Source organism: Peromyscus eremicus, chromosome 1, assembly GCF_949786415.1.
Source record: "Peromyscus eremicus chromosome 1, PerEre_H2_v1, whole genome shotgun sequence".
Classification (NCBI taxonomy): Eukaryota; Metazoa; Chordata; class Mammalia; order Rodentia; family Cricetidae; genus Peromyscus; species Peromyscus eremicus.
The window spans coordinates 181422851-181494939 of NC_081416.1; the positions used below are offsets into that span (position 1 = coordinate 181422851).

The following is a 72089-nucleotide window of genomic DNA, read 5'->3' on the forward strand; positions in this document are numbered from 1 at the left end:
AAGCTTGAACAGCACCCCAGATCTGGCCTGCTGTGGGTCCCAGACCCAGACCTGACCCACAGCAGCAACCAAGGCCTGCTCCCATGTGGCTGTGTCCTCCAGTTGCACTGGAATGATCCCTATGGCAGCAAGGCCCTAGGAATCAATCATGGCCACCGCTGGTGGCCCTGACCCCGTGTATCAGCACTGCTTTTGATGGTGTCAGGAGCCACAGATATCAACACAGACTTTGGCTGCAGTAGGGCCTCAGACCCACACATAGCCCTTAGCAACAGCCCTGGCCCAGGTGACACCTTGGCCCCATTAGAAGCAAGTCCCTTTGACAACAACATGGTCATAGGATGTGGCCTAGATCCTGGGCATCCTTTTGGCCTTTGGTGGCACCAAGGGCCATGGACAACACAGACCTCAACTGTGATAGGACCACAGACCCAGACATGATCCTTGGCAGCAGCCCGGGCAGATGTCACCATGGCCCTACATGGTAGCACAGGCTACTCAGATCAACATGGTCCCCGTGGAAGTGTGCCCCTGAGACACCAACATGGCCCCATGTGGCAGCCCAGAACCCTTGAATGGTATCAGGCACCATGGACCTCAACAGAGACCCCGGCTGTGGTAAGGCTATAGACCCAGATATGGTCCTCATTAGCAGCCCTGTTGCAGATGACACCATGGCCCTAGTGGCAGCATGGCCTTGAACACCAAAATGGCCACAAGAGGTCGCCTAGTCTCTGGGCATTTGTGTGGCCTTTGCTGGCACTATGAGTCATAGACAACACAGACCCCAACTGTGACAGGACCACACCACCAGACATGGTTCCAGACTTGGATGTCATCCTGGCCTGGGTGGCAGCACAGGTTATCCAGATTAGAATAGCCCTGGTAGAAGCATCTGCCCATCCCTCCCCGCTCTCACTTCTTCAGAACTGCCTCTCACCACAGCACATGAACCTCTCCTGTCTTCCTCTCACATTTTACCACCGTATACGTGCTCATCATCATATTGTCACCATGAAGACCATATACGTGCTCATCATCATATTGTCACCATGAAGACCATATACGTGCTCATCATCATATTGTCACCATGAAGACCATATACGTGCTCATCATCATATTGTCACCATGAAGACCATATACGTGCTCATCATCATATTGTCACCATGAAGACCCAGGGTGCCCTGTGGGGTTCTTTGGGTGCTTCAGACAGGCTTGACCATGAGGTCCCAGGCTGTCCTGTGGGTGTCTTTCACCTACCTGAGTTGCTTGACATCAGACAGCCTATGGATGCTTCAGGCAGGCAGGACTCTGCAGACCTAGACTGCCAAGTGGTTTTCATTTGCCCACCTGAGCAGCATGGCATCAGTGGGTCTGTGGATGCTTTAGGCAGGCTGGACTCTGAAGAATCGGGCTGCCCCAGGTGTGTCTTAGCATGCTTGAGCTACCTGACATCAGGGGGCCTATGGTTGCTTCAGAGAGCCCAAACAGTGAGGACACAGAATACTCCACGTGTATCTTTAATCTTCCTGACCCCCAGGCACCTGGTAAGCATGTGGATGCTTTAGACAGGCTGGATTGTAATGACCCAGGTTGCCCCATGGCTGCCACTCCTCACCCATCAGAACTATAGACAGCTAAAAGTTACAGTGCAAAGCTTTTTTTACAGGGATATAACCACTGATACATTTCCAATATTGCTTGTCATAGAGGACCACACTGTTCTCAACAGTTGGGAGGTGGGACTGGTTGGTTGATATCTTCTGGTGTACATAGTGAGTTCCCGGACACCCAGAGGTATATAGTGAGACCCTGTATGAAACAGACATAAACCAAACAAACTAAAAACCCCCAAACAAAGCAAAACACCAAAACCAAAAAAAGATTGAACATATGTTCTAAGGACCCCAAATATCTCATTGGTTCACCAGCTCGATTTGTATGGAGTCCTGTATTTGATTTTGTCACTTGTGTCTCATCTGGGATGAGTAGACATTGTTCTTGTATCCTCAAGACAAGTTCACATGTCACTAATGCTTGTATAGGGCAGGGTAGGAAACAGGCCACGAGTTTAGTTTGGCTGAAGGAATAAAGGAGATCCAAGAAGAAATCTTGAGAGAAAATGAGGAGACCTGAATCCCCTAGAGATAATGTTGGCTCAGGAAATCATTAGGTTTATTTCCTGTTAAGTCCTGGTTCTAGGAGATTGGGAACATCCAGGCATATGCAGATGGTTACAATGGGATTGTTCTGAAAAGAGACCACATCAGATTTACATTTGTAATCTCAGGCCACAGGAAGCTGAGGGAGCAGAAGGAGTCTGAAATCTACATGAGATTCAAGAGTTTCAGTCTAAGAGACAAAAAAAACCCAAAGAACCACAGAAGAGACAGAAGAGACAGAAGCCACATATTCTGTAGCCCAACCCATCACAGCACTGGGAATAGAAGAGTCAGGTGCCTGGGAAGAGCAGTTCCTCTTTCCCAGGGGCTGCTAATAATTCATACTCATGACATGAAGGAGAAGCCACCCATCCATATACTTGGTGTCTGTTCGTTTGGCAAGGAGAACAACTATCTGCAAACTTGTGACACCTGGAAGACGCCATGACAACCTTTCTGATATCTGTGCTGTATCTTGGCGAGATGCAAAGACTGGTAGGGAGAATTCCAGTCTGAGAGTGAATCCACCTCACAACCATGCCTTGGGTCCTCAGGAAGTCTGAGCAGCTTAGAAGACATTTGGAAGTGGAGGGCCTACTGATGTTTCAGTGCAAACACTCAAAGTTAACTCTCTTGCAGGACTGAATCTGGGTCTCAGGAACCTAGTGCTAGTGGGTGAGTGTCTTCCCAGCTGTCCCTGATTGGACATCATGGTGTAGGCCACAGTCCTCTCCTGAACAGATCAGATAGTGAACAGCAGATGTGAACTGATACTGTGGATGCCTGAAACTTCCTTGGACTGACAGCTTCTATCTTGCTAACAGGGCCATGTTCTCCATAACAACCATGGAAAAGCATCATGAAGGAAATATCACTGTTGCTCTTACAAATCTGCTGGTTGGTCAGAGCACAGTGACACACTGGAGCTGGCAATGACAGGTGAGAGGACACTAAGTGTCACAATCTTTGCCTCGTTCCTCAGGATATATTCTTCCATAAGTATACTTCCAGAGTTCATCTGCTGGATACAGTTTGGCCTGTGTTTTATTTAACATGCTGCCTGCTTCTCTTCTAGGTGTCTACCATGGCAAACCTACTCTGTCAGCCTTTTCCAGCCCTATGGTGACATCAGGTGGGAATTTGATCCTCCAGTATGTCTCATCAAAACTCTACAGTGGGTTTATTTTGACAGCACATCCGAAGTTCTCCAGGTCCCAAAAGGCACAGATCACACACAGTGAACAGTCCCAGGTTCTGTTTCCTGACATCTCTGTGGCATCCAGCAAGAGTGGGCCATGCAGATGTTATGGATACTGTAGTAATGCCCTACATATGATGTCAGAGACCAGTAACCCTTTGGAGATACATGTCTCAGGTGAGACAGTCTCTTCATTCACTCAACTGTTTGACATCAGAAACACTTTCCCATATGACCTCCAGAACCCTCAAGGAGGATTTCTGACATGATGGCTGAAGTGTGCTCTTTTCTGCTAAGGCCCAGGGTACGAAAGGCCATGGAGCTGTCAAAGCAGGTTGGAATACGGAATGTATTGCAAGAGCCAGATGGATGACTTCCTCTCTTTCCTCCTTCTAGGCTCTCAAGAAAGCCCTCCCTGATAACCCTACAAGGCTCTGTCCTGACCCCTAAAGAATACCTAACTATCCAAAGTCCCTCTGTGATGAGTTATAACAGATTTGCCTGTCTAAGGAGGATGAAAGTGATGTCCCCCAGGTCTCTGTCCATCAGTCTCAGGCTGAATATTTTCATGCCAACTTCATCTTAGGCTCTGTGAATTTCTCCATTGGTGGTTAGAATAGATGCCTTGGGGCACACAACTTATCCTCTGTGTGGTCAGCCCCTAGTGACACTCTAGACATCTGGATCACATATGAGGAATGTAGTTCACTTAGTATGGACCAATTCTGGTACAAGTTCAGCTGGGAGGAAATGATGAACATCTCAGGGAATAATAGGCCTAGGGACCAGAGAATGGACTAGGGGCTGTCTGTTAAAATATAGAGACTAGGTTCTGAAACAGGGCATCAGAAAATAACTGTAGTCCTTCACTCTCATTTGTGTTCTCTTTAGGACATCCCCCTCACACCTAATCTCCAAGTGCATTCTGGAATTACTGTGTCCTTAGGAGAGAATGTGACCCTGCTGTGTCAATCATCAGTCCCACCGAACTCTTTCTTTCTGTTCAAGGAAGGTGCAGCCCATCCATACATTCATCAAAATCAAGTCTCAAGACCCACAATATGAGGCAGAATCCTTCATGATTGCCGTGACCTCAGACCTTGGGGGTTCTTGCATATGCTTTACCTCTCAAAGTTCATCTCCTTACCTGTTGTCATACTCCAGTGTTCCCATCCAGATCAGGTGAGGTGATCCAGGCCTTTGTGAGCTCAGAAGGTAACCCAAGATATTTGACCTAGGAATCTTATACCTGGGAAAAGAGTAAATTCTGCTTAGGGCATCAAAACAGAAGGTCAAATTCTGTACAGAGGAGGGCATTGCTCAGAATGGAAATCCAGTTACCTTATGCTGGCTTTGGTTGGTCGTGACCTGTTTGTCAACAATCTCCAGGCTCACAGCTCCCCAGTATCACACAGTGGAGAACCTCATCTGGATCAGCATGTCTGGCTTAATCTCCACAGTCTTGGGATTTTGCTGTTTGAGGCTAGTCACAGCCTGAGAAGGACCCTGGATTCATCCTAGAAGTGAAGAGGAGAGACTATAATATACCTTGTCTGGTGACCAAGTCGTGGGAATAAACTTGAGGATCTTATGTGTTTTTTACAAGAAAGTTCACTGCTTAATTTTGTAAATCACTTATGATAAAAGATCCAGCAAGCTAATGTGTTTTAGGTGAAGGAAAATCTCAAATATTGTGGTGTGGAGGTCTTCTACAACCACACTAAGACTCTTACCCTCTAATTTTTGTGGACTTTTGAAGAATTGTCATTCATTTATTTAAGTCCATGATATGGAGGAGCATCTAGTCTCACCAGTGAGAATTGGTCCTCACCTCTGTATATCTTCGGCTTTTCCTCAGTCTCATGTGATGTTTTCCTTTACTATTTGTCACCACATACCACATTGTGCATCATGAGCCTCTCTGTCCTGGAGAGATCTTTAACATCATACTTAAATAAAAAAATTCATATACATATGACTACCACCCTCCTACATTACTGCGTTATCTCCTTTGGACCATGATGAATTCCTACTGGAATATATTAATACACAATTCAATGTCCACAATGCAGTCTTTCCTTTCTTTATCTGGGCATTTCCTTTTAGGTCCTCTAGCATTCTGTGATACAGCATACAATATCCTCATCAGAGGATGAGCAGGTTAAGTTGCTTAGTACTGGATTTACATCTCCCAAAATTACCAGCTAAGCCAACTACATTTCTTTATAATGATACAGTGTCAATTGTCAAGCTTTAGAAACAGAAAATGAACTGATACATAGTGAAGGAAAAGCAAAGTTTGAGTTTGGTATTTTCATGGTCAATCAGTAGAACTAGTGATGGAGATAATACCTGGAAGTATCTGCATGAGCTTCTGGCTACTCTGCTCTGAGGGACGGGTTCAGTCTGACTTTCAAACTGAAATTGATACATACATATGAGATAACATGCTTGTGGTTATAAGCTTGAATAAATTTATAGTCCCGTCAATGTGGGCAAAGGATAGTAAGACGAGCTATCTCAATATCCATCAGCAGATAGAGCACAGCTACTAACAATCTTTTGGAGCCCTGACCCTACCCACCCAACCACAGAAGAGGAAGGCTCCCTGCAATGATCCTTCACAAGTGTATGTCCAAGGATTGCACAATGTTAACCTCCTTCATTGAACACAGAACCTTCTGCATTTTGGGAACTTAGTTTTCAGTTCTGCTTTTCAGCTCATGAGTGTAGTTTGGTGACCTTTACATTTTTTTTTTATTATTTTATAATTTAATTTAATAGTACATACATATCCCCTGTCCTCCCTCATCCTGCCCTCCCCTCGGCCTCCCACCAAATCACCCCCATTCCCATTTCCTCCAGGGCAGGACTTCCCTGGGGATTCACCTCAGCCTGGTAGATTCAGTAGAGGCAGGTCCATTCCCCTCCTCCCTTCACCCAGGCTGAGCAATATGTCCCTGCATAGGTCCCATGCTCCAAACAGCCAGTTCATGCACTAAGGACAAGTCCTGGTCCCACTGTCTGGGGGCCTCCCAAACAGATCAAGCTAATCAACTGTCTCACTTATCCAGAGGGCCTGATCCAGTTGGGGGCTCATCAGCCATTGGTTCATAGTTCATGTGTTTCCACTGGTTTGGCTATTTGTCCCTGTGCTTTATTCCAATCCAGGTCTCCACAACTCTGGCCTATACAATCCCTCCTCTTTCTCACTGATTGGTGTCCTGGAGCTACACCTGGGGCTTGGCTGTGGATCTCTGCATCTGCTTCCATCAGTCATTGGATGAGAGTTCTACCATAACAGTTAGGGTGTTTGACCATCCTATCACCAGAGTAGGTCAGTTTGGGCTTTCTCTCCACCATTGCCAGTAGTCTATTGTGGTGGTATCTTTGTGGATTTCTGGGGACCTGTCTAGTACTTTGCTTCTTCCTATTCCCATGGGGTCTTCATTTAGCATGGTCTGTCTTTCCTTGTTCTCCCTCACTGTTCTTGATCCAGCTGGGATCTCTCGCTCCCCTAAGCTCTCTTTCCTGGACCCTTGCCCTTCATTAATCCCTACTCACGACCAGTTTGCTCATGTAGATCTCATCCATTTCTCTGTTGTTGGGCGATCCCTTTGTCTTTCTTAGGGTCCTCTTTACTAGGTAGCCTCACTGGAGTTGTGAGTAGTAGTCTAGTCTTCCTTTGTTTTATATCTAGTATCCACCTATGAGTGAATACATACCATGTTTGTCTTTCTGATCCTGGGTTACCTCACTCAGGATGATTTTTTTCTAGATCCATCCATTTGCCTGCAACACTTTACAAGAGAGCAGTCCTGGCCCCTTTAACCATAACATTTACATAACCGAACTCACTTTGTTTCCATGTACATTGTAAAACACTCTGAAAGTTAACCAATCCTTGCTCCTCCAAGTCACAAGCCATCCTGAACCCATAAATGTTGTGAAAATGACACTGATATTAGACAGTCACCATGATGCTGTAGCTCATAGTTGAGATGCTAACAACATATAAGTTGGAATGGACATTTGTTTATAAACAGGCATTAAATCAAAATCAACCTTCATAAAATCCAGCAGGATTCTGAACAATGAACTAGGAATACCAAAGTGGTAAGAATGCTGAGATGACGTACCTATAAAATTCATGTATTTTGATAAGAAAAGGCCAATGAATCTACACGAGATTTTTTAGCAGAATAGTATCAAATACAGAACCATGAGAATACCATGTTTTCTTCATTTTCCTCTGTGCCGGCTGGTTTTGTGTGTCAACTTGACACAAGTTAGAGTCATCAGAGGAAGGATACTCAGTTGAGGGAATGCCTCCATGAAATCCAACTGTAAGTCATTTTCTCAATTAGTGATCAAGGGGGAAGGCCCAGCATATGGTTCGTGGTGCCTTCACTGGGCTACTGGTCCTGGGGTCTATAAGAAGGTGGGCTGAGCAAGCCATGGGTAGCAAGCAGGTAATCAGCTCCCCTCCATGGTGTCTGCATTAGCTCCTCCCTCCAGTAACCTGTCCTGTTTGTGTACCTATCCCAATTTCCTTTAGTAATGAACAGTAATTCTGAAGAGTAAGCCAAATAAAATATTTCCTCCCCAACTTGCCTTTTGGTCATGGTTTTTTGTCACAGCAATAGAAACCCTAACTAAGACCAATGAACTACGACCAGTGTAGTGGGGTATTGCTGTGACAGACCTGACAATGTTTTTGGGAGGATTGTGGAAGGATATTGTAACTTTCGACTAGAAGAGCCATTGAGTGTTGAGAGACCTCAGTGGGATGTTCCGTGGGAACTTGGCAGATAAAAATATTAAGAGAAATGCAGAAGATGGAGGCCTGACTGGCTTGTAAAATATCAGAGGAAATTTTAAAGATGATATGAGGGCCATTTTCTATTTTTGTATTAAGAACAGGTGGATCTAGTTAGCTGGGACTGAAAAATCAACTGTGATTAACAAGATACCAAAACTACTAAAGCAATCCTGTGGTTCTTGTTAGCCTTTTCTGAAGAATCATTGGTGATTAAGAAGATACCAGAATTACTGAAGTAAAACCTTTATGATACTGGGAAAATTGAAGCTGGTCAGCTGGAGCTAAGATATTAGCAGACATTAAGAGGAGGCCAGCCCCGACCCCATCCCTGGGCACCAGCCACTCCGGGGAAGACCTGCCCAACTTGGCCCCAGGTTCTGGTCACCGGGCAGGTTCCCTTCTAGCCCCACCGGGAAGGATCCCCTTCTCCAAGACCCCTGGCAGACCCTGCAGTCTCCACGCCCTGCCCCCACGCCCATCCGCCTGAGCCCCAAGCCTCTTCCTGAGACTTAGAGGCCGGCCCCCAGCTCCCATCTTGCCCCGGACTTCCCTTCTGAAGCACAGGTGAGTGCCCTAGCTTGCCCCCGACCCCATCCCTGGGCACCAGCCACTCCGGGGAAGACCTGCCCAACCTAGCCCCAGGTTCTGGACCCCGGGCAGGTTCCCTTCTAGCCCCACCGGGAAAGATCCCCTTCTCCAAGACCCCTGGCAGACCCTGCAGTCTCCACGCCCTGCTCCCACCCCCATCCGCCTGAGCCCCAAGCCTCTTTCTGAGACTTAGAGGCCAGCCCCCAGCTCCCATCTTGCTCCAGACTTCCCTTCTGAAGCACAGGTGAGTCCCCTAACTTACCCCCAACCCCATCCCTGGGCACCAGCCACTCGGGAAGACCTGTCCAACTTGGCCCCAGGTTCTAGTACCGGGCAAGTTCCCTTCTAGCCCCATTGGGAAGGATCCCCTTCTCCAAGACCCCTGGCAGACCCTGCAGTCTCCATGCCCTGACCCCACGCCTATCCGCCCAAGCCCTAAGCCTCTTCTTGAGACTTAGAGGCTGGCCCCCAGCTCCCATCTTGCCCCGGATTTCCTATCTGGAGGAGAGAGAGAGAGAGAGAGAGAGAGAGAGAGAGAGAGAGAGGAGAGCACCCATCCTCCCCCGGACTTCCCTTCTGAACAAGAGCCCCGGACTTCCAATTTGGACAAGAGATCTCCCATCTGGACAAGAGAGAGAGACTTCCTGAATCTGTCAGCTCTGTCTGAACCAAGTGTGCGGATAAGGCCAAGAATGAACCACAAGGAGATGGGCAGATGTCAAGGCAGAAACACATACAACAAAATGAATAGCAATACACCATCACCAGGCCCTAGCCCTCCTCCAACACCTAGACCTGAACATCAGAAATTGGAAGAAGCAGAAGAAAATAGCCTTATGAATGTCATCATGAAGAAGGTAGAGGCTCGTGTAGAGGAAAAGACAAAAAAAATGTGAAGAACGCTGTAAACAACTAGAGGAAAGGGCAAACAAATTAGAAGAAATCAAAAAAGTCCTGGAAGAGAACAATAAAATACTGAAAGAAAATCAAGAAAAATCAATGAAACAAATGAAGGAAACAGTCCAAGACCTGAAAAGGGAAATAGAAAAAATGAAGAAGACACAAACAGAGGGAAAGCTGGAAATAGAAAATCTGAGAAAACGATTGGGAACTTCAGATGCAAGTATAATCAACAGAATGCAAGAGATGGAAGAGAGAATCTCTAGCGTTGAAGATACAATAGAAGAAATAGATTCATCAGTCAAAGAAAACACTAAAGTCAACAAAGTCATGAACCAAAATGTCCAAGAAATTTGGGACACCATGAAAAGACCAAACCTACGAATAATAGGGGGAGAAGAATACCAACTCAAGGGCACAGAAAATATATTCAACAAGATCATAGAAGAAAACTTTCCCAACTTAAAGAAGGAAATGCCTATGAAGATACAGGAAGCCTATAGAACACCAAACAGACTAGACCCCCAAAAAAAAGTCCCCTCGGCACATAATAATTAAACAATTAAACGTACAGAATAAAGAAAGAATATTAAGAGCAGCAAAGGAAAAAGGCCAAGTGACATATAAAGGCAAACCTATCAGAATAACACCCGATTTCTCAATGGAGACTTTGAAAGCCAGAAGGTCCTGGACAGATGTAATGCAGACACTAAGAGACCATGGATGTCAGCCTAGACTAATATACCCAGCAAAACTTACAATCATCATGGAGTGAACAAGACATTCCATGACAAAGCCAGATTTAAACAATATTTATCCACAAACCCAGCCCTACAGAAAGCACTAGAAGGAAAATTCCAACCTAAGGAAGTCAGATACACCCTCAAAAACACAGGCAATAGATAAAGCCACAGCAGTAAACCCCAACGAAGAAAAGTACACACACATCACCACCAAAAAATAACAGGAATGAACAATCACTGGACATTAATATCCCTCAATATCAATGGACTTAATTCACCTATAAAAAGACATAGGCTTACAGAATGGATACGAAAGCAGGACCCATCTTTCTGCTGCATACAAGAAACACATCTCAAATTCAAAGATAGACACTACCTAAAAATAAAAGGCTGGGAAAAGACTTTCCAATCAAACGGTCTTAAGAAACAAGCGGGTGTAGCCATCCTGATATCCAGCAAAATAGACTTCAAACTAAAATCAATCAAAAGAGATCAAGAAGGGCATTACATACTCATCACAGGAAGATCCACCAAGATGAAGTCTCAATTCTGAACATTTATGCCCCAAACACAAGGGCACCCACATATGTAAAAGAAACATTATTAAAGCTTAAATCACATATAAAACCCCACACATTAATAGTGGGAGACCTCAACACCCCACTTTCACCACTGGACAGATCCCCCAAATCGAAACTTAACAGAGAAATAAAGGACTTAACTGATGTCATGACGCAAATGGACCTAATCGACATCTACAGAACATTCCATCCTAACAAAAAAGAATATACCTTCTTCTCAGCACCCCATGGAACGTTCTCTAAAATAGACCACATACTTGGTCACAAAACAAATCTAAACAGATACAAAACAATTGGAATAACCTCCTGTGTTCTATCAGACCACCATGGTCTAAAGTTGGATTTCAACAACAACAAAAACTACAGAAAACCTACAATCTCATGGAAACTGAACAATACCCAACTGAATCACCAATGGGTTAAGGAAGAAATAAAGAAAGAAATTAAAGACTTCCTAGAGATCAATGAAAATGAAGACACCGCATATCCAAACCTATGGGACACTATGAAAGCAGTACTAAGAGGGAAATTCATAGCACTAAACGCCCACATGAATAACCTGGAGAAATCTCACACTAGTGACTTAACAGCACACCTGGAAGTTCTAGAACAGGAAGAAGCAAAGTCTCCCAGGAAAAATAGATGCCAGGAAATTATCAAACTGAGAGCTGAAATCAATAAAATAGAAACAAGGAGAACAATACAAAAAATTAATGAAACAAAGAGTTGGTTCTTTGAGAAAATCAACAAGATAGACAAGCCCTTATCCAAACTAACCAAAAGACAGAGAGAGAGCATCCAAATCAACAAAATCAGAAATGAAAAGGGGGACATAACAACAGACATTGAGGAAATCCAGAGAATCATCAGGTCATACTTCAAAAACCTCTATTCCACAAAACTGGAAAACCTTAAGGAAATGGATAATTTTCTGGATAGTTACCACATACCTAAATTAAATCATGACCAGATAAACTATTTAAATAGTCCAATAACCCCTAACGAAATAGAAACAGTCATTAAAAGTCTCCCAACCAAAAAAAGCCCAGGACCAGATGGTTTCAGTGCAGAATTCTACCAGATCTTCAAAGAAGAGTTAATACCAATACTCTCTAAATTGTTCCATACAATAGAAACAGAAGGAACATTACCAAACTCCTTCTATGAGGCTACAATTACCCTGATTCCCAAACCAAACAAGGATACAACAAAGAAAGAGAACTACAGACCGATCTCCCTCATGAACATTGATGCAAAAATACTCAATAAAATACTGGCAAACAGACTCCAAGACCACATCAAAACAATTATCCACCATGATCAAGTAGGATTCATTCCAGGGATGCAAGGATGGTTCAACTACGAAAGTCTGTCAATGTGATACACCATATAAACAAACTCAAAGAAAAAAACCACATGATCATCTCACTAGATGCTGAAAAGGCATTTGACAAAATCCAACACCCCTTCATGATAAAGGTCTTGGAGCGATCAGGAATACAGGGAACATACCTAAACATAATAAAGGCAATTTACAGCAAGCCAACAGCCAACATCAAATTAAATGGAGAGAAACTCAAAGCAATTCCACTAAAATCAGGAACGAGGCAAGGCTGTCCGCTCTCCCCATACTTATTCAATATAGTACTTGAAGTTCTAGCCAGAGCAATAAGACAACATAAGGAGATTAAGCGGACACAAATTGGAAAGGAAGAAGTCAAGCTTTCCCTATTTGCAGATGACATGATAGTATACTTGAGAAACCCCAAAGATTCCACCAAGGAACTGATACAACTTATAAACACCTTCAGCAACATAGCAGGATACAAGATCAACTCAAAAAAATCAGTAGCCCTCCTATATACAATAGACAAAAAAAGCGGAGAAGGAAATCAGAGATACATCACCCTTTACTATAGCCACAAATGACATAAAATACCTTGGGGTAACACTAACCAAGCAAGTGAAGGACCTATATGACGAGAACTTTAAGTCCCTGAAAAAAGAAATTGAAGAAGATGTCAGAAAATGGAAAGATCTCCCATGCTCATGGATAGGCAGAACTAACATAGTAAAAATGGCAATCTTACCAAAAGCAATCTACAGATTCAATGCAATCCCCATCAAAATACCAACACAATTCTTCACGGACCTGGAAAGAATAATACTCAACTTCATATGGAAAAACAAAAAACCCAGGATAGCCAAAAGAATCCTGTACAATAAAACAACCTCTGGAGGCATCACGATCCCTGACTTCAATCTGTACTATAGAGCTACAGTAATAAAAAACAGCTTGGTACTGGCATAAAAACCGACATGTGGACCAATGGAATCGAATTGAAGACCCTGACATTAATCCGCACACCTATGAACAAATAATTTTTGACAAAGAAGCCAAAAGTGCACAATAAAAAAAAGAAAGCATCTTCAACAAACGGTGCTGGCAAAACTGGATATCAACATGTAGAAGGCTGCAAATAGATCCATATCTATCACCGTGCACAAAACTTAAGTCCAAGTGGATCAAGGACCTCAACATAAATCCAGCTACTCTGAACCTGCTAGAAGAGAAAGTAGGAAGTAGTCTTGAACGCATTGGCATAGGAGACCACTTTCTAAATAGAACACCAGTAGCACAGACACTGAGAGAAACAATCAATCAATGGGACCTCTTGAAACTGAGAAGCTTTTGTAGGGCAAAGGATACGGTCAACAAAGCAAAGCAACAGCCTACAGAATGGGAAAAGATATTCACCAATCCCACATCTGACAGAGGACTGATATCCAGAATATATAAGGAACTCAAGAAATTAGACATCAAAATGCCCAACAGTCCAATTAAGAAATGGGCTATAGAACTAAACAGAATTCTCAACAGAGGAAGCTCAAATGGCTGAAAGACATTTAAGGAATTGCTCAACATCCCTAATCATCAGGGAAATGCAAATCAAAACAACTCTGAGATACCACCTTACGCCTGTCAGAATGGCTAAGATCAAAAACACTGAAGACACCTTATGGTGGAGAGGATGTGGAGCTAGGGGAACTCTCCTCCACTGCTGGTGGGAATGCAAGCTTGTACAACCACTTTGGAAATCAATATGGCGATTTCTTAGAAAATTGGGAATCCATCTCCCCCAAGATCCAGCTATACCACTCTTGGGCATATACCCAAGGAATGCTCAACCACACCACAAGAGCACTTGTTCAGCTATGTTCATATCAGCATTGTTTGTAATAGCCAGAACATGGAAACAACCTAGATGCCCTTCAACTGAAGAATGGATAAACAAAATGTGGTTCATATACACAATGGAATACTACTCAGCAGAGAAAAACAATGACATCATGAGGTTTGCAGACAAATGGATGGATCTAGAAAAAATCATCCTGAGTGAGGTATCCCAGACCCAGAAAGACAAACATGGTATGTACTCATTCATAACAGGATACTAGATGTGGAACAAGGATGACTGGACTGCTACTCACATCACCAGGCAGACTACCTGGAAAACAGGACCCCAAGAAAGACACAGGGATCAACCAATGACAGAGAAATGGAATGAGATCTACATGAACAGCCTGGACATGAGTGGGGGTAGTGAAGGGCGAGGGTCGAGGGAAAGAGAGCTTGGGTGAGCAGGAGATCCCAGCTGGATCAACAACAGAGAGGGAGAACAAGGAATAGGAGACCATGGTAAATGAAGACCACATGAGAATAGGAAGAAACAAAGTGCTAGAGAGGCCCACAGAAATCCACAAAGATACCCCCACAACAGACTGCTGGCAATGGTCGAGAGACAGTCCGAACTGACCTACTCTGGTGATGGGATGGCCAAACACCCTAATTGTCGAGCTAGAAACCTCATCCAACTACTGAGGGATCTGGATGCAGAGATCCATGACTAGGCCCCAGGTGGATCTCTGGGAGTCCAATTAGCGAGAATGAGGAGGGTTTATATGAGTGAGAATTGTTGAGACCAACGTCGGATTAAGCACAGAGACAAATAGCCAAACAAACGGAAACACATGAAATATGAACCAATGGCTGAGGGGTCACCAACTGGATCAGGCCCTCTGAATGGGTGAGACAGTTGATTGGCCTGATCTGTTTGGGAGGCATCCAGGCAGTGGCACCGGGTCCTGTGCTCATTGCATGAGTCGGCTGTTTGAAACCTGGGGCCTATGCAGGGTCGCTTGGCTCGGCCTGGGAGGAGGGGACTGGACCTACCTGGACTGAGTCCACCATGTTGTTCTCAGTCTGTGGAGAAGGCTTTGCTCTGGAGGAGATTGGAATGGGGGGTGTGCTGGGGGGAAGGTGAGGGGGGCAGGAGGGGGGAGAACAAGGGAATCCGTGGCTGATATGTAGAACTGAATTGTATTGCAAAATAAAAATTTAAAATAAAATAAAATAAAAGAATGGCATTTATTTATTTATTTATTTATTTATTTATTTATTTACTTTGCAATACAATTCAGTTCTACATATCAGCCATGGATTCCCTTGTTCTCCCCCCTCCGTCCCCCTTAACCTTCCCCCTTCACCACCCCCAATTCCCACCTCCTCCAGGGCAAAGCCTCCCCCCGTGGACCATTTCCTGTTCTCTCTCCACTTCCTGACTGTGGATTATATTTGAGCAATACCCTGCTTTCCCAGCCACGGTGCACTGTACTATCTCCTTTACCTGCAAAACAAAGTAAACTCCTCCTTAATTTGTTTCCTATCATTCTGTCACAACAATTAAAACAGTAATAATACAGCACCTTCGTAATGAAAACAAGAACAGTAGACACTCCTAATCCCATCTCCTAGGTTAGAAAGAAGCAAATATGGCTCCTCTCCACTCATACTCACAGTTGTATTTGAAACTCCAATTTTTTTTCAGCAATTTTAGATCTTACAACAAAGTGTTGGATGGGTTTTGAATGTATTCATTTGCCAGATGAGAGGAGGGAAATTTGTATTCTCTCTTCAATGTGTAGAAATCAGTTTTCCACCACCATCAAGTAAATACGTTTTTTTTTTTTTGTTATTGTTGTTGCTATTTCTCCAAAGTACATTTGGAAATCTTAGTCAAGATTTATGTGACTATAAGGGAGTGGGCTTATTTCTTGGCCTTTTATTCTATTCTTTGGCCTCCATGTCTGTATAATGTTGACTCTAAGTTTATTCTATAGACAGTCTTTATTATGTGGAGGTATCTTGGTTTATATATGAGGAAGAATGTGATGTTTTGATTCATGAACATAGTGGTAGTGACCAATTCACATAAGTTAACATGTGCATGATGTTGAACTTTACCATAGATTCATTATCTACCCAGAGTGGAAGAATATGCTATTTGGACTTTACTAGAAATGGTCTGACTACTAGTAACTTCTCATGAAATCTGTCCCAGTTAAACCCATTAGGTACAAACGCAGGGTCATTGATATGCTTCCACATCACATTAAATACAGGGATCAATTAAACAACCATTGCAACCATGAACTCACAGCAAATGAAGTTAACTGCAATGGACATGTGCAAGATTGGCCCTGTGAACAGTGGGCATGGAATGAGGGGGCCTCACTGGACCTTACCACTTAATACTGAAGAGTTGGTTACTGAGTGATTGTGGGAGAGGTAGGGTCTTTGTCTTCAGTTGTGGAACCACTCCTGAGCTTGCCAGACTCCAAAGGATATCACACAGATGGTCTTGGTTAAACTCGGAAAGTTGACACACAAAATGAATGGGCAACAGAGAAGTTTAGTAGGGGTATTAGAAGGGGTGGAGGTGAAAGTGGTGACTATGCACAATGTATATAATGTAATTGTACATATAAAATTGCAAAAATACAAATTTAATTAATAAAATCATAAATTTTTTTAGAAAGGAATTCAGGCTTACTTTGGAAGAGTTTGACCAATACTGAGCCCACACTTGAATATTCCACTTTTCTCTCTGTTGTCAGTTTCTTTGTAGGTTGTGGTTTCTGCATTGTCTATAATCAGTTCTTTCTATTTTGTCTGTGTCACCATGTCTGCTTGATGTTCTGTGAGTCTCTCACAAAGGACTTTTGCTTTACCATTAACTGAATAGTGAAATCTTTAGGAATTTTATAAGAGATTTAAGTCACCGACTACATCTAAAATTTACTGACTCCATCTGAACATTGAATGACCCAAAAAAACAAACAGTACCACAAATGTACTTTCATAATTAATATCTGCTTTCTAATTTCAGCATTGATGGTGGATTATTTTCAAGGCCATTATCTACTTATTTCCTGTTTTTAGCAAATGATTATCATAACACACATACAGACACATACATTGTTCTCTGGTTCAGGGCTTCAAGAGCGCCTATCTGAAGATCAAAGCTATGTGTCAGGTTAGAATATAAAAGCGAGCCGGGCGGTGGTGGCGCACGCCTTTAATCCCAGCACTCGGGAGGCAGAGCCAGGCGGATCTCTGTGAGTTCGAGGCCAGCCTGGACTACCAAGTGAGTTCCAGGAAAGGCGCAAAGCTACACAGAGAAACCCTGTCTCGAAAAACCAAAAAAAAAAAAAAAAAAAAAAAAAAAAGAATATAAAAGCTGTTGACATAGGCAATCTATGGCAAGTAAGGTTGGTTGTTTCATAGTTTTCTTAAACACTGGTTAAACAAACAAACTGTGGTCACAGGAGGGTATCAATCTTAAAACTTAAGTGACTTCAAGATGTATTATTAACTCTGGCTTTGGGGTCCAGAAAAAGTTCCAGTCTCTTTGAATTTAAGATTTTTTTCACTGTAGTCTTACTCTATAAAACTAGTCTTCCACTCAAGAATTGGACACCTTGACAGGTAAGTCACAAAGAAACTGTCACCAAAAAATGTACTATGATCCTGAGGAGACAGGTTTGGAGGGAAACATGAAAAATAAAATTACATTAATTAATTTGAGATCCATTTTTTTTATCTGAACCTTTTCCTAAGAGAAGATCAGAAGATCTGAAGAAGTGGATAAGACAAGATGGAAGCAGGATACAGGAGAGTAGGAGAGGGAGAATATGTAAACAACACATTATACATATGTATGAAACTGTCAAGAATAATGGCGAAAAAAGGGAATGGCTATCATGGAAAAACAAAAGAGAGTAAATGCCAGTAACAAACTGGAAAAAGAGGAATATTTACATGCTTCAGGTTGTCACTTAAATTCATTCAGTTGCTATGAAAACCAGCTTGGAATTTCCTTAAAATATTGAAAGTAGGACTAGAATTTGAACTAAATATAGCACCCCTGGTGCTCACCTAATGAATTCTAAGTCAATACACCAGAAAGCTAGTTACACATCCATTTTTATCACTGCAGTATTCACAAAAGAGAAGAAATGAAACAAGCCTAATTGCCCATCAACTGACAAATGGATAAAGAAAACATGGCAACCCATGGTAGAGCTGGAGGGGTTGGAGGAGCCAGAGTGTTTGAGGACACTGGGATAACATGGTCCCTAGAATCAACTAAGCAAGGCCCAGTGTCTCACAGAGCCTGAAACAGCAATCAGAGACTGCATGGGTCTATGTGTGCTAAGTCCTCTGTGGATATGTTGTGGGTGTTTAGCTTGGGATTTTTGTGAAACTCCCAACATTGGGAATAGAAATGTTTCTGATTCCTTTGCCAGCTGTTGGGACCCTTTTGATCCTACTGGGTTTTCTCATCCAGAACTGAAATGAGGTTTGTGCCTAGTCTTATTTCATCTTGTTATGCTGTTTTCAGTTAATATCTTTGGAAGCCTGCAGAAGGAGAGGCTTGAATCACCTCTACTAAATGAACCAGGCTCTGCTGACTCCCCATGGGAGGGAGACTTTACCTTGTTTTAGGAGGGAATCGGGGATTTGGGGGGGGGGAGGTTGGATGTGCAGGAGGAGGGAAGAGACGGGGATATGTGGTTGGTATATAAAATGAAGAAAAAAAATCCTTAATAAAAAATGAAATAAATAAAGTTATTTAAGATAATGTAAAGGCTATGTAGAGAGAAATCATAAAATAGTTCACATTAGGACTTTGCTTTTAAAAGTAATGATTTCAAAGTCAATAATATTCTGCCAATGAGTTCTTCATACAGTGGTATATAAGTGACAATCTTTTCCATATTAAGAGAATTGCGGAATGGACATATGGTGAAAACTGAAGTTCCCAAAGCTTGCAAGAAGAGTTTCAGAAAATCATTTGAATAAAGTAACTTATTTTTTATTCTGGTGGTTTATTTCTGCTGATGTTTATTGTAATTGAGTGAAGTACTTTGCTCTCAATAGAAAGGAAACTGAAATTTGTAATGTTGATGGGAACATAGTAATTTAAAATAATAGAAAGTTACATGAAAGTAAGACAAACCAGAATATGTACAAAGATTAGGGGAGAACCCTGGTTGATGGTGCTGGATGTTCCCCCATGTCATTAGATGAGAAGAAAGGAAGCATTGGTCAGCAAAAGTCTACAGTAAGATGTAAGGGACTAACTTTGATTGGTGGGGAAAATACTCTCCATCCCAATAAACAGATATTTATTTTCCTTGCACTCAATTCACATTGACCCTTAGTCAATTCTCCAACATGAGCACTTTATTTTCTTGCAAATCCACCCCGAATCCTCATATTTAGTGTCCAGTCCCTGACACTGCAAATGATGTGTTGCTGTAGCTCCCATTCACTGTATATTTCTTTGTTGAATCTGTCTACTGCTGTGACAAGCCTCAAACACCAGTATTCCAAGGACCATAAAGACAAAGCCTGCCATCCCCATTCTGAGCAGATTCTCCACTGTGTGATGATCCTGTGTCTCTGAGTCTGTGGTTGTGGAGAAAGAATGAAGGGAAGAAGAAAATTACCTGAGGAAGATCAGATATCAAAACTCTCAGAAAAACTGTATGAGTGAGAATTCCTACTCACCTGTCTTTGGTTTGGACATGTTTTGTGATACAGTGATGTTCTCAGCAGTTCCTAGGTACAGAAGAGAAGGTACACAATTAATGAAGTACTTACGAGAGCAGAGTGTCTTCTCTGCAGTCAACATTCATATTCCCTGTAATTTTCATGTCTTATAATTGCATATTAGGCTAATCACAAAACTTCAGAAAGATCCAGTATCAATCCTTTCCCTAGTTGCCATGATTCCTTCTGGATTCTTCACACACATCGAGCTGTTTGAGTTCATGCTTCAGACTAAGACACTTGAGCATGAAGTTTATATCAAGAACTAAGTATTGGTGTAGAAAATTACCTCCCATTTTCAATTCAGAATTAAGGAAGCCTTTCTGTGCTTTCTGTTCAGTCTGGAGCATGGAAATATGCAACCAAATCATGAGGGAGGAATTGTGTGTGAAGTCCATACTGAGTCTTTGTGTTCACTACCTCTTATTCATATAGCCATGCAATGTAAGACTGATGCCTATCTCTCCTAGACATTTTACCTACTTTTGGTCACCAAGCAGGAAGGCACACTGTGGAGGCTTAAATGCAAGAAATCCAAACTTCAACTGTGTTCCCTACTCTGAAAATAATGCATGAACTGAAAGGAAGGAGCCGGAATGACTTGCCCTGGCCCTGATGCATACCTGCACACAATGTCACCATCACAGTGTCAGATAGGGAATGACAATTTCAAAAGTGGTTTCTGTAGAATTTCTCTGTATGAGAAAGACACAGATAAGGTCAGAACTAAAAGAAACTTAACATCTAGGCCAGGGATTTCCAATTTCCTATTGCAGAAACTGAGAATCCTAAAGGAGAGGGGCTTTTACATGTGTCTGTCCAACTCAGAAGAGAATCCATCTACCCCACATTTAGACTGAGTCCATGGATCAATCCTGCAACAGAGTTCTAGTATAGACCTCTATGGTCAGACTCCAGGGGGTGAAGGGAGGGTCTAACCCATTGTGGGTGATACCATCCTTGAGAAGTTGATCCTGGATTCTATATAAAAGCAGGCTGAGCAAGCTATGAAGAGCAAACTAATGAGCAGTACCCATCAAGTGTTTCTGCCTCAAAACCTGTTTTCAGGGTCCTGACCTGTTTAAGTTCCAGTCCTGACTTCCTTTAAGGATTAACAGTGCTGTGAAAGTGTAAGCCAAATAAACATTTTCCTCCACAACTTGCTTTTGGATTGTGGTATTTCATTTCAACACTAGAAACCCTAACCAAGATAATCACTCTTCTATTCTTTCCTATCATTGTCAAGGGCTCTCCCCTCAGAGCAATAGATGCCAAGAGCTGCCTTCAGCCATCATGACTGGAACCATCCTCAGGGCAGCAGAGCTAGTGATAAAAGGTTCTCATATCAAAAACAGTTGAGCAAACAAGATTTCCTCATCTGAGACAAATATCTCCAGAGGGTTACTGGCCACTGACCAGATATGTGGTCTACTTTTGAAGTATCCATAATATCTAAAGGGCCCCCTCTTGTTGAATGTCACAGGGATCTCAGGAAACAGAGCCTGGGACTGTTTAGTGTGTATGTACTGTGCCTTGAGAGACCTAGAAAAATTCTGATCTTCCCCAGTTACAATGAACCAATCATATCTTTTTGATGAGACACATTGGAGGGTCACCCTCCCACCTGAGGTAAACACAGGGCTGGGCCACACTGACAGAGTAGGTTTACCATGGAGGACTTTTAGTAAAAAGAGGACACAGCCTGTTAAATGATACATTGGCACCAGCAGTTGGACTGTAGGTAAAAGCATTTGGAAGATATATTTCCTGAGGGAAAATTTAGAGGACTTGATATACTTTATCTCACAAAAAACATGGTAGAAATCAGGAAAATTATCCATGCAGTGTGTCTGCTCAACTGATGGAATAAATACCTGTTTTCTATCAAGAGAGCTGGGAGTGGATGTTGTTAATAACCAGTGGACCATCAATCTGTAGCTCCAGACATCACCTGAACCCAGAATGTTTATCCTAGACTCTATCTCCCTAGACTTTTTCATTAGCTCTCAGTAAATAAAGCCCAATCTTAGGCAAGATGTGCTATACACTTTACAGCCTGCTAGCATCTACAGTATGTCAGTCAGAGATCATACCAGATTAAAGGCCCTTTAGCTGTAGAACCCATCTTCATGGTTACTTTTGAGTTGAGTTTTGATGCAATTATGACTAGTTGTTCACTGGATTTTCTATTACACCAGGAATCTTTTTTTCCCAAATTTGTACCATGTTTAAACTTTCTTACAATCAACCATCAACCACCTGGTGTCATACTTTTTAGAAGTGTGAACTAGCAACTACTATGTCAGTGTGATCTAACTTTTCCTTGTTATTGCATGTAGGTCATATTCTTCCAGCAGCATAGTTTTCAGGGGCCCCACACACAGAAAAATGTGAATACTGTGACCCTTAGTGTCCACTCACCTGTCACCACCATCTCCAAGGTGTCACTGTGCTGTGTCCACCCAGCAGAGTTATAACAGTAACAACGGTATCATCCTGCATTATATGCTCTCATGGATGGGATGAAAAACTTGGCCCTGTGATCAGGCATTGGTGCAGTCAATCTGCCCCAGGGTGCTGGGCTTCCTTCTTTATACAGGAAATATATTTGGGTTTCCATGGTTCCCTCACACCAGATTGTCACAGGATTCCCTGAGGTGATCACAGAGCCTGGCTCAACCCAGATGATGGGTTTCTGGAGGGTCCCTGAAAAGAGATAAATGACAGAGATGTGGGACTTTAAACAGTTGCGCAGTGAATGTGAAACTCAGACGTGACACTTGAATAACAGGACACATGGAACCATCTGGAGATCCATATCGTTGCTGACTCTCCCATGTTGTATTATCACAACACCTCTCATTGGTTTCTGTATCTGGACTCTGAGAGTCTGCATCTGTATCTGTGGGCTAATACATCTGTCCATCCCTGTGCTAACCACAAGGACACATAGAGTCCTCTGAAGACCCGTCTCTCTCCTCACCCAAGTTCCCTTTTCAGAACACCCCTCAGTGCTTTCTGTATCTTGACTCATCCTTAATTAAAATGAACCAGTTGTATCTCTGATTTGAGATACATGAGAGGGCCACAGATCTTCCTAAGGTTACAACAGGGTTTGGCAGTGCAGACAGGGTAGGTTTGTTGTAGACACCTAGGAGAGATACATATGGAATATTAAATGGGTTCACACATTCTGGATTGTCCCCCAGACCTGGGTGATGAGTGGGGATACATTCAGAGCAAACTTTTCTAAAGAGTCACATCTGGGAATTCATATGATTCCTGAGTAACTACTCATCTGTCACCAACAGCTCCAGGGAGACACTGTGCTGAGTAGTTGGCCCTCGAATAACAGAAGGACACATGGAACCATCTGAACATCCATCTCTCTGCTGACCCTGACAGGCTCCCTTCTCAGAACATCCCTCAGCACTTTCTGTATATTGACTCCCTAATCTGCGTGCTGTATATGTGGACTCAGGAACTTGTCCTTCCCTGTACTTATCACACATTAGGGTCTCCTGGGGAAACCTGTTTCAAGTTCAATGTCATTCAATAGAGAGGATGTGGCTTCCTCACCTGAGACTAGAAGCTCCAGGTTGTCACTGCCTTCTGACCACACTTGAGGCTTGCTTGCATGATAACCATAACATCTGAAACTCCATCTTTCACTGAGAGTGATGGGACCCACTTGGAATCTGGCTGGAGACAGGCCAGTATATACATATATTGAGTCCATCGAACTGGAGAACTGCTTATCCTTAATTAAAATGAACCGGTCGTATCCCTGATTTGAGATACATGAGAGGGTCACAGATCCTCCTAAGGTTACAACAGGGTTCGGCAGAGCAGACAGGGTGGGTTTGTTGTAGACACCTAAGAGAGATACATATGGAATATTAAATGGGTTCACACAGTCTGGATTGTCCCCCAGACCTGAGTAATGAGTGGGAATACATTTACAGAAGACTTTTCCAAAGAGTCACATCTGGAAATTCATATGATTCCTGAGTCTCCACTCACCTGTCACCACCAGCTCCAGGGCGTCACTGTGCTGTGTCCACCCAGCAGATTTATAACAGTAACAACGATATCATCCTGCACTATACTCTCTCATGAATGGGATGGTAAACTTGGCCCTGTGATCAGGCACTAGCGCAGTTAATCTGCCCCAGGGTGCTGGACTTCCTTCTTTATAAAGGAAATATATTTGTGTTTCCATAGTTCCCTCACACCAGATTGTCACAGGATTCCCTGAGGTGATCACAGAGCCTGGCTCAGCCCAGATGAGGGTTTCTGGAGGGTTCCTGAAAATAAGTAGGTGGGAGGCATGTGGGATTTTGCCAGTTGCATGGTGAATATGAAACTTGTAGTTCACACTTGTATAACAGAAGGACACATGGAACCATCTGAACATCCATCTCTCTGCTGACTCTGCCAGGCTCCCTTCTCAGAACACCCCTCAGAGCTTTCTATATATTGACTCTCATAATCTGCATGTTGTATATGTGGACTCAGGAACATGTCCTTCCCTGGGTTCATCACATATTAGGGTCTCCTTTGGAAATCTGTTTCAAGTTCAGTGTCTTTCGATAGAGAGGATGAGTCTTCCTCACCTGAGACTAGAAGCTCCAGGATGTCACTCCCTTCTGACCACACTTGAGGCTTGCTTGCATGATAACCATAACATCTGAAACTCCATCTTTCACTGAGAGTGATGGGACCCACTTGGAATCTGGCTAGAGACAGCCTATAATATACATATTTTGAGTGCATGGATCTATAGAACTGCTCATCCTTAATTAAAATGAACCTGTCGTATCTCTGATTTGAGTTACATGAGAGGGTCACAGATCCTCCTAAGGTTACAACAGGGTTCGGCAGAGCAGACAGGGTGGGTTTGTTGTAGACACCTAAGAGAGATACATATGGAATATTAAATGGGTTCACACAGTCTGGACTGTCCCCTAGACCTGAGCAATGAGTGGCGATACATTCAGAGAAGACTTTTCTAAAGGGTCACATCTGGGGATTCATATGATTCCTGAGTCTCCACTCACCTGTCACCACCAGCTCCAGGGTGTCACTGTGTTCTGATGTGCCAGCAGGGCTTTTATAATAACACCGATATTGGCCTGCATCATGACTTTTAATGGATGAGATAAAGATCTTGTCCTTTTTTTCAGTGTCTTCATGAGCTGTTGGTACCTGGGAATCTGGGTTACCTTCTTTATAGAAATGGTATTCCTGGGCATCTAAGGGCCCTTCACAAAGTAGAGTTACCTGCTTCCCAATGGTTACCACATTACTTGGCACAGCTCTGAGTGTGGGTTTAGAGAGGCCCCCTGAAAACAAAACAAAACAAAAAACAAAACAAAGCAAAGCAAACAAACAAAAATAACAACAAAAAATGGGAGCTAGGTCAGAGGACATCCTGCTTAATTGCAAGATCTCAATCTCAGGAACTTCTATGCAACACCACTAACAGCCCACACCAGCTCTTCTCCATCTCTTTTCTTCAGAGGTGACCTTTGTTCCCCACTGAGAATGTACACTTTAGAAAACCTGGGAAGACACTCACCTGCCAGCACTTGGTTCCTGGGGCCAGGAATCAGTCCTGCAAAAGAGTTACCTGTGAGTGTATGTACTTGAAGCCTGAGCAGGACCTCCACTTCCAGATCCCTTCTGAGCTACTGAGACACCCTTGATGGATTACTGCTCAATTGTGAGGTAGACCACTTCTTAGAACAGAATTCTCTCTCCACAACTTCATTTCTCACCAAGACAAAGCAGAACTATGAGGGTGGGGATCATAGCATCTTCCAGTTGCCAAAAGTTTGCAGATGGTTCGTCCTCTTGCCAAAAGAACAGACACAAAGTATATTGCCTGTGCAGTATGGTGCCTCCTTGTCAAGAGTATGATATACAGGCAGTCCTTGCAAAAACAGGAACTGCTCTTTCTAAGCAAGTGGCTTTTGTTTTCCCACTGCAGTAAAGGGTGGGGGTGCAAAACATGTGGTCTCTGTTCCCGGGGGTTTCTTTGGTTTTGGTTTTGGTTTCTGAAAGGAAGCCTCCTGAAACTCTGGCAGGTCTAAATCTCCTCCCCAGTGAGCTTCCTGAGAGATTGGTTTACAAACCCATATCTGATTTTGGAATCTTCTTGCAGAGCATCTCCCATATACCATCTACATTTGCTTGGATGGTCCTCTTCACCAAAGACCAGGACTTAACAAGAAATAATCCTGGCATCTTTCTGAACCAACACCTTCAGCTGAGGGGGCTCAGAGATGATCTTTTCCTGTCAGAGTTTCTGCTTGGTTCTCTATCATTTCAGCCAGATGACACTCAAAATGCTGTATGTTCTTTTATTAGGACCAGCTTCCTACCCAGCCCTAGATATGCTTTGAATAATTTGTGGGAAATTTTCTTGGGGATACATGAATACTGAATGGCTATTTCCCAAGAAGGTACATCAATGACAGAGACAAAGACATGATTTTATCCAAATCAAGTGGGTGAAACAATGAGTTTTATAAGTGTTCCTAAGAGGGATATGAGCAAACATTTTCAAATTTGTTTTTCTTTTTTTTTGTGACAGGGTCTCACTGTTTACCTCTAGATGTTATTGAACTCACTCTGTAGAAAAGACGGAACTTGGACTCGTGAAACCTCAAGGAAGGTTCATTTCCCACAAGCTAACCCGGTTTGACACTGGGTTAGCATCTAGCCTTGATCTGCCTTCTGTGATTGTTAATCCTGTCTCCATACCTTCTGTTTAAAGTTTTATCTGAGAGTTTTCCTACAGATCAAAGCCTATGCAAACTTAGTAACAACAACAACAACAACAACAACAACAAACTATGGTAAGAAGGAGAATTTGCATTTGGCATTATCCCTCTTGGGGGCTTAGAACAAAGACTTTGGGATATGGAATTGGCTTATTAAAGGTGTGATTTGTAAAACAATAAAGGATCCTTTACTTACCAGTGGTTGTACAGTCCATGGAAGTCAATCCACCCTACAGCTAGAAGAGGATAAAAATTCATTCTTGATGTGCCTCTGTACAACTTTTCACATATCTGGCTGAACATATACCCACACTCAATATACAAGATATTAATGCACAATGTGAAGCTTAAAGAAGGACAAAGGATTCCAGACATCTCTGAGGACTAAAGGAAATCACACTCAGGGTAAGGGGACTCCAGGATTAGCAGAAGTTCATGGGAAACTTCCTTCTCAGGAGCAACAGAATTGCAATTATTAAAATGTCAGTTAATACTCCCCTGGGGATTCAGCTCAACCTGGTAGATTCAGTCCAGGGAGGTCCAGTCCCCTCCTCCCAGGCAGAGAAAAGTAGCCCTGCATAAGCCCCAGGTTCCAAAGAGCCAGCTCATGCACTAGGGAAAGGTAGGGAGGGGGAGGACAGGGGATTATGTGGCTGATATGTAAAATTAAATTAAACTATAAAATAAATAAATAAATAAATAAATAAATAAATGTCAGTCAATAGGAAATGGAGGGAAAGTGAAGGAAAAACAGCTTACGTAGCTTTTGGTATTAATTAAACAGCATGGCCATTAATTTCAGGCAACTCCTCATGTTCAAATATAACTGAAGATATGGAAGCAAGTGTTGAGAACTTTGAGGAGAGCTCTTCAGAAAGAAGAGTCAATACCAAGTCAGGGATGGTGATGCTTCCAGAAGTTGCTTTACTGTACAAGATTGTTTGAGCTATCCTGGGTTTTTTTCTTTTTCCATATGAAGTTGAGTATTGTTCTTTTGAGGTCCACTTCCTAAATATAACACCAGTAGCACAGACAGTGAGAGGAACAATTAATAAATGGAAGCTCCTGAAACTGAGAAGATTCTGTAAGGGAAAGGACATGATAAATATGACAAAACGACAGCCTACAGAATGGGAAAAGATTTAAACCTACCTCACATCTGACTGGGGGCTGACATCCAAATACATAAAAAACTCACAAAACTAGACATCAAAATACCAAACAATCCACTTAAAAAATGGGCTAAAGATCTAGACAGAGAATTCTCATCAAAAGAATCCCAAATGATTGAAAGACATTTAATGAATTCTTCAACATTCTCATTCATCAAGGAAATGAAAATAGAAGGACTCTGAAATACTATCATACACGTGTCAGTGTGCCTAAGATCAAAAACACTGAATATAGCTTATGTTGGAGAGTATGTGGAGCAAGGGGAACACTCCTACACTACTAGTGGGAGTGTAAATTTGTACAGCTACTTTGGAAATCAGGATGGTGAGTTCTCAGATGACTAGACTCCTACTCACAACTTCAGGGAGGCTACCTAGAAAACAGGACCCCAAGAAAGAAACAGAGATCCCCAGTGACAGAGAAATGGATGAGGTCTACTTGAAAAACCTGGATGTGAGTGGGGGTAATGAATGGCAAGGGTTGAGGGAAAGAGAGCTTGGGGGAGTGGGAGATCCCAGCTGGATCAAGAACAGAGAGGGAGAACAAGGAATAAGGGACCATGATAAATGAAGACCACATGAGAATAGGAAGAAGCAAAGTGCTAGAGAGGTCCACAGTAATCCACAAATATACTTCCACAATAACTTACTGGCAATGGTCGAGAGAAAGCCTGAACTGACCTACTCTGTTGCTAGGAGGGCCAAACATCCTAATTGTCGTGCTAGAAACCTCATCCAATGACTGAGGGAACTGGATGCAGAGATCCATGGCCAGGCTCCAGGTGGAGCTCCAGGAGTCCAATTGGCGAGAAAGAGGAGGGTTTGTATGAGCGAGAATTGTTGAGACCAAGGTTGGAAAAAGCACAGGGACAATTAGCCAAACAAATGGAAACACATGAACTGTGAACCAATAGCTGAGGAGCCCCCAACTGGATCAGGCCCTCTGGATAAGTGAGACAGTTGATTAGCTTGATCTGTTTGGGAGGCATCCAGGCACTGGGACAGGGACCTGTCCACAGTTTTTGGGCTGGCTGTTTGGAACCTGGGGCTTATACAGGGACACTTGGCTCAGCCTGGGAGGAGGGGACTGGACCTGCCTGGACTGAATCTACCAGGTTGAACTCAATCCCCAGGGGAGTCTTTGCCCTGGAGGAGATGGGAATTGGGGGTTGGCTGGGGGGAAGGTGGGTGGGCAGATCAAGGGCATCAGTGGCTGATACGTAAAATTAAATTTAATTATAAAGTTAAAAGGAAAGAAAGAAAGAAAGAAAGAAAGAAAGAAAGAAAGAAAGAAAGAAAGAAAGAAAGAAAGAAAAAGAAAGAAAGAAAGAAAATTGGGAATCAATCTACCTCAAGACCTAATGATACCACTCTTGGGCATATACCCAAGGCATGCTCAATCATACCAGAAGAACATTTGTTCAATTATTTTCATAGTAACATTATTCATAATAACCAGAACCTGCAAACAACCTAGATGTTCCTCAACCAAAGAATGGATAAAGGAAAGAAAATGTGGTATATATACACAATGGTGTTATCAGATTGGTGAATACCCTAACTGTCATCATAGAGACTTCATCCAGTCACTGATGTAAGCAGATGCAGAGATCCACAGCAAAACACGAGGTCAGACTCTGGAAGTCCAGTTGAAGAGAGGGAAGAGTGATTTTATGAGCAAGGGTGGCAGGGGGGGTCATGATCATGAAGGGGAAATCAACAGAGAGAACTGAAACAAGCTTGTGGAACTCATGGACTTTAGTTCTACAACTGTTGAGCCTGCATGGGACTGTACTAGAACCCCTGCATATGGGAGACTAGGCCCTTTGCATATGGGAGTTAGTTTTGTAGCTTGGTTTCTTTGAGGGGCCCCCGGCACTGGGATTAGGATCTGTCACTAGTACGTGAGCTGGCTTTTTGAGGCCTGTTACCTATGGTGGGATGCCTCGCTCAGTGCTGATACAGGGGGCAGGAGATTGGTCCTAGCTCAACTGAATGTACCAGGCTTTGCCTACTCCCCATTGGAGGCCTTACCCTTTTGGAGGAGGGAATGGAGTGGGTTATAGGGAAGGGCTAGGGGGAGAGTGAGAAGGAATGAGAGGGGGAACTGTGGTTGGTATGTAAAATGAATAAAAAAATTTAAATAAAAATCAATTTCGGCAAATTATTTATAATAAAATAAATGTATGTAGAGAATGTCTTATAAAAAAGGAGAGAAATACCATTAAAAATTTGGTCCTTATGTAATTTAATTTCAAATGTTCTGATGCCATTGCAGAGTGAGGAGTCACCTAACGCTGTATCTAAAGTAGAACAAGGAAGTAAAAAGGAAGACACTCAGGCTGGAAACTGTCAGTCAGATGAAGAGAACGTTCCTTCACAGGATGATAGGAAGGCTGTTTCAGAGGACAGTGAAAGAGAGGAAAACAAGACAGTGGAGATGACTCTCCTCCTCCATCAGATGAAACAGAACCAGAAATAAGAAAAGCTTAAAAGATAACTGCATGTTTAAAAATACAAGAGCATCTGAGACAAAGAATAAAAAGGGAAATACGAAACATCCCAGTAGAGAAATGGTAAGATAAAAAAAGGACATAAAAAAGAAATCTTCCCAGTATTAAGAAGGAAAGAAGAAAGAATTAACAGAAAAATTTTCCCTATAAGAAATAGGGAAAGAAAAGGAATTATCCTATTAGAAAAAAATGGAAATATTTAATTATGGATATATGGTACCAACTTATGATGGAATTGAGGAAAGGTTGCCTAATGTTATAAGAACACCCCCACAGGTGTCCCCTGTAACTATGCAGCAAATACCTGCAAATATTCATTATTCTCAAGGATTATTGGATTCTGGTCCTGATGTATCTATAATTTTACTAGAATCCTAGGATACAATCTGACCTTTACAAGAAGTCGCTACTCAATTTGTAGTTATTGAAACCTTATCTGAAGTAAAACAGAGTGTAGAGTTGTTTAAATGCATAGGACCAGAAGGACAGGAAGGAATATTAAAGTCTTATGTGCCTGATATAGGCATGAATTCATGGGGAAGAGACTGGTTACAACAATGGGGAGCTGAAATTAATATTCTTACAATTTCTGAATCAGCCCACAAATTGATGTTTAATGTGGGATATATTCCTGGAAAAAGCATCAGGAAGAAATTTAAGGGAAGTTCACAGGCTATGCAGGTTGTACAAAAGCAAGATAGGACAGGAACTGGCTGTCCAAATATGGAATAGGAGCCAATGCCAGTAGCCCAACTGCTCTACCTTTAAAATGGCTAACTAGGAAGTCTGTATGGGTAGAGCAGTGACCCTTAACTAAAGAACAATTACAGACACTTGAACAACTAGTAAAACACCAGTCAGATGCTAAGCACTTAGAGGAAACAACTAGTCCTTGGAAGTCTCCTGTGTTTCTTATAAAAATAAAGTCTGGAAAACGGAAAATGTCAATTGACCTAACAAAGGAATAAATAAGATAATTCAACCTATGGGAACTTTGCAACCTGGAATTCTATTACTTTCCTTGCTGGGAACCATCCCTAGCAGTGGATGGGTCCTGCAGAGGATGTAAGGAGTCGGCTGGGGGAAAAAGTGAGCCAGGCCAAGGTGTTCGGGAGAATCTTGCAGCCTGACTGATTAGCAGACAGAGTGTTTCTTTATTTATACAGAATTTAATTAGCAGGGATACATTCATGATGTTCTAAAACATAGATCATAACATTTTTGGTTTTGGACATGTGTTTCACTTCCTTTTGCTCATCTTTTAGTCATCATTAATAAACTATGACAGAACAGAGTTATCATTTCCAATCATTTTCCCTCAAGTTTTGACATTATTAATAAACAGAGTTATCATTATACTCATTAACACCAAAACCCAATTTTTGAGAATCTAGAGGCATATGACAGCCTGTGCTCAGGCTAGTTGTTTTGGTTAGTTCAAGGACATTAGACCAAAACAAAATCTTTAACCACCTTGAGCATTTTGCCACGTCCCAAGCAATGTATTATTAACTCTTAGTGGTCAGAGTGTCCAAGAAAAACCCTCAGGCTAAAGCTGCAGTTATTACAATCAATGTTCACATTAATATCCATATAGAATTTGTCTATATGTCTAATCCTGGCATTCTGTTGTTCCATGGTCATATGACATTGTAGTGGCTCTACATGAGTTAACTTCTAAGAGAAGGAGGTCCTAACATCTCATACTTTCATCATCTGTCAACTCCATACTTTACTTATCAATATGTCTCTATGTAGGGCAGAGTTGTACACCACATAATTGTCTGAGTGTACGGTGGGAAGAACCTTGTAATCTGAACTGGACAATTCCTCTAGCCCACTGAATCTTGTTGACCTTTTCAAATTTACTTTGTTTTGAATATCTTGTTCCAGTGTAGAGGGACAGATGTTTCAAGAATGTCTCATAGCCTCATAAATCTTTATGTGTCACCTCTGGCTTCTTTATGTGTCACAACCTCCAAGGCATAAGGAAGACCTTCAAGTAGATAAGGATATCTCCCTCAAAGTAGGGGGGTGGATAGTATGTTCAGGAATTTCCTGGATAAGCGTAGAAGCAGCATTCCTGGGAGAAGGCATAAATGATTCATAAGGAATTTTCCATCAATCCAACATCCTCAAATTTTACAAATATTAAAAGTACCCCAAGTATGCAGCAGGCAGAGATGAAGACCAAAGGTGGCATGGCAGCCATCATGTGGCTCAGCTCTACTGGATCTTTGTCAAGCAGCTGTGCTGGCTTTATGACTTCTGCCATTCCAGTCAGATATGGCTGTGCCACTTCCTTATTAAATAAAGACTGGCCTATTATATTTATTGATCTATAAGACTGTTTCTTTACTATTCCTTTGCAAGATCAGTATAGAGAAAAATTTGTTTTTACAGTTCCTACTTATAATAATGCTCAACCAGTAAGGAATTTCACTGGAGTGCCATACCTCAGGGTATGTTAAATTACCTGAAGTTATGTCAATATTTTGTAATTCAACCACTGGAAGTGGTATGTAAACAATTTCTTCAATCTATTATTTATAATTATATGGATGATATTTTATTGGCTACTTCTGATACAGACAGATACCTTAGAAAAATGCATAATGTGGTACAGAAATTTTTATCCTATTGGGGATTACAAACTTCTCCTTAAAAATACAAAGAGGGGATTGTTTTACTTATTTAGGTTATAAATTTAGTAACCCGAGAATTCAGCTGCAAATGGTACAGATTAGGAGATATTACTTACACACTCTTAATGATTTTTCAAAAATTATTGGGTGATATTAGTTGACTGCATCTTACCACTGGATTGTGGACTCAAAAATTAAGTAATTTGTTTCAAATTTTGCAAAGTGACTCATATTTAAACAGCCCAAGAAAGTTAACAGCTGAGGCTGAAAGGGAATTAGCATAAGTAGAACAAAATATATAAAATGCTTATGTGGATCTGATTAGATCTCACAAATAGGGGTATTTTCATAATTTTACCTTCTATGCATTCCTCTACTGGATTTATTATGCAAGTAGGCTTCATCCCTGGATACAAGGATGTTCAACATATGAAAATCTGTCAATGTAATATACCATATAATCAAACTGAGAGATATATTTTAGAATGGATATTTTCTATTCTACCATAAACAGTTTAATATATTCTACCCATAAACAGAGTAAAAAATACCTATATACATAAAAAAATCTCTGAATTATTCATAAAAGGAACAACAAGACTTCAGTTGTCAGAAATGGACCCAGCTGAGATTGTAATACCCTATACTAGTGCTGAAATTTTGCAGTTGTGGGCAATTAATGATGACTAGCAGAGAGCTTGTAGTAATTTCTTAAGATAAATTAACAACAACTATCCAAAAATTAAGCAATTACAAATTGAAAAAAGAAATGAGTGGATTCTTCCCTGCAAGGTGAAAGAGCACCAATTCCTGGGGCTCTTACATCCTATACTGATGCAAATAAATTAGGAATGGCTGCAATAAATCAGGGAACAACAGTAATATTCAGGGCCCTTATGATTCAGTTTATAAATCAGAGTTGTACGACATCATGATGGTTTTATTAGACATTAATAAATCTCTTAATTTAACTACTGATTCTCAATATGCAGAAAGGGTTGTATTGCATATAAAAACTACTGTACTTATTCCTGATTATTCAGAATTAACTTTATTATTTATATAAGAGCAACAGGCAATTTAAGAATGGAATCACACACTTTATATTACCTGCATCAGATCTCATACTGGGTTGCCTGGACCTTTAGCAAAGGAAGGAGGAGATAGATCAGTTACTGATAGGAAATGTGTTAGAAGCCTCAGAATTTCATAAGTAACACCATGTTAATAATAGAAGCTTAAAGAAGATATTTTCCATGACTTGCAATAGGCTAAAAAACTGTCCTACATGTTCTTTTTATAAACAGGTTTCTTTACCTGCAGGAACTAATCCTGAAGGTACACAAAAAACTGAAATTTGGGTAATGGATCTATTTCATTAGGCAGAATTTGAAAATATAAAATTTGTTCATTTACCATTGATACATAGTCAGGGTTTCAATGGACATCTGCATTAAGTTCTGAAAATGCTGAGTCAATAAATTCACATATATTAGAAACAATGGCTGTAATGGGCATATTGGTACAAACTGAAACTGATAATTTCCCAGTTTATGTTTCCAGTAAAATAAAACAATTTTTGTGCATGGTAACACAAAACACATAACAGGGATATGATACAATACTACACGGCAATCAACTATTGAAAGATCTAATCACACTCTAAAGGAGATTCTTGCTAAACAGAAGGGGGATATGAAGACCCCTAAAGATAGACTGCATAATGCCTTATTAACCTTAAATTTACTAAATGTTAATGAAACAGAAACAATACCTGCTGAAAGTCATTGGACCATAGGAAAAAAAACTTCTGAATTAAATCAACCTGTGTACTACAAGGATGTCATGATATCTTCAGAGAAAATGGGGAAGGTATGATGATGGTGTTTGGGTTATGCTTATATCTACACAAGAGATAAAAAATTGTGAATCCCACTGAAATTGATAAAAATCCAGCATGAGTAAGAGACATTGCCCAGAGGCTGTGTCTTCAGAAATGTCTTGGTGAAAGACGAGAGACAGGAGACCTTTGGAGCAAACAAAAAGTCCTCTCACCTGGGGACAGCTAAAGAATTAGTATGACAAGGGGGAGACAATACTTTGTATGATTCAAAAGCCTCTAAATTCTGTATACTTATTTCTTCCCATGCATTTGGTGGTGATGATGCAGGTAAAAGGATGGATCATAACTACTGGGCCTTCATTCCTAACCCTCCTATAAACTTAGCAGTAAGTTGGGAAGGTTTGAATATTCTTGTGGTGGTTAATTAATCTTCTTAGCTACCTGGTCCACATGACAACCAAGGTCCTTCTTAGACAATGGAGGTGGGTAGAGTGATTAACAATTACACTGTAGATGTACAAGGGATTTCTATTTGTATGGGAAATGGAAATCAATGTCTAAAAATAACCTTTCAAGTATGGCTATCCATAATCAATACTACCCAAGATTATTGTAATAAGTTTTATATGCTTCATGCATCTGGTTTAATGACAGGAGGTTAATGCTACTAGTTCCATAAATCTACCATTCTGTGAGATGAAGATAACCAATAAGGAATCTACCTGGGCACATTGGCAACAATGTAAAAGTGAGAAATCTTGAGTGCTAATTAATGTCTTCCAAGGAGACTTCATAGATTTGAGCCTTTATGGCTTCCCTCGAGGGAATTATTGTCACTCAGAGATAAGATGGAAGCAGTATAATTTGAATGGAACTGTAGAAATGAATGCTACTGTTAATGAACCTGTCTGATGGCATGGTGCTGGGGTGTCAAGTCCTCTCATGCAATTTGGCAATTCAATTCAAACTAATTTGTGGGAATTGGCAATTGCCTTTCACCTTCTTAAAGCATGGCAAGGAAAGTTAAACATTAAAAATGATAAATATTTGATCTCAGTCCATGGGGGTGGCTTTGCCCTGGAGGAGATGGGAATGGGGGGTGGGCTGGGGGGAAGGTGAGGGGGACCTGAGGGGGGAGAACAGGGGAATCCGTGGCTGATATGTAGAACTGAACTGTACTGCAAAATAAAAAAAAAAAACTGAAAAAAGTGATAAATATGCTTTTTCTTATAAACTAAATCAAATCCATCCTTTTATGATGTGTTTACCATTATTTCACTTGCTACAAAGTAGCCTGTATAATGGCATCTTAATAATTACAGCATCACTTGTGAATGCTCTACCCTTCATACCTGTATTAATTTTAGTATGTCTTTAAACTTAACATCTGAAAGTTTATATTATCTTTGAGCAAGGCCAGCAATCTGCATACTGGTAAAGTTGTTTAGGCCATAGCAAGACTCTCCTGTGATGATCCTAGGACAGAAGCTTGCTGCAAGAATATTAAAAAGAACATGTATGATGGTTGGACTGATTACTGCAGTTATTATGGGACTTATTGCCTTGACCGCTATGGCAACAACAGCTGGAGTGGTGATTCTTGAAGAAATTCAAACTGCTGAATTTTTTAAGAGAGTGGAATAAGCACTCTAACAAACTTTTGATTGAACAAAATAGGATAAATACTGAGAGTGAATTCACTGATTCAAGACAAATCGTTACATTGTTGGAAAATCAGTTAGAAATATTGAAGGAGGAGATAAAATTCTCTGATCTTCCAGCATTCACCCCAATACCTGGCTCCAGGTTTGATTTTATTAATAAGACTCTTTAAGATTCATGCTACAAAATGTGATTTGAATGTTTCATCTTTTTGTATTACACCTTTAAAGCATGTGTGATTGGGAAGAGGTTAAGATGCATTTGATGGATCACCCTAATTCTTCTCAAATGATTTATCATTTACAACAAGAAATTAAGGAAATTTTACAAAAAGTTACCTGATATGACAGGAACAGATGTTGTGGGAAGCCTTGCAGATACTATAGCCTCATTTAACACTGTGGATCACTTTAATAGATTGTTTTGTTTTGGCATGTGTTACTCTTGTGCAGGCAGTGGTAACCTTATTGGCTTTTAAACGAATTTGTGCTTACTTACGTAAGATTGATAAACAGAAAGACAGAGAAAAGGCTCTATTTGCAGCAAAGCTACGTAAACTCCAAAATAGCTAATCATTGCACATAGAAAAGGGGAAATGGAGAAAGATGTCCCAACAAGCTGTAGCCAGTTTGACACTGGAGTGTCAGCAGCAGGCCTTGATCTGCCTTTTGTGATTGTTACCCCTCTCTCCATAGCTTCTGTTGGAAGTATTGTCTGAGAGTTTTCCTAGGGGATCAGAGCCTATGCAAACATAGAAACAAAAATCCAGAAAACTGTGGTATTATTACTGAGAAATTGCATTTGGCATTATTCCTCTGGTGGGGGCTTAGGTCAAAGACTTTGGTGTATGGAGTTGACTTGCTAAAGGTGTGATTTGTAAAACAACATAGGATCTTTTGCTCACCAAGGCTGATTCAGTTCATAGAGGCGAATCCACCCTGCACCAGAAAAAGGATAAAAATGAATCCTTGAGGTGCCTCTGTACTTCTTTCCATGGACCTGCACGAACCTACATCTAGACCTGATACACAATGGAGATCAACCAACATGCTTATCCTTCACAACTGGTGAGATAATAGAGTGCTTCATTATGCCTTGTAATGTGGGCAACCTTTCAGTAGTTATATCACTGCAAATGGGCTTCTCCCTCCAACTTCTAACTGTATATAGTTACACTGTGGAGTTAAGTCACCTCAGAAGCCTCCAAACCATGATGGCACCAGTCTTTCACAGATCACTGGGGTAAAATCACAGCTATTCAGACTTCAAAAGGGCAAGAGTCATAACATCCTACAAAGCAGTGATCCACAGCAGAGGAAGATGCAGGTTGATGATGCTAGAAAGACTCAGAACAGAGGAGACACAGTGAGCACCTGATCCTTCAGCTCATATGGATGAGATCAGAGGATTCATGATTGTAGATCAAGAAGAAACATGGTATTTTCATGGCCCTAAATTTGATTCCACTCAGCTGAACACTCCCCTATAGATGCATTGTCCTTTTCTTAAGAACATATACAATTACTCTAGGAACAAAATTTTGGCTTCATGTTTGGTGCTCATATTTTGTTAAAACTGCAAATATATATAAAGTAGGATTTCAGCTGATTATGGCAAACTTAATACATGGAAGAAGCCAAGGGCCTTCCAGATGTCAAGCTGAGGCTCAAGGAACCTTAGTAATAGTTGGCTTTTGATTATTAGCCATTTTCTGCTATGAGTTTCTTATGTGCTGTTGTAGCTTTTCCATCATTTATTGGGCACCGTTTCCCCACTACTAATGGAGTATTTTGATAACATTCTGTGCTGACAGCTGTGCACATCCAGAACCCCAGTTCAAGCCTCCCTGTAATTATTGTCATTAGCAGCATCTGGCCAGGACCAATACACGAGGGATGGAAGTATCTTATCAGAGATGCCTCTGTACTCTCTAAGAACAGACTTAAGCATCCAAAGCCAAACGAAACAAATCTGTCTCCTAGGTCAGGCAGATCGCTTTATTTCTTGTGTAATTTAGAGTGAGACCCTCCTTTCTTATACTGTCTTACTAATAGACCCCTAACTTCTTGCCTAACCACTTCTATGAGTGTAGACTGAGCACATAGATCCCCTTTTTGATGTACTAACCAGTCATTAGTGCTCAGTTGACCTCCTCTTTTACCACTCCCATACTGGGTTGCAAAAGAAAGCCTGAGGGTCACAGCCTGAGGAAAATTCTTACCTGCCTTTATGACCTTGCAGGAATTCAGGCCTGGTGACCTGGCTGGAGGGGGAGGATTGTGATTGTTTAGGTATATAACTGTAAAGCTACAGACTGAGAGAGGATTAAAGAAATGGACTAAAGAGCTCTGTGTGCTCAGATTCTTTTCCTGAAAATAAATCTTGCTGTTCATAGTTTCTCTTCTAAGTCTCTGGGAAGTATATTATTAAGGCTGGTCCTTTAATAATATACAAGAATATTTTATTGTTAAGAATTCTTTTTTTGTGAAGGTAAACTTTGGATTAAAACTTGATTATTCCCAACTGTTCATTTCACCTTAATTCTTGCTAGCATTTGATCTTGGCACCCCAGCATCATCTTGAATGGCTACTACCAGCCTCACTTTACACTGTGGGTATGGGTTCAGGGGTGTGTGCATCTTGGAGATGCACATGACTGGTGAAATTTTAGATTGTTTCACAATATAGTTGGGATATAAAATTTTTGGTCTTTTGGATGTAATTAAAGTGCCCCTTTCTGCTCCCATCATTTACACATGGAAAACATATTAAGTGTAAACTGTAAATGTTTTTTAGTCAAGAGCTGAAAAAGAGAACTGAAAATTAAAGGTTCCAAAATCCAAAAGCAGTCGCATGTTCAAGAGAAGAACTGGTTACACTGTGGAATACTAGATTCTCTCATCAAGACAGATCACTGCGAGGAGACTTCCTCCTCCATGATGGGTGCTGCAGTGTCAGAGCTCCAGAGAGTGTTAGTAGCTGTGTAGTACCTGTGCTCTATACGAAGATCGGTACTGAGATAGCTCATCTTACTGCCTTGTGCCCACAGTGACACTAAAATACATTCATTTACTTTCATCCACAGGCATATGTCTGATTGTGGGCATCAGTTTCAGTATGAAAGTCACACTCTACCCATCCTGCCAGGATAGGATCCAGTAGCCCATGTACATAATCCAACACATTATCTCTATTTCAAGGTCTACTCACTGACAACAAAAGGCAATACCTAGCTCTATTTTTTCCTTCTATATGTATCAATCACTTTCTGTTTCAATAACTTAATAATTAACCCATTGTAATTTAAAGAAATCTGGTGAACTTAGCTGATAATTTGGGAAGATATAAGTACAACATCAAGCATCACCCCGACTCATCCTCAGATGAGGATGCTGTTTGTTATGTCACAGAATTCTACAGGAGATGAAAGAAATACCCAGGTACAGAGAAGTAAAACTGCATTGTGGATATTGAATTTTGTACCAACATTTTTTTAAATTAATTTTTACTCCAGTAAAAATTAATCAGGGTTTCAGGGAGCTACAGTAGTAATTATGAGGGTAATCCTCAAGTGTATGGGATGTTCTTGCTTTTGGTGTGACCTTAAATATCCTTCCAGGATACACATCCACACATGAATGCCAGATTTAAGCAAATTGACATTAATGGGCAGACCTGCTGTATGAAACTATTCCTGTGAAGCTGGGAACAAACATCTGTTCATATGAGATAAGGAACTGATGATAGATAAAAGTGAGGATAACATAGAATTTGGAAACAGTGAACACTGTTGGCAGGTTCAAGTCAAGGCAGGTCATACATCATGCAGACAGCACTCCTGTAGAGGATTTATTGGAATGGTGAGAGAGCTGGGCAGAGAAGAGGTAGAAGAAAAGGAGAGGAAGAGAAGAAGAGACAGAAAAGGGAGAGGAGAGGAGGTGCAGGTGTGGCCTCATGGAAGAGACTGGGGAAGGGTTTGCTCTTAAAGGGGACTTAGCAAATGCGCAAACAGGCTACATATGATGACATTGTCAGTACCCTGAGTAGGCCAAAGTACTGCCTGCTTACTGGTTAGGTCCCCAAGGTGCCTGCCAGGTAATGTCTGTCTAAGTGCTAATATTCCTCCCTTTTGTTTATCATAAAAAGGCAAGGAGTTAAAATGGAGAGCATATGAGGTAGGAATGAGAGGCACTGTAATCTTGAGACTGCTTCCTGCTGATGTGGGATGAAGTGAGAGGGGGAAGTTGGGAGTCAGGATCACACACAGTGGTAGGTGTGAGTAAAGAAGCATTCAGTTAGCTGCCATCCTCGAGACCTCAGGAACCTGATTTCTTGAGAAGGCAGGTTGCTAGGAAATAAAAATAGATTATTAACACTAGCCCTATGAGTGGGACTAGCCATGGGAGGAGTGATGTGGCTGCCAGAAAGAATGAAAGAGAGATGTGCCCTTGTTGTGCAGAAGAGGTAAGAGTGGATGAGTGAAACACAAGAGCAGATATTCCCTTCATTGGGACGTTTTGGAATACCATGTTTCAGTTGCTGGGTGCATGTCCTCTTGAACCTAGAGTGATGGTACCAGCAGTGAAGTGCCAGAAACTTTGGGAGATTATATGCCAAATGGAGGGATAATGTGTTCTTCAGGAGTACCTGAGCCATCACATCTGCTGTTTCTCTGGAGGTGAGAAATGCTTCTCTTTATCCCACAAAACTGTCAATAAGTCCCGAGATAATGGAATTTTTATGAGTGGGCATGCAAGTGAAGTCAACCTGCCAGTATTTTCCTGGTTTGGATTTTTAGAGCTGAAGCTGGTACAGGGGCTGGTATATCTGGAAGGCTCCTTGCAGATTGGCCTTGGCATGAGTCTGGCAGGAGGGGTGGACCTGTGCAGTAACCTGTAGATGTTTGTAAAACAACTGGAAGAGATTTATATCCAGGTGTCATAGCAAAGGCTAGCATGGGAGACAGTTTTCAGGTTCCTTGAGGCCCAGTAGGTCCTCATAGAGAGAAGGATAGGACCACCGGCCTGAGTGCAGGTGCCTGAGATGGCCTGCATTTGGCTGTGATGGTGGGGGGGAGGTCTTTTGCTCCACTCCCTTGGTGTTCCTATAAATACCCTGGGGCAGAAACAGTCAGGGCTCATTGGAATAGGTTCCAGGCCCTCTTGAGTCTATCCTTTATTTTCTATCTGTTTATCTCCCAATCTAAATCCTTATATCTAATATTTCCTGCAGCTTGCACTCAAGGAAACTCTTGGGGACTGTGGGGTTGGTGGGTAAATGCCCCGCAGGCTAGACATTTAAGGACTCCTGAAAACTATAGTCAGTGTTCTATCAGTTTGTCAAAACAGCATTTATCAATGCTAAAACTTTGAACCTCCAAAGTTACATCTGAAAACAGTTCATCCTGTACCACGAAGTCCGTGAGTAAGGCACACCTGTCTGTACTTTTAACAGGAAACTTACTCATGAGCTAACAAGATGTTTGTGGCCTTGGTGTTGGGGGCAGAGCTGTAAAATTGACAAGTCTATTAATACCCTGGTCATCACACACCATCAGATCTGAGAAGGATAAGTAAATGCGAAGAAGTGAGACATCTTTCCAGCTACCTAGGCAGTCCCCAGTCTCTGTGGTCATTACGGGGAACAAGTGCCAGAAGCTGCACTTGTTCAGCTGTCAATCTCAGAAGATCTGACAGATTTTTGTGGAGTAGGAGTTTTAGGAGATCAGCCCACCTATCTTGACAGAGCAGGACAATCAGTCCCCTGTTGCTCCTCTTATTAACAGTCTGGACAGGATCTCAGTAGCAGTTTAAACTGGATAGCAGCTTTTGACATCATGGCTGCCTTTGCTACATTTGAAGAAAGCCACCAGGTAAAAGATCTTCTGTGACCATACACCTCCTTGGAGAAAATACAGGATGCTGCCAGGAGCTGGCATGTCTCTCTACCATTAAAAAAATTATATTAAATGCCATATTCTCAGATTGCTAAAGGTATTTGAGGATCAGGTGAACAAAAACTATTAGGTGTAGATGAAATTCTAAACAGTCTTATTAAATAAGAAACACAGAGCCAAATACAGGAGTAATAGCCAAAGAGAAATCAGAGAAATAGCAAAGAGCCACTGACTAGCCTTAACTTACCACACCGCCCTAGCTTCCCAAGAGAGAGACATTCTTCCTGTCTAAACTGTGCATATATTGCCTTCCTGTTCTGCCTTCTCATTGGCTCTAAGCCCAGCCACATGACTTCCTCGTTACTGCCTATCTATGCAGACCTCCAGATCTCTATGGTTGGTACTGGGATTAAAGGCCTAGAGATTGTTCTTGTGATATTTAGGAGGCTGTATAAAAGAATGTGGCTGCTTTTTGCCCTTATCTAAAGAGTATGCCTAGGGCAAAAGTGAAGAGATTTGGATTAATACCACAGAGGAAGTTTCCAAACAGCCTAGTATTGACTCTGTCATGGGTTATTAGTGGTCATTCTTTTTTTTAATTTTTATTTTGTTTTATAATTTAATTTAATTTTACATATCAGCCATGGATTCCCTTGTTCTCCCCCCTCCCGCTCCCCCCCTCGTCTTCCCCCCAGCACACCCCCCATTCCCATTTACTCCAGGGCAAAGACTCCCCTGGCCATTGATTTCAACCTGGTAGATTCAATCCAGGCAGGTCCAGTGCCCTCCTCCCAGGCTGAGCCAAGTGTCCCTGTATAAGCCCCAGGTTCCAAACAGCCAGTTTATGAACTGAGGACAGGTCCTGGTCCCACTGCCTGGATGCCTCCCAAACAGATCAAGCTAATCAACTGTCTCACTTATCCAGAGGGTCTGATCCAGTTGGGGGCTCCTCAGCAATTGGTTCATAGTTCATGTGTTTCCATTCGTTTGGCTATTTGGCCCTGTGCTTTTTCCAATCTTGGTATCAACAATTCTCACTCATACAAACCCTCCTCTTTCTTGCCAATTGGACTCCTGGAGCTCCACCTGGTGCCTGGCCATGGATCTCTGCATCCGGTTCCCTCAGTCATTGGATGAGGTTTCTAGCATGACAATTAGGGTGTTTGGCCATCCTATCACCAGAGTAGGTCAGTTCGGGCTGTCTCTCGACCATTGCTAGTAGTCTATTGTGGAGGTATCTTTGTGGATTTCTGTGGACCTCTCTAGCACTTTGCTTCTTCCTATTCTCATGTGGTATTAATTTATTATGGTCTCTTATTCCTTGTTCTCCCTCTTTGTTCTTGATTCAGCTGGAATCTCCCGTTCCCCTAAGCTCTCTTTCCCTTGACCCTTGGCCTTCATTACCTGCACTCATGTCCAGGTTGTTCATGTAGATCTCATCCATTTCTCTGTCATTGGACAATCCCTGTGTCTTTCCTGGGGTCCTGTTTTCTAGGTAGCCTCCCTGGAGTTGTGAATAGCAGTCTAGTCATCTTTGTTTTATATCTAGTATCCTCCTATGAGTGAGTAAATACCATGTTTGTCTTTCTGAGTCTGGGTTACCTCACTCAGGATGATTTTTTCTAGATCCATCCCTTTGCCTGCAAATCTCATGATGTCATTGTTTTTCTCTGCTGAGTAGTACTCCATTGTGTATATGTACCACATTTTCTTTATCCATTCTTCAGTTGAAGGGCATCTAGGTTGTTTCCAGGTTCTGGCTATTACAAACAATGCTGCTATGAACATAGCTGAGCAAGTGCCCTTGTGGTATGATTGAGCATTTCTTGGGTATATGCCCAAGAGTGGTATAGCTGGGTCTTGAGGGAGATTGATTCCCAATTTTCTAAGAAAGCGCAATGAAAGCTTCTTAGATAGCTCAGGGAAAGGTTGTCTCAAGAGATCTCTGCTGTGGGATGTTCTGTGTGGCAAATGTGTTGCTGATTGGTCAATAAATAAAACATTGATTGGCCATTGGCTAGGCAGGAAGTATAGGCGGGACAAGGAGGAGAATAAAGCTGGGAAGTGGAAGGCTGAGTCAGAGAGACACTGCCAGCCACCATGATGACGAACAGCATGTGAAGATGCTGGTAAGCCACGAGCTGTGTGGCAAGGTATAGATTTATAGAAATGGATTAATTTAAGCTGTAAGAACAGTTAGCAAGAAGCCTGCCACAGCCATACAGTTTGTAACCAATATAAGTCTCTATGTTTACTTGGTCAGGTCTGAGCGTCTGTGGGACTGGCAGGTGAAAGAGATTTGTCCTGACTGTGGGCCAGGCAGGAAAACTCTAGCTACAGATCTTAGCCTGGAGCTTTTTGCCTCATGGCTGGGTAAGGTGAGTTCTTCCAAGTCTATGCAGAATGAATCTCCCAAGGCTGACGTCAGTGATACACTAGGGGTCATACAGAGCCATTATGAATCACTAGTGATGGCTTCCAGGAAAGTCCTGTAAGGAAGATGGCCCAAGGGCCTAGGAATAATTTTGTAATTCCCTCAGTCAGAATCACCCAATCAAAATATGAGTTATGACACTTTAGCTCTATGCAGTCACATTCTATCTGTGACTACTCTCTTTAGGTCAACACTCACAGCAAGACACTCAGGTCTCAAAATACTTGAGTAAAGGTTGGATTTCTGTCGCCTTAAAACTGGGAGATACAGGAGGTCACTGGGCATTGCCTATATCTGTGGGTTGTTCTTTTTTATTGTTTTAAGGTTTTTATTATTAAGAGATTTTCTATTCATTTTGCATACCAACCACAGCTGGCCCTTTCCTCCCTCCTCACCCCCCAGCCTCCCCTCCCAACTCACCCCCCATTCCCACCTCCTCCAAGGCAAGGTCTCCCATTGGGGGGTCAGCAGAGCCTGGAACATTCAGGTGAGGCAGGTCCAAGCCCTTCCTCCCTGCACCAAGGCTGTGCAAAGTATCCCACATAGGCACTAGGCTCCAAAAACCAGCTCATATACCAGGGACAGGTCCCAATCCCAGGGCTCCCTAAACATTTCAAGCTAAACAACTGTCTCACCTATCTAGAGGGCCTAGTCAGGTACCATGGTGACTCCTCAGCTATTGGTCCACAGTTTATGTGTTTTCACTGGTTTTACTGGTTGTCTCTGTACTTTTTCCCATCATGATCTCGATGTCCCTTGCTCATAGAATTCCTCCTCTCCCTCATCGATTGGGCTCCTGGAGCTCAGCCTGGCCCCTAGTTGTGGACCTCTACATCTGCTTCCATCAGTCACTGGATGAGGTTGTTCTTATTCTAAGTATAGCATCTGGACGTTCCCTGGTAGCTCAGAAGTATTGAACACAAGATGACCATCGTTTATGTCTGGGGGAGTTCACATGAGAAGTGATATTCTCCTCGGTTGTACAGAATGAGGATTTGGAGTTTACATGCCTGGGTTTCTCTAGTGCTCTTCTGTATATGCTGGAATCTAACCACGGGGCTCTCATGCCAGTGAAAGAAGAGACTTTTCAGCAAGAATGAGAGCAAATGTCTGTCTGTATTATGAAAAGTGTACAGCAAGTGGCAGTATGAGGTCTGTCTGCAACAAAATCAATATATTGTGCTGAAATTTTAAGAAGTGAACATAAAGTGTTGCAATCAAAGAAAGTCAACACTGAGTGACTGTTTAACTCTGTCCCAGGCGAAAGCTAAAGGAGAGGATGAGTATCTTTCCAGAGTCACAGTCACTGTTACTTCATGGAGGAGGAGGATGGTGAGAACCTTTACAAAATTTGAAGTCTAGACACATTTCTTCATTCAGTCAACACTCAGAATTTTCACTTCAGAGAAGGAAAAGGAGACTATCTCATTCAGACAAGACACAGGAGAACATTGGTTTGTTTCTATCCCTTATCAAAAGTGGAGCCTTGCTGGTGAAAGTGAATCATTAAGAATGGCTTTTATAGGACATCCATTTCCTGTTCCTTCTCCGCTTCCTGACTGTGGATTATATTTGAGCAGTACCCTGCTTTCCCTGCCATGGGGGACTGTACTATCTCCTTTACCTGCAAAACAAAGTAAACTCCTTCTTAGTTTGTTTCCTATCATTCTGTCTCAACAATTAAAACAGTAATAGTACAGCACCTTCGTAATGAAAACAAGAACCATAGACACTCCTAATCCCATCTCCTAGGTTAGAAAGAAGCAAATATGGCTCCTCTCCACTCATACTCACAGTTGTATTTGAAACTCCAAATTTTTTTTCAGCGATTTTAGATCTTACAACAAAGTGTTGGATGGGTTTTGAATGTATTCATTTGCCAGATGAGAGGAGGGAATTTGGATTCTCTCTTCAATGTGTAGAAATCAGTTTTCCATCACCATCAAGTAAATACGGTTTTTTTTTTGTTGTTATTGTTGTTGCTATTTCTCCAAAGTACATTTGAAAATCTTAGTCAAGATTTATGTGATTATAAGGGAGTGGGCTTATTTTTTGGCCTTTTATTCTGTTCTTTGGCCTCCATGTCTGTATAATGTTGACTCTAAGTTTACTCTATAGACAGTCTTTATTATGTGGAGGTATCTTGGTTTATATATGAGGAAAAATGTGATGTTTTGATTCATGAACATAGTGGTAGTGACCAATTCACAGAAGTTAACATGTGCATGATATTGAACTTTACCATAGATTCATTATCTACCCAGAGAGGAAGAATATGCTATTTGGACTTTACAAGAAATGTTCTGACTACTTGTAACTTCTCATCAAATTCGTACCAGTTAAACCCATTAGGTACAAACTCAGGGTCATTGATGTGCTTCCACATCACATTAAAGACAGAGATCAATTAAACAACCATTGCAACCATGAACTCACAGCAAATGAAGTTAACTGCAATGGACATGAGCAAGATTGGCCCTGTGAGCAGTGGGCATGGAATGAGGGGGCCTCACTGGACCTTACCACTTAATACTGAACAATTGGTTACTGAGTGATTGTGGGAGAGGTAGGATCTTTGTCTTCAGTTGTGGAACCACTACTGAGCTTGCCAGACTCCAAAGGATATCACACAGTTGGTCTTGGTTAAACTCGGGAAGTTGACACACAAAATGAATGGGCAACAGAGAAGTTTAGTAGGGGTATTAGAAGGGGTGGAGGTGAAAGTGGTCACTATGCACAATGTATATAATGTAATTGTACATGTAAAATTGCAAAAATACAAATTTAATTAATAAAATCATAAATTTTTTTAGAAAGGAATTCAGGCTTACTTTGGAAGAGTTTGAACAATACTGAGCTCACACTTTTCTACTTTTCTCTCTGTTGTCAGTTTCTTTGTAGGTTGTGGTTTCTGCATTGTCTATAATCAGTTCTTTCTATTTTGTCTGTGTCACCATGTCTGCTTGATGTCCTGTGAGTCTCTCACAAAGGGCTTTTGCTTTGCCATTAACTGAATAGTGAAATCTTTAGGAGTTTTATAAGAGATTTAAGTCACCAACTACATCTAAAATTTACTGACTCCATCTGAACATTGAATGACCCAAAAAAACAAACAGTACCACAAATGCACTTTCATAATTAATATCTGCTTTCTAATTTCAGCATTGATGGTGGATTATTTTCAAGGCCATTATCTACTTATTTCCTGTTTTTAGCAAATGATTATCATAACACACATACAGACACATACATTGTTCTCTGGTTCAGGGCTTCAAGAGAGCCTATCTGAAGATCAAAGCTATGTGTCAGGTTAGAATACAAAAGCTGTTGACATAGGCAATCTATGGCAAGTAAGGTTGGTTGTTTCATAGTTTTCTTAAACACTGGTTAAACAAACAAACTGTGGTCACAGGAGGGTATCAACCTTGAAACTTAAGTGACTTCAAGATGTATTATTAACTCTGGCTTTGGGGTCCAGAAAAAGTTCCAGTTTCTTTGAATTTAAGAATTTTTTCACTGTAGTCTTACTCTATAAAACTAGTCTTCCACTCAAGAATTGGACAACTTGACAGGTAAGTCACAAAGAAACTGTCACCAAAAAATGTACTATGATCCTGAGGAGACGGGTTTGGAGGGAAACATGAAAAATAAAATTACATTAATTAATTTGAGATCCATTTTTTTATCTGAACCTTTTCCTAAGAGAAGATCAGAAGATCTGAAGAAGTGGATAAGACAAGATGGAAGCAGGATACAGGAGAGTAGGAGAGGGAGAATATGTAAACAACACATTATACATATGTATGAAACTGTCAAGAATAATGACAAAAAAGAGCAAAGCTATCATGCAAAAACAAAAGACAGTAAATGCCAGTAACAAACTGGAAAAAGAGGAATATTTACATGCTTCGGGTTGTCACTTAAATTCATTCAGTTGCTATGAAAACCAGCTTGGAATTTCATTAAAATATTGAAAGTAGGACTAGAATTTGAACTAAATATAGCACCCCTGGTGCTCACCTAATGAATTCTAAGTCAACACACCAGAAAGCTAGTTACACATCCATTTTTATCACTGCAGTATTCACAAAAGAGAAGAAATGAAACATGCCTAAATGCCCATCAACTGACAAATGGATAAAGAAAACATGGCAACCCATGGTAGAGCTGGAGGGGTTGGAGGAGCCAGAGTGTTTGAGGACACCAGGATAACATGGCCCCTAAAATCAACTAAGCAAGGCTCAGTGTCTCACAGAGCCTGAAACAGCAATCAGAGACTGCATGGGTCTATGTGTGCTAAGTCCTCTATGGATATGTTGTGAGTGTTTAGCTTGGCATTTTTGTGAAACTTCCAACATTGAGAATAGAAATGTTTCTGATTCCTTTGCCAGCTGTTGGGACCCTTTTGATCCTACTGGGTTTCCTCATCCAGAACTGAAATGAGGTTTGTGCCTAGTCTTATTTCATCTTGTTATGCTGTATTCAGTTGATATCTTTGGAAGCCTGCAGAAGGAGAGGCTTGAATCACCTCTACTAAATGAACCAGGCTCTGCTGACTCCCCATGGGAGGGAGACTTTACCTTGTTTGAGGAGGGAAACGGGGGTTTGGGGGGGGGAGGTTGGATGTGCAGGAGGAGGGAAGAGATGGGGATATGTGGTTGGTATATAAAATGAATAAAAAAAAATCCTTAATAAAAATGAAATAAATAAATAAATTTATTTAAGATGATGTAAAGGCTATGTAGAGAGAAATCATAAAATACTTCACATTAGGACTTTGCTTTTAAAAGTAATGATTTCAAAGCCATGTCAATAATATCGTGCCAATGAGTTCTTCATACAGTGGTATATAAGTGACAATCTTTTCCATATTAAGAGAATTGCGGAATGGACATATGGTGAAAACTGAAGTTCCCAAAGCTTGCAAGAAGAGTTTCAGAAAATCATTTGAATAAAGTAACTTATTTTTTATTGTGGTGGTTTATTTCTGCTGATGTTTATTGTAATTGAGTGAAGTACTTTGCTCTCAATAGAAAAGAAATTGAAATTTGTAATGTTGATGGGAACATAGTAATTTAAAATAATAGAAAGTTACATGAAAGTAAGACAAACCAGAATATGTACAAAGATTAGGGGAGAACCCTGGCTGATGGTGCTGGATGTTCCCCCATGTCATTAGGTGAGAAGAAAGGAAGCACTGGTCAGCAAAAGTCCACAGTAAGATGTAAGGGACTAACTTTGATTGGTGGGGAAAATACTCTCCATCCCAATAAACAGATATTTATTTCCCTTGCACACAATTCACATTGACCCTTAGTCAGTTCTCCAACATGAGCACTTTATTTTCTTGCAAATCCACCCCGAATCCTCATATTTAGTGTCCAGTCCCTGACACTGCAAAAGATATGTTGTTGTAGCTCCCATTCACTGTCTATTTCTATGTTGAATCTGTCTACTGCTGTGACAAGCCTCAAACACCAGTATTCCAAGGACCACAAGGACCAAGCCTGCCATCCCCATTCTGAGCAGATTCTCCACTGTGTGATGATCCTGTGTCTCTGAGTCTGAGGTTGTGGAGAAAGAATAAAGGGAAGAAGAAAATCACCTGAGGAAGATCAGATATCAAAACCCTCAGAAAAACTGTATGAGTGAAAATTCCTACTCACCTGTCTTTGATTTGGACATGTTTTGTGATACAGTGATGTTCTCATCAGTTACTAGGTACAGAAGAAAAGGTACACAATTAATGAAATACTTACAAGAGCAGAGTGTCTTCTCTGAAGTCATCACTCATATTCCCTGTAATTTTCCTGTCTTATAATTGCATATTAGGCTAATCACAAAACTCCAGAGGGACCCAGTATCAATCCTTTCCCTAGTTGCCATGATTCCTTCTGGATTCTTCACACACATCGAGCTGTTTGAGTTCATGCTTCAGACTAAGACACTTGAGCATGAAGTTTATATCAAGAACTAAGTATTGGTGTAGAAAATCACCTCCCATTTTCAATTCAGAATTAAGGAAGCCTTTCTGTGCTTTCTGTTCAGCCTGGAGCATGGAAATATGCAACCAAATCATGAAGGAGGAATTGTTTGTGAAGTCCATACCGAGTCTTTGTGTTCACTACCTCTTACTCATATAGCCATGCAATGTGACTGACTCCTATCTCTCCTAGACATTTTACCTACTGGTCACCCAGCAGGAGGGCACATTGTAGAGGATTAAATGCAAGAAATCCAAACTTCAACTGTGTTCCCTACTCTGAAGATAAAATGCATGAACTGAAAGGAAAGAGCCAGAATGACTTGCCCTGGCCCTGATGCATACCCGCACACAATGTCACCATCACAGTGTCAGATAAGGCATGACAATTTCAAAAGTGGTTTCTGGAGAATTTTTCTGTATGAGAAAGACACAGATAAGGTCAGAACTAAAAGAAACTTAACATCTAGGCCAGGGATTTCCAATTTCCTATTGCAGAAACTGAGAATCCTAAAGGAGAGGGGCTTTTACATGTGTCTGTCCAACTCAGAAGAGAATCCGTCTACCCCACATTTAGATTGAGTCCCTGGATCAATCCTGCAACAGAGTTCTAGTATAGACCTCTATGGTCAGACTCCAGAGGGTGAAGGGAGGGTTTAACCCGTTGTGGGTGATACCATCCTTGAGATGTTGATCCTGGGTTCTATATAAAAGCAGGCTGAGCAAGCCATGAAGAGCAAACTAGTGAGCAGCACCCATCAAGTGTTTCTGGCTCAAAACCTGTTTTCAGGGTCCTGACCTGTTTAAGTTCCAGTCCTGACTTCCTTTAAGGATTAACAGTGCTGTGAAATTGTAAGCCAAATAAACATTTCCCTCCACAACTTGCTTTTGGATTGCGGTATTTCATTTCAACACTAGAAACCCTAACTAAGTAAATTCACTCTTCTAGTCTTTCTCTGTCAGTGTCATGGGCTCTTCCTTCTGAGCAATAGATGCCAAGAGCTGCCTTCAGCCATCATGACTGGAACCATCCTCAGGGCAGCAGAGTTACTGATAAAGGGTTCTCATGTCAAACACAGTTGAGCAAACAAGATTTCCTCACCTGAGACAATTATCTCCAGAGGGTTACTGGCCACTGACCAGATATGTGGTCTACTTTTGAAGTATCCATAATATCTAATGGGCCCCCTCTTTTTGGATGTCACAGGGATCTCAGGAAACAGAGTCTGGGACTGTTTAGTGTGTATGTACTGTGCCTTGAGAGACCTGGAGAAATTCTGATCTTCCCCAGTTACAATGAACCAATCATATCTTTTTGATGAGACACATTGGAGTTAAACAGGGCTGGGCCACACTGACAGAGTAGGTTTACCATGGAGGACCTTTAGTAAAAAGAGGACACAGCCTGTTAAATGATACATTGGCACCAGCAGTTGGACTGTAGGTAAAAGCATTTGGAAGATATATTTCCTGAGGGAAAATTTAGAGGACTTGATGTACATTATCTCACAAAAAACGTGGTAGAAATCAGGAAAGTTATCCATGCAGTGTGTCTGCTCAACTGATGGAATAAATACCTGTTTTCTATCAAGAGACCTGGGAGTAGATGTTGTTAATAACCAGGGAACCAATCTGTAGCTCTAAACCTCACCTGAATACCCCAGAATGTTTATCTTAGACTCTGTCTTCCTAGACTTTGTCATTAGCTCTCAATTAATGAACCTCATTCCTAGGGAAGATGTCACATACACTTTATAGCCTGCTGATATCTACGTTATCTTGGTCAGAGACCACACCAGATTATAGGCCCGTTAGATATAGAACCCATCTTCATGGTCACTATTGAGTTGAGTTTTGATGCAATAAGACCTAGTTGTTCACTGGATTTTCTATTACACCAGGAATCATTTTGTCCAAATTTGTATTGTGTTTAAATTTGCTACAATCAACCACCTGGTGCCATACTTTTTAGAAGTGTGAACCAGCAACAACTATGTCAGTGTGATCTAAATTTTCCTTGTTATTGCATGTGGGTCATACTCTGCCAGCAGCAGAGCTTTCAGGGACCAACACACAGAAAATGTGAGGACTGTGACCCTTAGTGTTCACTCACCTGTCACCACCAGCTCCAGGGAGTCACTGGGCTGTGTCCACCCAGGAGAATTGTAACAGTAACAGTGATATAGTCCTGCATTATACTCTGTCATGTATGGGATGGAAAACTTGGCCTTGTGATCAGGCACTGGTGCAGTTAATCTGCCCCAGGGTGCCTGGCTTCCTTCTTTATAGAGGAAATATATTTCTGTTTCAATAGTTCCCTCACACAAGATTGTCACAGGATTCCCTGAGGTGATCACAGAGCCTGGCTCAGCCCAGATGGTGGGTTTCTGGAGGGTCCCTGAAAAGAGGAAAGTGAGAGGGATGTGGGACTTTATACAGTTGCACAGTGGATATGATACTTGGACTTGACCCTTGAATAACAGGATGCATGGAGCCCTCTGAAGACCCTTCTCTCTTTCTTTCAACTCACTCTCCCAAGTTCCCTTCTCAGAACACCCCTCAGTACTTTCTGTATCTTGACTCCCATAATTTGTATGCTGGCCCATATGTGGGCTGGGGAAGCTGTCCTTCCATGTACTTATCACACATTAGAGTCACTTGGGGAAACCTGTTTCAGGTTCAATATCATTCAATAGAGAGCCTGGGGCTTCCTCACCTGAGACTAGAATCTCCAGGTTGTCACTCCCTTCTGACCACACTTGAGGCTTGCTTGCATGATAACCATAGCATCTGAAACTCCATCTTTCACTGAGAGTGATGGGACCCACTTGGAATCTGGCTGAAGATAGCCCATAATATACATATTGTGAATCCATGGAGCTGTAGAACTGCTCATCCTTAATTAAAACAAAACCATAATATCTCTGATTTGAGGTACATGAGAGGGTCACAGATCCTCCTAAGGTTACAACAGGGTTTGGCCGTGCAGACAGGGTGGGTTTGTTGTAGACACCTAGGAGAGATTCATATGGACTATTAAATGAGTTCACGCAGTCTGGATTGTCCCCTAGACCTGAGCGATGAGTGGGGACACATTCAGAGAAGACTTTTCTAAAGGGTCACATCTGGGGATTCATATGATTCCTGAGTCTCCACTTACCTGTCACCACCAGCTCCAGGGCGTCACTGTGCTGTGTCCACCCAGGAGAATTGTAACAGTAACAGTGATATAGTCCTGCATTATACTCTGTCATGTATGGGATGGAAAACTTGGCCTTGTGATCAGGCACTGGTGCAGTTAATCTGCCCCAGGGTGCTTGGCTTCCTTCTTTATAGAGGAAATATATTTGTGTTTCGATAGTTCCCTCACACAAGATTGTCACAGGATTCCCTGAGGTGATCACAGAGCCTGGCTCAGCCCAGATGGTGGGTTTCTGGCGGGTCCCTGAAAAGAGGTAAGTGAGAGGGATGTGGGACTTTAAACAGTTGTACAGTGAATGTGAAACTCAGACATGACCCTTGAATAACAGAAGGACACAAGGAACCATCTGAAGATCCATATCGTTGCTGACCCTCCCATGTTCTATTATCACAACACCTTTCATTGGTTTCTGATCTTGACTCCCAGAGTCTGCATCTGTATCTGTGGGCTAATACACCTGTCCTTTCCTGTACTCACCACAGGGACACATAGCGCTCTCTGAAGACCTGTCTCTCTCCTTATCCTCCCAAGTTCCCTTTTCAGAACACCCCTCAGTACTTTCTGTATCTTGATCCCCATAATCTGCAGCTGTATATGTGGGTTCAGGATCCTGTCCATCCCTGTACTTACAACACATTAGGGTCTCCTGGGGAAATCTGTTTCAGGTTCAATGCCATTCAATAGAGAGGATGTGGCTTCCTCACCTGAGACTAGAAGCTCCAGGATGTCACTCCCTTCTGACCACACTTGAGGCTTGCTTGTGTGATAGCCATAGCATCTGAAACTCCATCTTTCACTGAGAGTGATGGGACCCACTTGGAATCTGGCTGGAGACAGCCCATGATATACAATAGTGAGTCCATGGAGCTGGAGAACTGCTTGTCCTTAATTAAAATGAACCTGTTGTATCCCTGATTTGAGGTACATGAGAGGGTCACAGATCCTCCTAAGAGTACAACAGGGTTTGGCCATGCAGACAGGGTAGGTTTGTAGTAGACACCTAGAAGAGATACATATGGAATTTTAAGTGAGTTCACACAGTCTGGATTGTTCCCCAGACCTGAGTAATGAGTGGGGATACATTCACAGAAGACTTTTCTTAAGGAGTCACATCTGGGGATTCATATGATTACTGAGTACCTACTCACCTGTCACCACCAGCTCCAGGGAGTCACTGTGCTGTGTCCACCCAGCAGAGTTATAACAGTAACAGCGATATTGCCCTGTATTATATGCTGTCATGGATGGGATGATAAACTTGGCCCTGTGATCAGGCACTGGTGCAGTCAATCTCTCCCAGGGTACTGGGCTTCCTTCTTTATACAGGAAATATATTTGAGTTTCCATAGTTCCCTCACACCAGATTGTCACAGGATTCCCTGAGGTGATCACAGAGCCTGGCTCAGCCCAGATGAGGGTTTCTGAGGGTTCCTGAAAATAAGTAGGTGGGAGGCATGTGGGATTTTACCAGTTGCACGGTGAATATGAAACTTGTAGTTCACACTTGTATAACAGAAGGACACATGGGATCATGTGAACATCCATCTCTCTGCTGACTCTGCCAGGCTCCCTTCTCAGAACACCCCTCAGAGCTTTCTATATATTGACTCCCATAATCTGCATGTTGTATTGTGGACTCAGGAACATGTCCTTCCCTGTGTTCATCACACATTAGGGTCTTCTTTGGAAATCTGTTTCAGGTTCAGTGTCTTTCGATAGAGAGGATGAGACTTCCTCACCTGAGACTAGAAGCTCCAGGATGTCACTGCCTTCTGACCACACTTGAGGCTTGCTTGCATGATAACCATAGCATCTGAAACTCCATCTTTCACTGAGAGTGATGGGACCCACTTGGAATCTGGCTGAAGACTGGCCATCATATACATATTGTGAGTCCATGGAGCTGTAGAACTGCTCATCCTTAATTAAAACAAAACCATCGTATCTCTTATTTGAGATACATGAAAGGGTCACAGATCCTCCTAAGGTTACAACAGGGTTTGGCCATGCAGACAGGGTGGGTTTGTTGTAGACACCTAGGAGAGATTCATATGGAATAATAAAAGGGTTCACACAAGCTGGATTGTCCCATAGACCTGAGTAGTGAGTGGGGATACATTCAGAGCAAACTTTTCTAAAGGGTCACATCTGGGGATTCATATGATTCCTGAGTATCCACTCACCTGTCACCACCAGCTCCAGGATGTCACTGTGTTCTGATGTACCAGCAGGGCTTTTATAATAACACTGATATTGGCCTGCATCATGACTTTTAATGGATGAGATAAAGATCTTGTCCTTTTTGTCAGTGTCTTCATGAGCTGTTGGTACCTGGGAATGTGGGTTACCTTCTTTATAGAAATGGTATTCCTGGGCATCTAAGGGCCCTTCACAAAGTAGAGTTACCTGCTTCCCAATGGTTACCACATTACTTGGCACAGCTCTGAGTGTGGGTTTTGAGAGGCCCTCTGAAAACAAAACAAAACAAAACAAAAGCAAAACAAAAAAAAAACAAAGCAAAGCAAACAAACAAAAATAACAACAAAAAATAGGAGCTAGGTCAGAGGACATCCTGCTTAATTCCAAGCTCTCAATCTCAGGAACTTCTATGCAACACCACTAACAGCCCACACCAGCTCTTATCCATCTCTTTTTTTCAGAGGTAGCCTTTGATCCCCACTGAGAATGTACACTTTAGAAAACCTGGGAGGACACTCACCTGCCAGCACTTGGTTCCTGGGGCCAGGAATCAGTCCTGCAAAAGAGTTACCTGTGAGTGTATGTACTTGAAGCCTGAGCAGGACCTCCACTTCCAGATGTCTTCTGAGCTACTGAGACACCCTTGATGGATTACTGCTCAACTGTGAGGTAGACCACTTCTTAGAACAGAATTCTCTCTCCACAACTTCATTTCTCACCAAGACAAAGCAGAACTATGAGGGTGGAGATCATAGCATCTTCCAGTTGCCAAAAGTTTGCAGATGGTTCGTCCTCTTGCCAAAAGAACAGACACAAAGTATATTGCCTGTGCAGTATGATACCTCCTTGTCAAGAATATGTTATACAGGCAGTCCTTGCAAAAACAGGAACTGCTCTTTCTAAGCAAGTGGCTTTTGTTTTCCCACTGCAGTAAAGGGTGGGGCTGTAAAGCATGTGGTCTCTGTTTCTGGGGGTTTCTTTGGTTTTGGTTTTGGTTTCTGACAGGAAGCCTCCTGAAACTCTGGCAGGTCTCAATCTCCTCCCCAGTCAGCTTCCTGAGAGATTGGTTTACAAACCCATAACTGATTTTGGTATCTTCTTGCAGAGCATCTCCCATATACCATCTACATTTGCTTGGATGGTCCTCTTCACCAAAGACCAGGACTTAACAAGAAATAATCCTGGCATCTTTCTGAACCAACACCTTCAGCTGAGGGGGCTCAGAGCTAATCTTTTCCTGTCAGAGTTTCTGCTTGGTTCTCTATCATTTCAGCCAAATGACACTCAAAATGCTGTATGTTCTTTTATTAGGACCAGCTTCCTACCCAGCCCTAGATATGCTTTGAGTAATTGGTGGGAAATTTTCTTGGGGATACATGAATACTGAATGGCTATTTCCCAAGAAGGTACATCAATGACAGAGACAAAGACATGATTTTATCCAAATCAAGTGGGTGAAACAATGAGTTTTATAAGTGTTCCTTGAGGGATATGAGCAAACATTTTCAAATTTGTTTTTCTTTTTTTTTTGAGACAGGGTCTCACTGTTTACCTCTGGATGTTCTTGAACTCACTCTGTAGAAAAGATGGACCTTGGACTTATGAAACCTGAAGGAAGGTTCATTTCCCACAAGCTAACCCGGTTTGACACTGGAGGGTTAGCATCTAGCCTTGATCTGCCTTCTGTGATTGTTACCCCTGTCTCCATACCTTCTGTTTAAAGTTTTATCTGAGAGTTTTCCTACAGATCAAAGCCTATACAAACTTAGTAACAACAACAACAACAAAAAACTATGGTAAGAAGGAGAATTTGCATTTGGCATTATCCCTCTTGGGGGCTTAGAACAAAGACTTTGAGATATGGAATTGGCTTATTAAAGGTGTGATTTGTAAAACAATAAAGGATCCTTTACTTACCAGTGGTTGTACAGTCCACAGAAGTCAATCCACCCTACAGCTAGAAGAGGATAAAAATTCATCCTTGATGTGCCTCTGTACAACTTTTCACATATCTGACTGAACATATATCCACACTCAATATACAAGATATTAATGTACAGTGTGAAGCTTAAAGAAGGACAAAGGAATCCAGACATCTCTGAGGACTGAAGGAAATCACTCTCAGGGTAAGGGGACTCCAGGATTAGCAGGAGTTCATGGGAAACTTCCTTCTCAGGAGCAACAGAATTGCAATTATTAAAATGTCAGTTAATACTCCCCTGGGGATTCAGCTCAACCTGGTAGATTCAGTCCAGGGAGGTCCAGTCCCCTCCTCCCAGGCAGAGAAAAGTAGCCCTGCATAAGCCCCAGGTTCCAAAGAGCCAGCTCATGCACTGGGGAAAGGGAGGGAGGGGGAGGACAGGGGATTATGTGGCTGATATGTAAAATTAAATTAAAGTATAAAATAAATAAATAAATGTCAGTCAATAGGAAATGGAGGGAAAGTGAAGGAAAAACAGTTTACGTAGCTTTTGGTATTAATTAAACAGCATGGCCATTAATTTCAGGCAACTCCTCATGTTCAAATATAACTGAAGATATGGAAGCAAGTGTTGAGAACTTTGAGGAGAGCTCGTTAGAAAGAAGAGTCAATACCAAGTCAGGGATGGTGATGCCTCCAGAAGTTGCTTTACTGTACAAGATTGTTTGAGCTATCCTGGGTTTTTTTCTTTTTCCATATGAAGTTGAGTATTGTTCTTTTGAGGTCCACTTCCTAAATATAACACCAGTAGCACAGACAGTGAGAGCAACAATTAATAAATGGAAGCTCCTGAAACTGAGAAGATTCTGTAAGGGAAAGGACATGATAAATATGACAAAACGACAGCCTACAGAATGGGAAAAGATTTAAACCTACCTCACATCTGACTGGGGGCTGACATCCAAATACATAAAAAACTCACAAAACTACACATCAAAATACCAAACAATCCACTTAAAAAATGGGCTACAGATCTAGACAGAGAATTCTCATCAAAAGAATCCCAAATGACTGAAAATGGTACAGATTAGGAGATATTACTTACACAATCTTAATGATTTTTCAAAAATTATTGGGTGATATTAGTTGACTGCATCTTACCACTGGATTGTGGACTCAAAAATTAAGTAATTTATTTCAAATTTTGCAAAGTGACTCATATTTAAACAGCCCAAGAAAGTTAACAGCTGAGGCTGAAAGGGAATTAGCTTAAGTAGAACAAAATATATAAAATGCTTATGTGGATCTGATTAGATCTCACAAATAGCAGTATTTTCATAATTTTACCTTCTATGCATTCCTCTACTGGATTTATTATGCAAGTAGGCTTCATCCCTGGATACAAGGATGTTCAACATATGAAAATCTGTCAATGTAATATACCATATAATCAAACTGAGAGATATATTTTAGAATGGATATTTTCTATTCTACCATAAACAGTTTAATATATTCTACCCATAAACAGAGTAAAAAATACCTATATACATAAAAAAAATCTGAATTATTCATAAAGGAAACAACAAGAATTCAGTTGTCAGGAATGGACCCAGCTGAGATTGTAATACCCTATACTAGTGCTGAAATTTTGCAGTTGTGGGCAATTCATGATGACTAGCAGAGAGCTTGTAGTAATTTCTTAAGATAAATTAACAACAATTATCCAAATTTAAGCAATTACAAATTGAAAAAAGAAATGAGTGGATTCTTCCCTGCAAGGTGAAAGAGCACCAATTCCTGGGGCTCTTACATCCTATACTGACACAAATAAATTAGGAATGGCTGCTTATAAATCAGGGAACAATAGTAATGTTCAGGGCCCTTATGATTCAGTTTAAAAATCAGAGTTGTATGGCATCATGATGGTTTTATTAGACATTAATGAATCTCTTAATTTAACTACTGATTCTCAATATGAAGAAAGGGTTGTATTGCATATAAAAACCACTGTACTTATTCCTGATTATTCAGAATTAACTTTATTATTTATACAAGAGCAACAGGCAATTTAAGAAAGGAATCACACACTTTATATTACCTGCATCAGATCTCATACTGGGTTGCCTGGACCTTTAGCAAAGGAAAAGAGGAGATAGATCAGTTACTGATAGGAAATGTGTTAGAAGCCTCAGAATTTCATAAGTAACACCATGTTAATAATAGAAGCTTAAAGAAGATATTTTCCATGACTTGCAATAGGCTAAAAAACTGTCCTACATGTTCTTTTTATAAACAGGTTTCTTTACCTGCAAGAACTAATCCTGAAGGTACACAAAAAACTGAAATTTGGGTAATGGATCTATTTCATTTAGCAGAATTTGGAAATATAAAATATGTTCATTTACCATTGATACATAGGGTTTCAATGGACATCTGCATTAAGTTCTGAAAATGCTGAGTCAATAAATTCACATATATTAGCAACAATGGCTGTAATGGGCATATTGGTACAAACTAAAACTGATAATTCCCCAGTTTATGTTTCCAGTAAAATAAAACAATTTTTGTGCATTGTAACACAAAACACATAACAGGGATATGATACAATACTACACGGCAATCAACTATTGAAAGATCTAATCACACTCTAAAGAAGATTCTTGCTAAACAGAAGGGGGATATGAAGACCCCTAAAGATAGACTGCATAATGCCTTATTAACCTTAAATTTACTAAATGTTAATGAAACAGAAACAATACCTGCTGAAAGTCATTGGACCATAGGAAAAATAACTTCTGAATTAAATCAACCTGTATACTACAAGGATGTCATGATATCTTCAGAGAAAATGGGGAAGGTATGATGATGGTGTTTGGGTTATGCTTATATCTACACAAGAGATAAAAAATTGTGGATCCCACTGAAATTGATAAAAATCCAGCATGAGTAAGAGACATTGCCCAGAGGCTGTGGCTTCAGAAATGTCTTGGTGAAAGACGAGAGACAGGAGTCCTTTGGAGCAAACAAAAAATCCTCCCACCTGGGGACAGCTTAAAAATTAGTATGACAAGGGGGAGACAATACTTTGTATGATTCAAAAGTCTCTAAATTCTGTATACTTATTTCTTCCCATGCATTTGGTGGTGATGATGCAGGTAAAAGGATGGATCATAACTACTGGGCCTTCATTCCTAACCCTCCTGTAAACTTAGCAGTAAGTTGGGAAGGTATGAATATTCTTGTGGTGGTTAATTAATCTTCTTAGCTACCTGGTCCACATGACAACCAAGGTCCTTCTTAGACAATGGAGGTGGGTAGAGTGATTAACAATTACACTGTAGATGTACAAGGGATTTCTATTTGTATGGGAAATGGAAATCAATGTCTAAAAATAACCTTTCAAGTATGGCTATCCATAATCAATACTAACCAAGATTATTGTAATAAGTTTTATATGCTTCATGCATCTGGTTTCATGACAGGAGGTTAATGCTACTAGTTCCATAAATCTACCATTCTGTGAGATGAAGATCACCAGTAAGGAATCTACCTGGGCACATTGGCAACAATGTAAAAGTGAGAAATCTTGAGTGCTAATTAATGTCTCACAAGGAGACTTCATAGATTTGAGCCTTTATGGCTTCCCTCGAGGGAATTATTGTCACTCAGAGATAAGATGGAAGCAGTATAATTTGAATGGAACTGTAGAAATGAGTGCTACTGTTAATGAACCTGTCTGATGGCATGGTGTTGGGGTGTCAAGTCCTCTCCTGCAATTTGGCAATTCAATTCAAACTAATTTGTGAGAATTGGCAATTGCCTTTCACTTTCTTAAAGCATGGCAAGGAAAGTTAAACATTAAAAATGATAAATATTTGATCTCAGTCCGCAGGGGAGGCTTTGACCTGGAGGAGGTGGGAAAGGGGTGTGATTTGAATGTTTCATCTTTATGTATTACACCTTTAAAGCATGTGTGATTGGGAAGAGGTTAAGATGCATTTGATGGATCACCCTAATTCTTCTCAAATGATTTATCATTTACAACAAGAAATTAAGGAAATTTTACAAAAAGTTACCTGATATGACAGGAACAGATGTTGTGGGAAGCCTTGCAGATACTATAGCCTCATTTAACACTGTGGATCACTTTAATAGATTTTTTTTGTTTTGGCATGTGTTACTCTTGTGCAGGCAGTGGTAACCTTATTGGCTTTGAAACGAATTTGTGCTTACTTACGTAAGATTGATAAACAGAAAGACAGAGAAAAGGCTCTATTTGCAGCAAAGCTATGTAAACTCCAAAATAGCTAATCATTGCACATAGAAAAGGGGAAATGGAGGAAGATGTCCCAACAAGCTGTAGCCAGTTTGACACTGGAGTGTCAGCAGCAGGCCTTGATCTGCCTTTTGTGATTGTCACCCCTCTCTCCATAGCTTCTGTTGGAAGTATTGTCTGAGAGTTTTCCTAGGGGATCAGAGCCTATGCAAACATAGAAACAAAAATCCAGAAAACTGTGGTATTATTACTGAGAAATTGCATTTGGCATTATTCCTCTGGTGGGGGCTTATGTCAAAGACTTTGCTGTATGGAGTTGACTTGCTAAAGGTGTGATTTGTAAAACAATATAGGATCTTTTGCTCACCAAGGCTGATTCAGTTCATAGAGGCGAATCCACCCTGCACCAGAAAAAGGATAAAAATGAATCCTTGAGGTGCCTCTGTACTTCTTTCCATGGACCTGCACGAACCTACATCTAGACCTGATACACAATGGAGATCAACCAACATGCTTATCCTTCACAACAGGTGGGATAATAGAGTGCTTCATTATGCCTTGTAATGTGGGCAACCTTTCAGTAGTTATATCACTGCAAATGGGCTTCTCCCTCCAACTTCTAACTGTATATAGTTACACTGTGGAGTTAAGTCACCTCAGAAGCCTCCAAACCATGATGGCACCAGTCTTTCACAGATCACTGGTGTAAAATCACAGCTATTCAGACTTCAAAAGGGCAAGAGTCATAACATCCTGCAAAGCAGTGATCCACAGCAGAGGAAGATGCAGATTGATGATGCTAGAAAGACTCAGAACAGAGAAGACACAATGAGCACCTGATCCTTCAGCTCATATGGATGAGATCAGAGGATTCATGATTGCAGATCAAGAAGAAACATGGTATTTTCATGGCCCTAAATTTGATTCCACTCAGCTGAACTCTCCCCTATAGATGCATTGTCTTTTTCTTAAGAACATATACAATTACTCTAGGAACAAAATTTTGGCTTCATCTTTGGTGCTCATATTTTGTTAAAACTGCAAATATATATAAAGTAGGATTTCAGCTGATTATGGTAAACTTAATACATGGAAGAAGCCAAGGGACTTCCAGATGTCAAGCTGAGGCTCAAGGAACCTTAGTGATAGTTGGCTTTTGATTATTAGCCATTTTCTGCTATGAGTTTCTTATGTGCTATTGTAGCTTTTCCATCATTTATTGGGCACCATTTCCCCTCTACTAATGGAGTATTTTGATAACATTCTGCGCTGACAGCTATGAACATCCAGAACCCCAGTTCAAGCCTACCTGTAATTATTGTCATTAGCAGCATCTGGCCAGGACCATTCCATGAGGGATGGAAGTATCTTGTCAGAGATGCCTCTGTACTCTCTAAGAACAGACTTAAGCATCCAAAGCCAAACGAAACAAATCTGTCTCCTAGATCAGGCAGATCGCTTTATTTCTTGTGTAATTTAGAGTGAGACCCTCCTTTCTTATACTGTCTTACTAATAGACCCCTAACTTCTTGCCTAACCACTTCTAGGAATGTAGACTGAGCACATAGATCCTCTTTTTGATGTACTAACAGTCATTAGCGCTCAGTTGACCTCTTCTTTTACCGCTCCCATACTGGGTTGCAAAAGAAAGCCTGAGGGTCACAGCCTGAGGAAATTTCTTACCTGCCTTTATGACCTTGCAGGAATTCAGGCCTGGTGACCTGGCTGGAGGGGGAGGATTGTGATTGTTTAGGTATATAACTGTAAAGCTAGAGACTGAGAGAGGATTAAAGAAATGGACTAAAGAGCCCTGTGTGCTGAGATTCTTTTCCTGAAAATAAATCTTGCTGTCCATAGTTTCTCTTCTAAGCCTCTGGGAAGTATATTATTAAGGCTGGTCCTTTAATAATATACAAGAATATTTTATTGTTAAGAATTCTTTTTTTGTGAAGGTAAACTTTGGATTAAAACTTGATTATTCCCAACTGTTCGTTTCACCTTAATTCTTGCTAGCATTTGATCTTGGCACCCCAGCATCATCTTGAATGGCTACTCTCAGCCTCACTTTACACTGTGGGTATGGGTTCAGTGGTGTGTGTATCTTGGAGATGCACATGACTGGTGAAATTTTAGATTGTTTCACAATATAGTTGGGATATAAAATTTTTGGTCTTTTGGATGTAATTAAAGTGCCCCTTTCTGTTCCCATCATTTACACATGGAAAACATATTAAGTGTAAACTGTAAATGTTTTTTAGTCAAGAGCTAAAAAAGAGAACTGAAAATTAAAGGTTCCAAAATGCAGAAGCAGTCGCATGTTCAAGAGAAGAACTGGTTACACTGTGGAATACTAGATTCTCTCATCAAGACAGATCACTGCAAGAAGACTTCCTCCTCCATGATGGGTGCTACAGTGTCAGAGCTCCAGAGAGTGTTAGTAGCTGTATAGTACCTGTGCTCTATACTAAGATGGGTACTGAGATAGCTCATCTTACTGCCTTGTGCCCACAGTGACACTAATATACATTCATTTACTTTCACCCACAAGCATATGTCTGATTGTGGGCATCAGTTTCAGTATGAAAGTCACACTCTACCCATCCTTGCCAGGATAGGATTCAGTAGCCCATGTACATAATCCAACACATTATCTCTATTTCAAGGTCTACTCACTGACAACAAAAGGCAATACCTAGCTCTATTTTTTCCTTCTATATGTATCAAATCACTTTCTGTTTCAATAACTTAATAATTAACCCATTGTAATTTAAAGAAATCTGGTGAACTTAGCTGATAATTTGGGAAGATATAAGTACAACATCAAGCATCACCCCCACTCATCCTCAGACGAGGATGCTGTTTGTTATGTCACAGAATTCTACAGAAGATGAAAGAAATACCCAGGTACAGAGAAGTAAAACTTCATTGTGGATATTGAATTTTGTACCAACATTTTTTAAAATTAATTTTTACTCCAGTAAAAATTAATCAGGGTTTCAGGGAGCTACAGTAGTAATTATGAGGGTGATCCTCAAATATATGGATTGTTCTTGATTTTGGTGTGACCTTAAATATCCTTCCAGGATACACATCCACGCATAAAGGCCAGATTTAAGCAAATTAACATTAATGGGCAGACCTGCTGTATGAAACTATTCCTGTGAAGCTGGGAACAAACATCTGTTCATATGAGATAAGGAACTGATGATAGATAAAAGTGAGGATAACATAGAATTTGGAAACAGTGAACACTGTTGGCAGGTTCAAGTCAAGGCAGGTCATACATCATGCAGACAGCACTCCTGTAGAGGATTTATTGGAATGGTGAGAGAGCTGGGCAGAGAAGAGGTAGATGAAAAGAAGAGAGAGGAAGAGAAGAAGAGACAGAAAAGGGGGAGGAGAGGAGGTGCAGATGTGGCCTCATGGAAGAGACGGGGGAAGGGTTTGCTCTTAAAGGGGACTTAGCAAATGCACAAACAGGCTACATATGATGACATTGTCAGTACCCTGAGTAGGCTAAAGTACTACCTGCTTACTGGTTAGGTCCGAAGGGGCCTGCCAGGTAATCTCTGTCTAAGTGCTAATATTCCTCCCTTTTGTTTATCATAAAAAGGCAAGGAGTTAAAATGGAGAGCACATGAGGTAGGAATGAGAGGCACTGTAATCTTGAGACTGCTTCCTGCTGATGTGGGACAAAGTGAGAGGGGGAAGTTGGGAGTCAGGATCACACACAGTGGTAGGTGTGAGTGAAGAAGCATTCAGTTAGCTGCCATCCTCAAGACCTCAGGAACCTGATTTCTTGAGGAGGCAGAGAAGACAGGTTGCTAGGAAATAAAAATAGATTATTAACACTAGCCCTATGAGTGGGGCTAGCCATGGGAGGAGTGATGTGGCTGCCAGAAAGAATGAAAGAGAGATGTGCCCTTGTTGTGCAGAAGAGGTAAGAGTGGATGAGTGAAACACAAGAGCAGATATTCCCTTCATTGGGACATTTTGGAATATCATGTTTCAGTTGCTGGGTGCATGCCCTCTTGAGCCTAGAGAGATGGTACCAGCAGTGAAGTGCCAGAAACTTTGGGAGATTATATGCCAAATGGAGGGATAATGTGTTCTTCAGGAGTACCTGAGCCATCACATCTGCTGTTTCTCTGGAGGTGAGAAATGCTTCTCTTTATCCCACAAAACTGTCAATAAGTTCTGAGATAATGGAATTTTTATGAGTGGGCATGCAAGTGAAGTCAACCTGCCAGTATTTTCCTGGTTTGGATTTTCAGAGCTGAAGCTGGTACAGGGGCTGCTATATCTGGAAGACTCCTTGCAGGTTGGCCTTGGCATGAGTCTGGCAGGAGGGGTGGACCTGTGCAGTAACCTGTAGATGTTTGTAAAACAACTGGAACAGATTTATATCCAGGTGTCATAGCAAAGGCTAGCATGGGAGACAGTTTTCAGGTTCCTCGTGCCTTTACCCAGTAGGTCCTCATGGAGAGGATGATAGGACCACCAGCCTGAGTGCAGGTGCCTGAGATGGCCTGCATTTGGCTGTGATGGGGGGGGGAGGTCTTTTGCTCCACTCCCTTGGTGTTCCTATAAATACCCTGGGGCAGAAACAGTCAGGGCTCATTGGAATAGGTTCCAGGCCCTCTTGAGGCTATCCTTTATTTTCTATCTGTTTATCTCCCAATCTAATCCTTATATCTAATATTTCCTGCAGCTTGCACTCAAGAAAACTCTTGGGGACTGTGGGGTTGTTGAGTAAATGCCGCACAGGCTAGACGTTTAAGGACTCCTGAAAACTATAGTCAGTGTTCTATCAGTTTGTCCAAACAGCATTTATTAATGCTAAAACTTTGAACCTCCAAAGTTACATCTGAAAACAGTTCATCCTGTACCACGAATTCCGTGAGTAAGGCACACCTGTCTGTACTTTTAACAGGAAACTAACTCATGAGCTAACAAGATGTTTGTGGCCTTGGTGTTGGGGGCAGAGCTGTAAAATTGACAAGTCTATTAATACCCTGGTCATCACACACCATCATATCTGAGAAGGATAAGTAAATGAGAAGAAGTGAGACATCTTTCCAGCTACCTAGGCAGTCCCCAGTCTCTGTGGTCATTAGGGGGAACAAGTGCCAGAAGCTGCACTTGTTCAGCTGTCAATCTCAGAAGATCTGACAGAGTTTTGTGGAGTAGGAGTTTTAGGAGATCAGCCCACCTATCTTGACAGAGCAGGACAATCAGTCCCCTGTTGCTCCTCTTATTAACAGTCTGGACAGGATCTCAGTAGCAGTTTAAACTGGATAACAGCTTTTGACATCATGGCTGCCTTTACTACATTTGAAGAAAGCCACCAGGTAAAAGATCTTCTGTGACCATACACCTCCTTGGAGAAAATACAGGATGCTGCCAGGAGCTGGCATGTCTCTCTACCATTAAAAAAAATTATATTAAATGCCATATTCTCAGATTGCTAAAGGTATTTGAGGATCAGGTGAACAAAATCTATTAGATGTAGATGAAATTCTAAACAGTCTTATTAAATAAGAAACACAGCGCCAAATACAGGAGTAATAGCCTAAGAGAAATCAGAGAAATAGCAAAGAGCCACTGACTAGCCTTAAATTACCACACCGCCCTAGCTTCCCAAGAGAGAGACATTCTTCCTGTCTAAACTGTGCATATATTGCCTTCCTGTTCTGCCTTCTCATTGGCTCTAAGCCCAGCCACATGACTTCCTCATTACTGCCTGTCTATGCAGACCTCCAGATCTCTATGGTTGGTACTGGGATTAAAGGCCTAGAGATTGTTCTTGTGATATTTAGGAGGCTGTATAAAAGAATGTGGCTGCTTTTTGCCCTTATCTAAAGAGTATGCCTAGGGCAAAAGTGAAGAGATTTTGATTAATACCACAGAGGAAGTTTCCAAACAGCCTAGTATTGACTCTGTCATGGGTTATTAGTGGTCATTCTTTTTTTTAATTTTTATTTTGTTTTATAATTTAATTTAATTTAATTTTACATATCAGCCATGGATTCCCTTGTTCTCCCCCCTCCCGCCCCCTCTCGTCTTCCCCCCAGCCCACCCCCCATTCCCATTTACTTCAGGGCAAAGACTCCCCTGGCCATTGATTTCAACCTGGTAGATTCAATCCAGGCAGGTCCAGTGCCCTCCTCCCAGGCTGAGACAAGTGTCCCTGTATAAGCCCCAGGTTCCAAACAGCCAGCTTATGAACTGAGGACAGGTCCTGGTCCCACTGCCTGGATGCCTCCCAAACAGATCAAGCTAATCAACTGTCTCACTTATCCAGAGGGCCTGATCCACTTGGGGGCTCCTCAGCAATTGGTTCATAGTTCATGTGTTTCCATTCGTTTGGCTATTTGGCCCTGTGCTTTTTCCAACCTTCGTATCAACAATTCTCGCTCATACAAACCCTCCTCTTTCTTGCCAATTGGACTCCTGGAGATCCACCTGGTGCCTGGCCATGGATCTCTGCATCCGGTTCCCTCAGTCATTGGAAGAGGTTTCTAGCATGACAATTAGGGTGTTTGGCCATCCTATCACCAGAGTAGGTCAGCTCGGGCTGTCTCTCAACCATTGCTAGTAGTCTATTGTGGAGGTATCTTTGTGGATTTCTGTGGACCTCTCTAGCACTTTGCTTCTTCCTATTCTCATGTGGTATTAATTTATTATGGTCCCTTGTTCCTTGTTCTCCCTCTTAGTTCTTGATTCAGCTGGAATCTCCCGTTCCCCTAAGCTCTCTTTCCCTCGACCCTTGGCCTTCATTACCCCCACTCATGTCCAGGTTGTTCATGTAGATCTCATCCATTTCTCCGTCATTGGGCGATCCCCGTGTCTTTCTTGGGGTCCTGTTTTCTAGGTAGCCTCCCTGGAGTTGTGAGTAGCAGTCTAGTCATCTTTGTTTTATATCTAGTATCCTCCTATGAGTGAGTAAATACCATGTTTGTCTTTCTGAGTCTGGGTTACCTCACTCAGGATGATTTTTTCTAGATCCATCCATTTGCCTGCAAATCTCATGATATCATTGTTTTTCTCTGCTGAGTAGTACTCCATTGTGTATATGTACCACATTTTCTTTATCCATTCTTCAGTTGAAGGGCATCTAGGTTGTTTCCAGGTTCTGGCTATTACAAACAATGCTGCTATGAACATAGCTGAGCAAGTGCCCTTGTGGTATGATTGAGCATTTCTTGGGTATATGCCCAAGAGTGGTATAGCTGGGTCTTGAGGGAGATTGATTCCCAATTTTCTAAGAAAGTGCAATGAAACCTTCTTAGATAGCTCAGGGAAAGGTTGTCTCAAGAGATCTCTGCTGTGGGATGTTCTGTATGGCAAATGTGTTGCTGATTGGTCAATAAATAAAACATTGATTGGCCATTGGCTAGGCAGGAAATATAGGCGGGATAAGGAGGAGAATAAAGCTGGGAAGTGGAAGGCTGAGTCAGAGAGACACTGCCAGCCACCATGATGACAAACAGCACGTGAAGATGCTCGTAAGCCACTAGCTATGTGGCAAGGTATAGATTTATAGAAATGGATTAATTTAAGCTGTAAGAACAGTGAGCAAGAAGCCTGCCACGGCCATACAGTTTGTAACCAATATAAGTCTCTATGTTTACTTGGTCGGGTCTGAGCGTCTGTGGGACTGGCGGGTGAGAGAGATTTGTCCTGACTGTGGGCCAGGCAGGAAAACTCTAGCTACAGATCTTAGCCTGGAGCTTTTTGCCTCATGGCTGGGTAAGGTGAGTTCTTCCAAGTCTCTGCAGAATGAATCTCCCAAGGCTGACGTCAGGGATACTCTGGGAGTCATACAGAGCCATTATGAATCACTAGTGATGGCTTCCAAGAAAGTCCTGTAAGGAAGATGGCCCAAGGGCCTAGGAATAATTTTCTAATTCTCTCAGTCAGAATCACCCAATCAAAATATGAGTTATGACACTTTAGCTCTATGCAGTCACATTCTATCTGTGACTACTCTCTTTAGGTCAACACTCACAGCAAGACACTCAGGTCTCAAAATACTTGAGTAAAGGTTGGATTTCTGTCTCCTTAAAACTGGGAGATACAGGAGGTCACTGGGCATTGCCTATATCTGTGGGTTGTTCTTTTTTATTGTTTTAAGGTTTTTATTATTAAGAGATTTTCTATTCATTTTGCATACCAACCACAGCTGGCCCTCTCCTCCCTCCTCACCCCCCAGCCTCCCCTCCCAACTCACCCCCCATTCCCACCTCCTCCAAGGCAAGGTCTCCCACTGGGGAGTCAGCAGAGCCTGGAACATTCAGGTGAGGCAGGTCCAAGCCCCTCCTCCCTGCACAAAGGCTGTGCAAAGTATCCCACATAGGCACTAGGCTCCAAAAACCAGCTCATATACCAGGAACAGGTCCCAATCCCAGGGCTCCCTAAACATTTCAAGCTAAACAACTGTCTCACCTATCTAGAGGGCCTAGTCGGGTACCATGGTGACTCCTCAGCTATTGGTCCACAGTTTATGTGTTTTCACTGGTTTTACTGGTTGTCTCTGTACATTTTCCCATCATGATCTCAATGTCTCTTGCTCATAGAATTCCTCCTCTCCCTCATCCATCGGGCTCCTGGAGCTCAGCCTGGCCCCTAGTTGTGGACCTCTACATCTGCTTCCATCAGTCACTGGATGTGGTTGTTCTTATTCTAAGTATAGCATCTGGACGTTCCCTGGTAGCTTAGAAGTACTGAACACAAGATGACCATCGTTTATATCTGGGGGAGTTCACGTGAGAAGTGATATTCTCCTCAGTTGTACAGAATGAGGATTTGGAGTTTACATGCCTGGGTTTCTCTAGTGCTCTTCTGTATACGCTGGAATCTATCCACGGGGCTCTCATGCCAGTGAAAGAAGAGACTTTTCTGCAAGTAGGACAGCAAATGTCAAAGAGCTGACAATTGTGTCTGTATTATGAAAAGTGTACAGCAGGTGGCAGTATGAGGTCTGTCTCTAACAAAATCAATATATTGTGCTGAAATTTTAAGAAGTGAACATAAAGTGTTGCAATCAAAGAAAGTCAACACTGAGTGACTGTTTAACTCTGTCCCAGGTGAAAGCTAAAGGAGAGGATGAGTATCTTTCCAGAGTCACAGTCACTGTTACTTCATGGAGGAGGAGGAGGAGGAGAACCTTTACAAAATTTGAAGTCTAGACACATTTCTTCATTCAGTCAACACTCAGAATTTTCACTTCAGAGAAGGAAAAGGAGACTATCTCATTCAGACAAGACAAAGGAGAGCATTGGTTTGTTTCTATCCCTTATCAAAAGTGGAGCCTTGCTGGTGAAAGTGAATCATTAAGAATGGCTTTTATAGGACATCCATTTCCTGTTCTCTCCACGCTTCCTGACTGTGGATTATATTTGAGCAGTACCCTGCTTTCCCAGCCATGGGGGACTGTACTATCTCCTTTACCTGCAAAACAAAGTAAACTCCTGCTTAATTTGTTTCCTATCATTCTGTCACAACAATTAAAACAGTAATTATACAGCACTTTCGTAATGAAAACAAGAACAGTAGACACTCCTAATCCCATCTCCTAGGTTAGAAAGAAGGAAATATGG

General features: G+C 41.6%; 3 protein-coding genes and 1 long non-coding RNA gene across 4 annotated transcripts; all 4 read right to left on the reverse strand.

Annotated features, from left to right (window-relative positions):
* Nucleotides 1–19197: 19197 nt before the first annotated feature.
* Nucleotides 19198–22654, reverse strand: LOC131926702 (uncharacterized). The gene is made up of 3 exons (XR_009383545.1): nt 22375–22654; nt 19912–19962; nt 19198–19809 (listed from the first exon to the last, which is right to left on the reverse strand). It is a non-coding gene; the product is annotated as an uncharacterized LOC131926702 (long non-coding RNA).
* A 686-nt stretch (nt 22655–23340) lies between these two features.
* Nucleotides 23341–26956, reverse strand: LOC131902776 (leukocyte immunoglobulin-like receptor subfamily B member 3-like). Its single transcript, XM_059253750.1, is given in 5 exon segments — nt 23341–23829; nt 23977–24260; nt 24767–24866; nt 25014–25298; nt 26938–26956. Coding segments are annotated over 5 exon segments (1053 nt in total). The 3' UTR covers nt 23341–23464.
* Nucleotides 26957–47856: 20900 nt separating this feature from the next.
* Nucleotides 47857–54709, reverse strand: LOC131902787 (leukocyte immunoglobulin-like receptor subfamily A member 6). The gene is made up of 6 exons (XM_059253757.1): nt 54650–54709; nt 54050–54365; nt 53606–53902; nt 53003–53287; nt 50573–50623; nt 47857–47930 (listed from the first exon to the last, which is right to left on the reverse strand). The coding sequence occupies exons 1-6, from the start codon at nt 54707–54709 to the stop codon at nt 47857–47859; spliced, it is 1083 nt and encodes a 360-aa protein (XP_059109740.1).
* A 92-nt stretch (nt 54710–54801) lies between these two features.
* Nucleotides 54802–56578, reverse strand: LOC131902796 (leukocyte immunoglobulin-like receptor subfamily A member 6; the record flags this gene model as incomplete). The annotated part of the gene is made up of 3 exons (XM_059253762.1): nt 54802–55091; nt 55831–56127; nt 56275–56578. Coding segments are annotated over 3 exons (891 nt in total), but the record flags the coding sequence as incomplete, so codon positions are not given.
* Nucleotides 56579–72089: the final 15511 nt, after the last annotated feature.

What these genes read in the sequence shown, in the direction of transcription:
- LOC131902787 (XM_059253757.1), bottom strand. Translation starts at nt 54,709, where the DNA reads ATGGACAGGATCCTGAACCCACATATACAGCTGCAGATTATGGGGATC. An exon ending in CCTGGAGCTGGTGGTGACAG is followed by an intron (nt 53,903 to 54,049) that starts GTAAGTGGAGAC and finishes AATCTCTCCTAG; the next exon opens with GTGTCTACAACAAACCCACC. An exon ending in CATGTCCAAATCAAAGACAG is followed by an intron (nt 47,931 to 50,572) that starts GTGAGTAGGAAT and finishes AAACTCCTAAAG; the next exon opens with ATTTCACTATTCAGTTAATG.